This window comes from Macrosteles quadrilineatus, unplaced genomic scaffold (genome assembly GCF_028750875.1).
Source record: "Macrosteles quadrilineatus isolate MER2022 unplaced genomic scaffold, UCM_ALF_1.0 Scaffold_5__1_contigs__length_97177068, whole genome shotgun sequence".
NCBI classification, from domain to species: Eukaryota; Metazoa; Arthropoda; class Insecta; order Hemiptera; family Cicadellidae; genus Macrosteles; species Macrosteles quadrilineatus.
Window position 1 is genome coordinate 52,530,343 of NW_026542598.1, and position 72,089 is coordinate 52,602,431.

Below are 72,089 nucleotides of genomic sequence, written 5' to 3' on the forward strand. Positions count from 1 at the left end.
ATTTAATACCCTACCTATTATTGATAAGAAGTTTTGTAGCCTAATCAATGGCTGGTATAGGTGCATGGTGCATAAATCCCTAAAAGGCCAAATAATGTAAAACAAATTAAATTATTGTAATAAGTATATCAAATCAAACTCAAAATCAAATTTTCTCTCCATCAATATTTCAACAGCTATACAAATATAACAATTTTATCGAGTTTTCTGTTATAATGTTTGTAACTTCATTATTTTTCAGCTTAATATACACACTTTTTCATTATATACACAGCTTACACTTTTTACCGTCATTGACTGGACTACAGAGAAAAGTGGCTTTTTGACTACCTAGGGAATACTATAACTTCATGGTATAACCATAGATGAAGTAATATAAATATATGGTGTTTATTAGCGAATTTCCCTATAGGGAAGTAGCTATTACCGTAGGTGGCACGGTAAGACCTAGACCCGGGACCGATTTACTTTTTCATTTTGATGTCCCCAGAGGCCAAAAACACTATTCGTTCAAATTTTTATATATGTACATACATATATATATGTATATATATATATAGACTTATATATATATATATATACGTCCGTGAACGCGATAACTTGAGTAATTTTTGTCCGATTTTGATGAAATTTGGTTTAAAGGTGTAAAGCGGGATAAACTTGAATGAGTTCGCGAACCAGCACGATCGGATCATGGGAACGGGGCTTTATGGGGGGTTTTATGGGGTAAAAATTGGTTTTTCTCACTTTTGAAACCCCTCAAAACACAAAATTTCCCGATTTCTCTTTAGACCTTTTTAAAGAGCTTAAAAAAACAAATAATTTAGTATGTAAAAGTATTTTTGTTTGATTATTAGTAACGGAGAAAATAAAAAAAATTGTAAATTTAAAATTCCCATGTTAATCTTATGGAGAATATTGTCAAATGTTGTAGTTTGCTTGTTTATGGATATATTTTGATCAAACTTGGCAAATTTATTTATTTTGTACTAAGCTATCAATATTTTACTCAAAAACACACTTTATTAGTTTCCTTGTAGCAGCAAACCTAGGTACTCGTTAAACCTAATGTTATTAAAATATATTTAACTGAAAATCAATTCAGACAAATGGAAATTCGCTTGGTCGGCAGGTTTGCTGCGGCGGGGGTATTTATTCTATGGTATAACGTTGTGTCAATAATCTCCTACAGCCTACAGAAGTTCTCTGTTTATTATGGTAATTGGCAGAGGCTGTTCGCACATGGCACCATATTACGTTATTAATTCTACTAATTTTTAACTGTTTAGGAACAGGTTGCACATAAAGAAAACCTAGTTTAGGAACTGTAGTACCTCATTAGCCGAAATGGATGGAATAAACTTCACGTTTTCTACCCACAGCTTAAATAGGCTACTGATTATGAAATGAGACTGTTCATAACGTCATATTGATGATCCGTACCGTAGATCCATGACGTTATACTTAACTATAAAATTATGAAAAAGTATAAAATTAATTTTATAATTATAAAGTTAAACTGTCATAACCTAACGAAACTAACCAGACTTGATGTTAATGAAAAATTCGAATGAAGGTTAATCGAAAAAATGTTCATAAAATAACAAATAACGAGCTGTTGGCCCGTCCTACGTACGGGAATTGAGTAGTCAACTAAACTGAAGCCTAAATATTTCCATTTCTAATCCAATGAAAGTTTAAGCTGTTAAACATCTATAATATTAAAACGAAACAGGGTTATTTTTATTTCACGATTCTGAATCAACCACTTTACGGATTTTCATGATTTTTGTGTTGAAAGAAAGATATTTTTGAGAACTAGGGAATGTCGAAGCCATAATTTTAGTTTAGGGTTTCAGTTTTTAAAAAGTTAAGTTTCAATTTTTAAAAAGTCTAGCAGCCGACGCTAGCAATTTAAAGTATTTTCAATGCTGGTTTAACTAACAGCTGGTTTATAACTGTCATTGAAATGTTTATGTTACGAGTTGTTTGTTTACAAAAATATTTTTCGTTGGTGTTTGCCTACATACTATTTCACTTTAAAATGTAGGTAGTTTTCCCCTACCGTGAAGGATCTGCGTTATCAGGAAATGTGTTACTTTGAACTAAACATCTCAAACGCTTGCGTTTAATCAAGTTTCGTCGTAAATGCTTACTTACTTGAAATACTTGAAATACTTGAGGTCTTCATCCTTGACCGACAATGTCGGATAGATTGCGTCAACTCATATGAGTTTGTCAATGAAAGCATATATTTACACTATTTACAATATATACATTATTTACATTTTACTGTGGCATGGCGGATATATTTTAGCTAGGATCTAAAGAGTGGTTCCTCAACGAGTTCTCCCAGCGAATACAGTGGCCTATCCACTAGGGCTCCATGAACCTTTTTAAATTTCGGCAGTTCCAATTTACGCACTCGAACTGGCAGAGTATTGAAAACCTTTATTGCAGAGCGGGGATAACTTTTTAGAGTGCGACTCAAGCGACAGCGTGGCATATCCAGGTCTTGTGCTCTTCTTGTGTTGTAGCTGTGCTGATATTCCCTTTTAGAATATTCTCCTTCACGTTCTTTAAGGAGGATAAGTATGTCATAAATGTATTGACTGTAGATGGTAAGTATCTGCTTATCTTTGAAAATAGGCCGGCAATGCTCAGTGTATTCCGAGGATGTTATAATTCTGAGTGCCTTTTTTTGGAGCAGCAGTACACCATGGGCTGCAGGAGCGTGTCCCCACAATACCAGTCCATACATTATATGGCTGTGGAAGAGGGAATGATACACAGTCTTTAAGTAATGCTGCGTTATGATTGACCTAAGTTTCCTAAATAGGTACAAGACTCTGGAGAGCTTAACGCAGACTTTTTCAATATGGTAACTCCAGCTGCACTTAGAGTCAATCCAAAAACCAAGTAGCTTCACAGGTTCATCTTGATCTTCCTCCTCTCTAGTTTTGAGAGTGCATATCAGCGATTGCGTCTTGTCCTCATTTATCTTCAGTTTGTTAGAGATAAACCATTCCTTGGCTCGCGTCAGCAGTTGTTCGGACTCCGCTTTGAGTTCTGGCAGATCTCGGCCTCGAGAGAACAAGGTGGTATCATCTGCAAACAGCAGTGTGTGGCCGTTTAGCGACAAGTCATTGATCATGACTGTGAACAGTAATGGGCCAAGGACCGATCCCTGCGGCACTTCGTGCAGCAGTACACCAACTCTAGAGGAGGCCCCACTCAGTGATACAATCTGTTTCCGGTCTTCAAGGTAGCCCGCCAGTGTTTTAAGTACCATCCCACTGAGTCCATACTTGCTTAGTTTAACCACTAGAATGTCATGCGAGACCACATCAAATGCCTTGCTGAGGTCACATAAGTCGAGTTGGACGGACTCACTGTTTTCGAACGCATCAGTTATTATCTCAGCAAGGTTTAAAAGGGCTGTGGTAGTTGATCTCCCGCTTCTAAAACCATGCTGGGCATTGTTAAGCAGGTCGTGGGTTTCGAGCCACTCGACAAGCTGTTTCTTCATTATGGTCTCAAATACTTTAGAGAAAATCGGTAACATGGAGATAGGTCGGAAATTCGCCAAGATTTTTGGGTCCCCCTTCTTATAAATAGGTATGGTCCTAGCAGTTTTAAGGCTATCAGGAAATATAACCCTTTGAGAGGCAGGCATTCACTAACTTGGTGAGAGGTACCACAATGGTGTCAATCACTGCCTTTAATACCGAGCTAGACATCCCATGAATATCCTGGCTTTTTGAGTCTTTAAATCTTTTAACTATGTTTATAACTTCAGCAGGACTCACTTCTCTCCATTTTGCAAATTTGCGAGCTGGCGAACGGTCTATCATAGCCTCTGTAGGGTAAGTCGGCAAGACAGGTAAATCGGCAATTACACTCTCTGCCACTTGTTCAAAATAGTCGTTCAGTTCATCAGGTGTTGCCTGTATCTTAGGCCCTGGGCTTGGCTTACGGTGTTCATTTACTATTTCCCAGGCTGCTTTGCACGTGTTATGGGACTTTCTGATTTGTTCAACATTACTCAGTGTTCAATATTAACAATTTAAATTATTTTGCTAATAAAACTCATGTTCTTTTCATTTCATTTATTTTGAAACCAATAAACCAGCTGACCAAATTATTATTACATTAGACTGAATCATTGTTCCATTGCATACTAAATATTCATTCAGCTTAAAATATTATACTATAACAAAACTATTTAACATTTCTCCGGGCCACAACATTTTAAACATTAAGTTTTACATATTTGTTGGTAGGTCTTCTGAAAATTCCTTTATTTAGTTCAGACGTCGACAATCTTGACTTTGCCACTTTTGCCAGGATAGGTAGCTTCTTTAACCTTTTGACAACATGCCTCTTGAATCTGTGTTCCTCGTCTCCTTGAGTATAGACAGTTGCTTCTGAACTTGGTGAAGGTCACTAGTCTTGAAATCGTACTTTCCATCCGGCTGATCAAAGAACTGTCTGTCCGTCTCAATCCATTTGTAAGCTTTCAAGAAGTCATTCAGCGTATTCTTAGCACTGCCAGAGTCTGACTTCAGTTTAGTGATCTTGTGCTGCAACTCTATCATTTTCCGCAGCATCTCACTTTCCTTCTCTAATGCTGCTTTGTCTTTCTGTGTTACTGTATTTTCATTGTTCACTTTTGACAAAATATTTTTCTGATCAATTACTTCCTTATGGAGCGTCTTAACATCTGTATGAGCTTGATTTGCTTGCCCGGTTTGTTCTTCAAGCTCTTTATTATTCAGTTGTTCATTGGTAGCCACACATTTTTCGATTTCTTGCTGTTCGTTTTCAATGCTCTTTACCAATTCTTCAATTTCTGACCTTGACGTTACAAACTCCTGCTCTTTTTCCTTCCACTTATTTCTGCTTTCCTCTGCCTTTTTCTGTAATAGTTTATTTTCTTGTTCTGCAGATTTTAATTCTTTTTCTCTAGGTTTTTTTACATCTTTTACTTTAGCTTCCAGCTGCTTAACCTTTTTTGAAAACTTCTTTTCTTTTTTCTTGCACTCACTGACTCTCATGAACAATTGTATCCTAGTCTTCGCCATTTCTACGTCTGCTTGTCTGATCTCTAGCCTTTGGTTCAGGGAGTAGTGCTTGTCAGCGTCCTTATGAATTGTCCAGATCTTCTGGTCGATGTTTGCATATTCTGTCTCAAGCTGGGACGAAGCCTTCTGACTCTCTGTGAACTCTAAAATTTTCATAAACACTGTTCCTCCTCTTTTAGGTGCATCTTCAGATAACATTCCGCCAGGTTCATCGAGGTTTCTGTCCAAAGTGATACATTTCTCCCTGCTACAGTTGTGGTATGTAATCTTGGTGGCAGTAGACATCTGGTCACACTCAGACACTTGACCAAAGATCCACTTTATCACTGGCTGACTTAACGCAGTACAGCACTTGCCTGTACCAACCAGGCTCTGAGCTGTATCGTAATCCTCCCTTAGACTATTCTCCAGTATCTTCTCAGAATTGGTTTGATGGACATAAATTGAATAAGATGATGAGCAGACAGCTCCGAAATTCAATAATGCCATGCACCACTCTTCTACTCTTCCACTTTCTTCTCCCCGCCACAGAAATCTTAAAGCATCTTGATCTTCTGGAATAATCTTTATTCTCAAAAACATCTCTTCAATATCTGCTGCGTATGCGATTTCATGTTTTCTGAACTGGAACAGAATACTTATCAGGCTATTGAATAAATTTGGTCCAGGTAGTAGACAACTGTTCAGGCTCTTTCCATGTGATTTTGACGCAGCATCAAACACAAAACGGAACTTGTCTGGTTTTCTGGGATTGTAGACAGGAAAGTGAGGAAGGTACCAGGTTTTCTCACTTTTGTTCTTCACCTCATCCAAATTTAACTTTTTTGCATATCCCTTTTCAGCATAACTTGCTATTTTCTGATGATATTGTTGACATAGTTTTGGGTCCTCTTTCATTTTATTTTCAACGTAGTTAAATCTCTTCAATGCAACGGAACGACTTTCTGGTAACCATGGTTTGTCTTCTTTCCATAACAAACCAGTTTGCCAACAACCATCTTCTGTTTGTGAACAGGTATTTTCCAATATTTTTTCTGCTCTAACCTCTTCATCACTTTTATTGGATTCCTTAATCGGGCAGTCGATAAAATCCCTCTCAAAACTTTCTTTAACTAGTGAGTTAAGCTCCAACATATCTGAATTTGTTTCATGTTTAAACATAACAAAGTCGTTGTCTATATGAGTTTGATAGTTTACATTTCCAGTAGGACCATTTATTGTCCAACCTAGTTTCGACTTCAAAGCAATCGGTGCGTTTGTAGGTCCAATGATTACTTTCAGAGGCACTGTCAAATGTACATGTTCATGTCCAATCAGTAGTCGTGGACGACCACGCTGAAACACTTCTTCAGGGATTTCCTGTAAATAAGACCATTTATTTTTCATTTTTTCTGAATTCATAGACTGTATTGGTAACTGCAAGGCTGTCAAAGTCTTCACGTTGTTTAGAGTCAAGTGTTCGCCTGTATCTCCTATAACTGTCAGTGTTACAGTCTGAGATTCTTTTTCTGTATAAACAGATCCATCTGTCCAGGAGAAAGATACAGGTTTAGTAGGTCCATCAATTTCGAGTTCTTCAACCAATCCCTTTTCGATGACAGAAATAGTTGAACCGTCATCAATTAAAGCAAATGTTTCAATTTGCTTGCCATTTTTTCCTACCAATGTTACTGAGAGAACCCTCAACAACACTCTTGCAACAGGTTCTTCTTGAAACCCCATATGTTCACTGTGAATTTCCAATTTAGGTGTCTTTTTATTAGCACCTTCTTCTTTTGAGGTCACGTGTAACAGTTTATTATGGAAATAGGTGCAGCCATTAACTCCACAAGCAAGTTTGTTACGACAAGTCATCGCTCGGTGTTTAGTCTTCAAGCAATTGAAACACAGACTGTTACTCTTGACTGTCTCCCATCTTTTATTTACATCGTACTTTAGGAATAGCTTGCATTCTGTCAATGTATGGTCTTGTTTTTTACAGCAAACACATATACGTTTTTTAAACTTCTTGTCACCTTCATGTTGTACTAATACAAAGTTCTTGGAGTTTGATTCATTTCTTGATGACATGTTTTTAAAGTTTCCACTAGTAGATGTACTGGGAGTACATATAATTGCTGCATCCGCCACAGAAGAGAGCCACGTCGAAAAGCTGTCGAGGCCAATTGGTTGTTTCAATTGAGACTGTGGTGAAGTGACAAACATTCCCCAGTTGAGCTTCATGTTGGTGGACAGTTTTTCTGTGAGCTCTTCCATAAGTTGTGGGTTAAACAAGTAGTGGTCCTGCTTCAAGGATTTTACCGTAACTACTAAGTTCCTTACCATGTCACTAAAGGCAACCAAAGTGTCAGGCTTGTAGTCCTTAGTTGGTGGTCGACCTTTCACGCTTGCTATGAGATTTTTAATAATTATATCAGGTCTTCCGAAACGCCGTTCCAACAAATTAACAATTTCTGGTACGTTCTCAGGATATATCAACAGTGCTGATATCATTTCTTTAGCTTTTCCAGAAATACACTTCTGAAGTCTTTGAAGATTCTCCAAATCAGTGTAGTCATTAATTTCAGTAGATCGCCTGTATTCAGCTATCCAAGCGGGCCATTGGTCTAGATCTCCGCTGAAATTAGGTAGAGCTGACAATATTCTCGCCGGCATCTTCTCTCTAAATATCATTTTATCAGATTGACAATCTTGAGGGAAACACAAAACATCTCGAGGAATTCTCCTTCCTTCGCTGAAAGCTACAGTCCTTGCTTCTCGAGGATTTTCACAGTTTTCTTCTCGAGGCTGGAAACTAGACTATGTACTTCGTGATGCGGCAAGGATACCTCCTGCTGTACACTCTTCATAATATTTACTGGAACATTAGTACAAGGCTTCAAAACGTTATTTTTATTAATGTCTTCAGCTTGATCCTTTGTCTGCATCCACTTTTCAACAGCTTCCTTTGTGGGCAACGGTCGTGGAAGAGAAGAAATTGAAGTCCTAGATGATCTGCTACTGACTCTTGACGATTCCCTGCTAAGCGATGACAGTCTGTCTTCAAGTAGCTTCTTCTTCATTTCTATTTCCTTCCGCTTGGCTTCTTCCTCCACTCGGGCAAGTCTTTCATCAGCTGCTGCTATTTTTACTGCTGCCTCTGCCTCTGCTTCAGCTGCTGCTATTTTTACTGCTGCCTCTGCCTCTGCTTTCTCCGCCGCCGCCTTTGCTTTAGCACATGATACAACAAAGGGACGTTTCGCTTCTTCCTGTATCTTAATCAATTCGTCCATAACCTCTAAAACACTTTCATTCCTACTCCTACTTGAGCTAGTTTTATGAGATCTTACCGACAAAGGAATATGCTTATCACTTACTGCCTCATTATTTTTACCATCAAAATCCTGAGATTTTATAGCAGACTTCTTGACTTTGGACCTTGTAAATGCTCCAGTAGTCGACATTTAGTTGATTCGCAAAAGTTTCGGCACCAATGTTCAATATTAACAATTTAAATTATTTTGCTAATAAAACTCATGTTCTTTTCATTTCATTTATTTTGAAACCAATAAACCAGCTGACCAAATTATTATTAAATTAGACTGAATCATTGTTCCATTGCATACTAAATATTCATTCAGCTTAAAATATTATACTATAACAAAACTATTTAACACTCAGTTTTTGGCAATGCAATCTGTGTAAGTATTTAGTTTATGCATTGCAAATTTTAACTCATTTGGGAAATATTTTCCAGCAGTTTATCGCTTAATTGTTTAAGATATAAGTGGTTTACTTGTTGGTACTTCTTTTTCTGTACCTATGTTTGAATGTGAGTATGTCGGCATACTAAAATTTTGGTTAGTAATGAAAGCGACAATCGGTGTAGTAGGTCTCTATTATATAAAACTGTCAAATAAACTGCAGGGTGCAGCAGAAACCAAAGTCGACTCATACCATACCAACTATCCCCGTAGTGCTGATGATTCAGAAACTTGGGCACTGACCAAAGAACCGAAAAACCTTAATGCTGGGTTAGATAATAAAGTGCAGAGAAAATATACAGACCAGTTCAAGATAACGGGCCCGGAGGTCGAAATAAAAAAGAACAGAGAGCTAACACCCAAATATAGGGATGCTTTCAGGTAAAGCTTGGATGGACAGGCTGTGCATAAACTTAAAAAGTATATTCCAAGGAGTACCACACGATAGACGGGAAATATCAGAGAGTTTGGTTGGTTTGGTTAGGTTAAATTAAACTGTCATAACCTAACCAAACCAACCAAACTCTTGCTGATAATTAAAAAATCTAATGAAGGTTTATTAATCGAAAAATAGTTCTGTTCTGTTCATAAAATACAATTATAAATGCCTCAAATTGTAACAAAAGATGTAATCGCACTCTAATCTAAATCTTAGACAAAAAGTTATAATGCCTCTGGTAGGATTCGGTCACAGATAATATAACCCCTACTATATAGTAGGGGTTTATTATCTGTGATTCGGTCCTGCTAACTTATCTTCAGTTCAACAGTCCGGTACGCTATCCATTAAACCACCGAGGCCGTTAGCTTATCACTGTATCGTTGCGGTAATGGTGTTCCTGTTCGAGAGCCAATAGAATTATTGTGGAAAAGAAAAAAAGTAACTGTTCCCTTTTCATTATTTTGTAATAGTGGAACTGCAACGGGAACGGGTTGTGACGTTATTTTGACGTGCGAATAGTCACTTCGTTCCAGGTTCCAGGCTTCAAAGTTCAGTCTTTCAGTGTTCAGTGTTCAGTCTCAGTCAGTCCTCAGTCCACTAGTCCAGTCCGTCTTAAAAATTAACCAAGTCAAAGTGTCAAATTGAAATTAATACTGTCGTGCTAACTGTCACAAGACTTATAAGTCTGTCATCTCACATCTGTCAGGTTAAAAATATAAATCTTAGGCTAGGCCAGTGAGTGTTGCATTGGCTATAGGCCTAGAGTTTCAAAAACCACCGAAACTAGAAGCAGTATTACGTCATAAAAAATATATTTGGTTTAGTTAGGTTAGGCTTTCGGATTGTCAAACTGTAACATACCTATCTCAGCACAATGATTGTATTAAATGTGAGTAGCTTAGCTTAAAAATTGCATGGTATGGTATAATATAATAAGCTTAGGGTCGTGTATGTTTGCTTGTTATAAATGAGGCATAGCCTTATTTATCACATTTAATTTTAATTAGGCCTAGATTATGGCCTTAAGCAAAGAATCTATTTAGTCGTCAGAAAAATTTTGCTAAACATATTGGATATACTTAGGCTAACCATTCCTAACCCCGCCACTAACACACACCTAACTTAACCTAAAGCATATAAACAACATTTTACATTTTTTACTAAGGCCAACTCTATTGCTGGTTGCTTTTGTTTAAACCTCTCAATATGCCGATTTCCAACACGCAAATGGGGTATAGTTTCTTAACTGGGTTATGTTAATATCGATTGAAACTATCAAATTGAAAATATTGTTTAACTTAGGCCTAGTAATTGATAATCACAATTATTTAATATGTCTACAACACAATATCGTGTAGTTTTTAAATGTCTACTAAAAGTTTTTCACGCTGAATCCAAAAATGCAATCAGTTTTTGTCGGAGAGAATACTAAGTGGCCGTAAAACGAAGGTTAAAATTACGAATCTAAGGTTCATTGAGCGGTACACTGATGGCGTGATCTGAGGACTGAGTGATGAGGAGAGCAAACAGCTGTTTATACTCGACTTAATGCGGATTGAAATCAATTCGTTTTGAAACCAAATAGGTAATCAGTTCTTAATAGCAATGTCCACACTCATGCGCTTTTGTGTGCGCCAAGCGCATGCCTCTTAACGCATGCCTTGACGCAAGTAACGCATGCGTCAAGGCATGCCCGTATTGAGTCGGAAGGAGCTCCATTTCATAGCGCAAGACGATCCACCAGCCTTGGATTTCTGTGCATTTCAACTTGCAACATTTTTGACTTTTCTGCTTTACATTTTTGCCAAGTCGTCCGTGTTGTGGTAGTTTGGAGCAACATGAATAACCACGAAACATTAGAATTCATAGAAGATTATCGCTCAAATTTATTATTAATTATCGCTTAAATATATTATATAATAATTAAATATATTTATTAAATATATAAATTAAATATGTAAAAAATTAAATATATAATAATCTAAATATATAAAAGGCAAAGCCCTCACTGACTGACTGACTGACTCACTCACTCACTCACTCATCACTAATTCTCCCACTTCCCGTTTACCTAGGAGGCTGAAATTCGGTACCGGTACACCGATTCTTTGGGCATTAGGCTAAATAGAAAAACTAAGTAGTTTTTATTCTGATCGGGCTTTCGGGCTCCGCCCCAGTGGCTCTGGAGTTTCCCATGTTAACCTCATGATTTTTCATACTTAAAAGGAATTTCTTAACAGCTGTTTCATTTAAACAAGTTGGTTCTGTTCTATGATGTTCAATAGCATTAAAGTTAGGTACAAGGATTGCCAACAGGGTGCAGCACTATTATTTTTTTAAATTTATGACTACAGCCAATTTGCAACCAAAAGGTGAGTGAGCGTAGCGAACGAACTTCAACCAGGACGTGATTGAGCCATGCGAACGAGCTCACTTGTGAAGTTAAACGGGGCAAAGCCCGCAGGTACAGCTAGTTAAATATATAATAATTAAATATAGCCTATAATAATTAAATATATAGCCTAGGCTATAATAATTATATATTATATAATTATCGCTTCGATTTTATAGAAGATTAATTATGCCGCACTAATTCCTCCTAGCAGGATAGCGTCGTCTTCATCCATCATCAATCTTGGAAAAGGCATCTAAAAAGTGAGGCATGAGTGTGGACAGCTGAAAGGCATGCCTCCAAGCGCATGCAATAACGCATGCATTGATGCATGTTGAATTGAAAGTTGAAAGGCACATTGAAATTGAAAGCCCATGAGTGTGGACATAGCTATTTAGGCATGTGATGTGAGGTTGGGTTTTATGCGTATTTGTGACTGTATTAAGTGTTTTGAAGTAAGGTTAGATTAGGAAGGTAAAGGTTAGGTTATAATGAACCGATTCATTAATTTATGCAACTTCCAGACTGTTTTTGCACAATTAAATACCTAGTGGGTGAAACATAATGAAATATCAATACGGTATCAAAAATGCGTAAGCAGGTTGCTTTTTTATTTGAAAACGTGCAATTCTACGTAAACATGCAATTTAAATATATTAATCATAAAAAAAATCAGGAGACTTCCACATATTATTCCGCGCTAAACATATTCTAAACGCCAATAGGCCTATTTACGTGATTTATTTACCACACATACTTTTATTCGATCTCAGTGTAATGGGCAAAATAGTTATGATGAAAGTTGACATTTTGTCTCTTAATTACCCCAACCTACCCTACAGTATGTAATTATATTTTTAAGAAGTTAAATACTAGTAACTAACATTTCTAGAGAGCATAAAACTCCCTCAACAATTAATCAAAACTTAATCATCAGTTTCAGTTTCAAACTACACGCAACTTGAGCAACTGTATTTTAATGAAGTAGCCTAGGATTGCTGTAACACAAATATTTAAAAGTATTTTAAAGTATCTATCCCCCTCATCACTCCTCGTATAGTTACACCACTATAAATCACTCTTAAATTAATGCTGCACTCGTACTGTGAATGCTTTATGTACAAAAAACTTAATTTTTTATCCATTGCCTACTCTGTTTATGTATCAGTACAATGTTCCTAAGATGTTACATGTTACAATGTACAATGTTACTAAGATAATACAATGTACAATGTTACTAAGATAATACAATGTACAATGTTACTAAGATAATACAATGTACAATGTTACTATGATTCCATATCGTTCCCTCGGTAAATTAGGCTCGGTTTCCTCAGCTGTCTCAAGGTTCTAAATAAGAATTCTTCATTCATAACTTATAACTTCTTGAACGCTTGATATATCAGCCAATCTACTTCACTTAACTTAATTTTGTGTTGTTGTTTGACAGCCAAGATCTGAGTCCAAAATGACCAAGTTGACAGGACAGTTTCGCAGCACTCAGTGGGATCCGATGTTGATTATCGCTCAGATCATAGCACTTCAGAGTGTCTACTATGTTGCTCTTGGACTATGGTTGGCTGCGGTCAATTTGCTAGTTGGCACTTCAAGATCGCTCGATCACATATTCCGCTATCAAGTAAGTATTACATTTTAGGTTACTCAATATATCAATGTACATTACTGTTTCAAAATAGGTAGGCCTACTTCTAAAGAGTAATAAGGATTGATGACAGTATTATTTAACTAATAGATTTATTTAACGTTATTAAAGATGGTCTATTGACCGTGATTGAATTAATTTGACTTTTTTTATGTTTTGTGGTTCATATAAAATGTGGTGGTCTCAGATAATTTAGGCGTAACATTAGGCTACATATAAGTTAAGCCACCATCATAACTTTTATGGGTGACTGAAACTTTGTCAATGACCTATATAGCCTAGTCATATGTTGATACGCCAAAACCTTGTAACCAATGCCTTCTACACATTTTGATCCAAAACTAGAGGTTTGTGTGATAACAGACATATAGCAGAAAGATCACAGGTAGTCTGCCTACGAAAATATTTGTCAGCACCACCAAAGATAAATGTGTTGCTTAAGGACTTATTGACATTAACCCAAAGATCATAGTTCCCATTTTGTCTAACATTATTTTACCTAAACCTTATTGTACCTTATTTTATACCTAATATCTGTTCGGTGTAGACTTTGCAAAAAATTGGAAAATTGCAGCTTCAAAAGATGATAATGTCAGATGATGTCATGGAATGGTCTAGTAACACATTGATCTGCACATAACGGCCTGATATGACCTAAATAATAATGAGGATGTAAAAGTTTATTTTGAAACTAGCAGAGTACCCGTCCTTCGTACGGGGTTGGCATATAAGTATCAAATGCTTATAGCAGTTATGAGTGAGGACATGGTTTAAGAAATTTCGGTTCTTTTTGAAGTTCGTTCGCTACGCTCACTCACCTTTAGGTTGGAGCTCGTTCGCTGCGCTCACTTTCCTTCAGGTTAGCTCGTTCGCTACGCTCACTTGCCTTCAGGTTAGCTCGTTCGCTACGCTCACTCGCCTCCAGGTTGAAGTTCGTTCGCTACGCTCACTCACCTTTTGCTGTTGTCACAAATGTAAAAGAAATAATAGTGCTAGTGCTGAACCCTGTTGGTAATCCTTGTAACTTTTAATGCTATTGAACATCATAGAACAGAACCAACTTGTTTAATTGAAACAGCTGTTAAGATTCATTAATTCCATTTCTCATAAGGTTAACATGGGAAACTCCAGAGCCACTGGGGCGGAGCCCCGAAGGATTTTTTGGGATAAAAATATGCCTATATGTTAATCGGGAATGTGAGCTATCATCATGCCAAATTTCAGCCCGATCCGACCAGTAGTTTTTGAGATTAGCTCATACAAACACACACACAGACACCACCTCTTCTTTATAATAGTATAGATGTCTTTTTCAGGAAATTCATGTTCGAGATGTACCGGGAAAGCTAATAATCGCTTCTTTTGTCCTCAACTCTTTAACTGGGTAAGTTTAGATTTAAATTATTATATTAAAATTGACCAAACCCAAAACAATCAGATTTAAGAAAAATAAAAACATTCTTCTGAATATAAATATTTTTAAAACCAAGATTTTAAGCTATTATTCACATTCAAAAACTCTGCAAAAAGTGGCTTTGGAAGGAAGATGTTTGCAATTTCGCTGGAACAGCAGAATATGTTTTTGTTTTTACCCTGACCTCTGGACATGTTCACGATCTCGACCTAGAAGACGTTCATCTGTTCTTGACTTTGTTGTGACTTAAAAATATCTTTACGATTTTGTCCTGATTTCCTGATTCATCAACGTTTTCAACGTTTGATTTCCTGTAAAGGCCTTTTAGTTTCACATACCGTACATCAAGTATTTTGGTCTAACCGCTCGTAAATTACTAGGGGTCCTCAGGTCTCCGATATTTTTTGGATCGGGCTGGGTCAACAGTTGACCTGAGGGATCGGTTCGGGGCCTAATTCAAGTTGGGTTGAACTGAGTCAAGCTTTTATTTTCGCTATGCATATTCGCCATGCCTGTGAAGATGCGCATTTGAAAAAAGACGATTTTGTCATGTTTGTGTGTGATATTCTCGGTTTCGCCGTGATCATGAAGATGATAATATCGCAGTAACCCCAGGAGATGTTCACAAGTCTGCTGTAACCATGGAAGACGTTCTTGATGTTACTGTGACTGCGGAAGGCGTTCACAATTTTGTCAAGACCGTAGAAGGAGTTCTAGATTTTGTTGTCACTGAGAGAAATGTCTGCAATATGGGAGAGATTATGTACAATATTATGTATAAACCGTTAGTAGTACTATGATTAATATTTAAAAATCAATATATTACCAAGCAAACAAAGTTTTTCAACCACATTTTTGGCCAGAGACCTCCAACACGTCCCAATCTGGAGTAAAAAAGTCAGATAAAAAAATATATCAAGTATATGTTGTATATGTTTAGAGCCTGTGGTCTGTGGTGCCTAGTGCAGAGGACTAAGCAGTGTCTAGACTTTTCATGTACTGCTCATCTTATACACCTGGTGATCTGTTGGACGTACAATGGACACTTTCCCTCGTCCATCAGTTGGTGGTTGCTGCACATCGCGTGTCTTGCCATCATGTGTATCTGCGGAGAGTTCCTCTGTATGCGAACAGAGCTCAAGGCCATTCCGCTCAACATGGGGCCCAAGGCAGACTTATAACATTTGTAAGTCTTGGCAGTGGGTTTGAAATACCAGTGTAGGTTGTTGAGGTTTGAAGATAGAGTCAACTCGCATGTGTAAATGAGAGCTAAAGTGAACGGTTTACGGAGTCCACGTAAATCAAGATCTAATTCACTATGGTTCTTAGACAAGTGGTATGTAATGATACAGCTGGCTCTTATTTTATCCTAGATTGTAAAAATTTAACCAAATTGTACTTGTAAGCCTACAGCTAGTTATTTTTAAAATTCAAAATACCAAATCTCTTAGTTTCTACCATTTTACATTAATAATTTAGACATACTTTTCTCATGTAAATGTTTACTTCAGTTTTACCATTACAGTTTTAAGTAGGTATACAAATAATAAGTCTGAAATCAAAATTTGGAGTTGAAAGTAAACAAATGGTTTAGGTAACATCTTGTTTGATCTTGAAATAATTAAATACTTTGCTAAAAACTAGGTTGTGTTTTTAGTTTATTTGTCTAATACTGTACTGAAACGTTACATGTTACTCACAACTAAATATCTTTAATTCCAATTCAGAAATCTTTTACTGTAGCTAAGTGTCAATCTCAGTCTGAAATTGAAACAACAATTACTCTAAACCAACCAATAAGTAAAAAATCATCTATCCAAGCTTAATGAACACAATGAAGAAAAAATCTTGATGTCCAGACATTATGAGTAAATTCTTTGTACAGTAGACTCCCGATCATCCTTGATAATGAGTGGCTGAGTGATCAATGGATAATCTAAATCGTGGATAATGCAAACCCAACCTGAACTAGTTGGGAAATAACTTTGAATGTATAGTTAAGCTTTAATGCAGGTTTAGATAATATAACGTTTAAGTGAATTATAAATAGCTTTTTAAAATTTGTTTCACACACTTATATTTTTAAAACAAACAATATTGAAGAGTATATTATTCATAGGCCTAGTAATAAAAAAATTAAAACACATACAAAATGTAACTTACCATCTCGTTAGGTGTAATCAATGGTTCATAGTGGACGGTGAAGTAAATAAAGATAACTCTATAGTCTGACCGTGAGTGTCTCACTACGCCAAACGTTTTGTTCATCACTTAATAACGTCCATATATGTTTTAACTCAAATTTCTCTTACGATCGTGGTTATTCCACAGTGTGATTAATCCACTTGTGGGTAGTCGGTAGTCTACTGTATCAATAATAGCTTCAGTCAGTTTTGAAACTGTTAAATATACATTTTAACAGGGAGGACCAAAATATTCACTGTAAATAGAAGCACCTTTAGTTAGTTATAATTAGTGTACTTTAACCCAGTTAATAATTTAATATTATTTATTTGTTATATTGTATTGTAATTTATTTTTTATTAAAAAACAGTCAACAACTTGGTAGTTTCATTTTCCTCTTGCGATTGAAAAGAGAAAAAATGGTTGAGATAGTGAAACAAAGCTCTTATTTTGACCAATATAATTTTATTTCTTTCAACACATTATTATCAGTCAAATACCAAACAAACAGTATTGACTTAACAGTATTGAAGCTCGTAAAAATTATAATTAATCATAACTACAGCTTAAGTAATAATGTACAAATCGTTAATTCAGATATACTGCTAAATCAGGCTTAGAACGGGATTAAAATGGTATTTTGTTAACTCTCTAACTTGGCACCTTAAAACTTGTAAGAGCAGATTCAATATAATATTACGACTCTACACCACTTTCAACTATAGTTAAAATGAGCTTAGCAACTAACTTACAGTACAGAAATTGATGAAATACTTAAATTTCACAGTCTTTACAGTAAGATAAAAAATACTGTTAATGTCCATTGACCAGGTATGTTTACTAAGTATTTTGTATTCAATTTAAAATTATTTTCCTCTCAACGAAGTTTAAGGTAGTAAATTTCAGTTCTTTTAAATAAGTTTTTATTGGTTTTAAACTACAAGTTTACTTATTTTTACACATATAAAGCTCATATATTAGTTCTTAATTTTAAAATGGTTTTAAAAGTAAAGGCTTACTCTACAGAAAAGAATAACTATAGCAGCGAGATTTATGCTTTAAAAATTAAACAGATCGAAGTCTTTATATTAGGCCTAAGTGAAGAATACAGCCCTCAAATGGTCCTACTCATAGCTAAAAATATTGTACTATGTAAATTAGAGACAGAAGAAAATTATAATCTAGTCTAAACATATACAATTGGTCCTTAACATTCTTACGTTTCATAGTAGAAAGGGTATTAGCTCATCAGAGAAACCAATAGGCTAAGAAATCCAAAGTGAACAGTTGAAGAATTAATTTAAATACAGCAAAGTAAAGTTTATCTTAATTTCCTCTTAATTGCCAGAGTTTCTTAATTTCAGTTTTGCTTATTCAGTAAAATAAAAACTGAAATATCATAGTATTTACCATCTCAGTTTTGATCTTTGGAGATATTTAAAAAGTTTAGGTTATACTGTAAAAATACCCCCGCCGCAGCAAACCTGCCGACTAAGCGAATTTCCATTTGTCTGAATTGATTTTCAGTTAAATATATTTTAATAACATTAGGTTTAACGAGTACCTAGGTTTGCTGCTACAAGGAAACTAATAAAGTGTGTTTTTGAGTAAAATATTGATAGCTTAGTACAAAATAAATAAATTTGCCAAGTTTGATCAAAATATATCCATAAACAAGCAAACTACAACATTTGACAATATTCTCCATAAGAATAACACGGGAATTTTAAATTTACAATTTTTTTAATTTTCTCCGTTACTAATAATCAAACAAAAATACTTTTATATACTAAATTATTTGTTTTTTTAAGCTCTTTAAAAGGGTCTAAAGAGAAATCGGGAAATTTTGTGTTTTGAGGGTCAAAAGTGAGAAAAACCAATTTTTACCCCATAAAACCCCCCGTAAAGCCCCGTTCCCATGGTCCGATCGTGCTGGTTCGCGAACTCATGCAAGTTTATCCCGCTTTACACCTTTAAACCAAATTTCATCAAAATCGGACAAAAATTACTCAAGTTATCGCGTTCACGGACGTATATATATATATATATACATATATAAAAATTTGAACGAATGGTATTTTTGGCCTCTGGGGACATCAAAGTGAAAAAGTAAATCGGTCCCGGGTCTAGGTCTTACCGTGCCACCTACGGTAATAGCTACTTCCCTATAAGGAAATTCGCTAAAAAACAAAAAAAAAAACAACCAAATGAAATATGCTAGTAAAACATATTACTACAAAAGTTTAAGCTAGAGTGCGACAGAAAAAGTTAAAAATTTCAGACACTGGTGTAGCAAAAAAGATTTTAATGTCCTTTAACAGACTTAAAAGATTTTAAAGATTCCTGAATGGCAGTACATGTAGAATGAGGCGTGGTTTGGTTATGTTCCTCTTGATAGTCGATTAGGGGTCTCAGTCCCAGGCTCCTGGCTGGTTTTTGAAACCTTTAAATCCTGGATCTCTTGATCCTGTGATCAACAGGATTAAAAAACCAAAACCCATATTTTATATCAATCTTTTGTTGAGTTTTACTTGACATGAAACATGAGTGAGAACGTAATTGATATGGCAAACATTACATGTGTAATTCATAATTTCAAGAATTACTGATCAGAATGTAAATGCTGTAAATAAGAAATACGGGTGTCAAAGGTTATGAGTGGTACTGTTTTAAATATCAAAAGACGGCAAAAGTGTGCAGTATACAATTTTTACAAGTCAAGCTTAAAACAATAGAGAGCTCAACCAATGGAATCCACTGCCATTTAAAACTTAAGTAAAAAAACCATAAAATAATAGAATCCTAGGATCAATACCGTTATCGGCTTGGACAAATCCCAAAATACCAGGATTGCATTAAAGCTTTGGGATTGAGACCCCCATAGCCACTACATATGCCTTTTGTGCTCAATTAATTTCCTCAAGCAAATGAATGCCAAGTAATAACCTCCTAATTCAAACCTTAACCCTCAGAGTTTAAGTATAATCTAGTTCATAAACAATTCAAACAAAACAGGATTTCTGCTGTTCTTTTAAGTTTTGAAACATTAATCTTTTGTGCACTTCAGCTATAAAATACACCTGGTTCAGGTGCTTCAAAGCCTTCAATGCCATCAAATCCAGGTAAAACACTAAAATGACTCATAGCACTAAAAAAATATTGGTTTCTCCCAATCCTACAACTATAGACAGTCCTAAGGTAGTATTATCACACGGGGTCAATACAGCCAGTCAAAATGAAGGGTAACTCAAACCATTACACACTATTTGTTTTAACTTTGGGACAGTTTACTAAACTGTCTCTCTCAGAATCAGAGAGAGAAATTAAGCAAAGAATGAAGTTTGATGCTCAAACAATATTCAAATCAACCAGCAATCAAAAGCTAAACAGTTTCAAATATGCAGTAGTAATAATAAAATTTACTTTTAAGAAAAATATTATAGTGCCAAAATATTTTTTTTTGTTCTCAGTGTAGACAAAAGATTTCTGAATAATGTTTCTGAAAATTTAAATATTTGCTGTCTACTCAGATTTTTATCGCCAACTTGACTTCTGAGAAAGGATCAAATTCTGTAAACTGTTAAGTGTATACAGTCAGTCTTATATACAAACACAAAACATAGTCTTATTCAAATGGAATTCAATCTTTCAATGTACCTGGTTATTTTGCTTAGCTACAAAATGATTTCACAGAAACCATCTTAAAACAATCCAAATTGTAAAATTAAAAAAAACCCAAATGTTTTACAGTTTTAGGATGAATTTCTATCTTTTTTTGTCAACAGAACTTTTCTTTTTAGAGAAAACAAACAATATTTTATTCATGAAAAACTTTTTGTGAATTATAAAATAAGCTCCATTTAATAACTAACTGCTAAAAGCATAACTGCATAAGCTAACTGCTTTAAGTCATTAAAGCAAAGTTTAAAGGAAAAAATGTTATTGTATGAATATAAATTTAAATTAAGCAGATTTTACATAAAAATAAGTACATACTAAAACCTGACAATAAAAAGCATTTAATCCAGTCTTAAAATGGTAACGTAGTTTGGTAGTTCTATTACATTTTGGCACAAACTACCTGAATAGTACAAATTACAATGTTCTACTTACAGAATTTTATATTAAAACTTAATTTGGAGTTTTACAGTTAAAACTGAAGTTAAAGTATTGATTACAATGATTGATTGAACTTTACAATATACTATCAATGACTAGATTTAGAAAAGCATTGTAGGTATATTCAGATCACAAACTGGTAATTGTTATTAGTTATTCAAAGATAACTTAGCCAACTTAGAAATGTATTCTTGAGTTAGCGTTTTAAAATATTAATTGTTAAATTCATTGCTTAATGAAAAAAATAAATTCATTGTGATAGAAAAAAATACAAAATAAAATATGGTTCTTGCTGTGCATTTCTTAATTACTTAACTAGTGCAAATTTACTTAGTTTATTTTTACTTTTAAATGCATATTTAATTTGTTTTTTTTTTTGCCACACACAACCGTTAAGAAATGTTAAAGTGTAGATCGGTATTTATTTATTCTCTATAAAAGATAAACATTAAAACAATGTTATTACCAGTATTTTTAACATTTTACATGCATGCAATTTATACTAAAGAAGAATATATAGGCTATGTCCATCATAAGAAATTGTAGAAATATTTATACATCTTTGGTATACAAATAACTATTAGATAATTTAAATCAGTTTATTCATCCATTTAGTTGATTTAAAGAGTAAATTGGTAAAAACTTTAAAATATTTTTAACTTTAGGAATTATTACTCAGACATATTAATTAAGCGTAATCTATTTACGATGTTTTCAGAACATTGATTCAATAAAAACCTATCTAATGAAAGACTTAGCACGATATTTACATCACTTGCATTGGGGTTATGGACATAGCCTATAAGATTGGACCTTAAGCTATTTGTTGTCGGCATTCGGCTATTGTAAACTCTATTATGTAAGAAGAAAAAACTTTACAAAGGTAATCCAGGAAAATTATCTAGAATTTTAATATTTACTGTTTAAAAAATTGTTTGGCTCGTCATTAAAAAATGCATCAACACAGTGTCCGAAATTTAATGTGGGAAAAATTTGTCATGAGCGATCAGCAGCGAACTAAATATTTTATAAGTGTTTGGACTAGTAATATTGATTGGAATTATCAAATTAGAACATTTTAAAGGTTACAGAAACCGACCTTTGGTTTTTGTCTGACAAATTAAACATATGGCCGTTTATAAGATGAAACAGCCAACATAGCTGAAGGTCCACATATCAGACGCACACACTTTTACTCACTCACACACACATCGTTGGCAGTTGTCACACTAACCTAGAATGTGATTGTGCGCAGACACACGTAGTGGTCGGTGCGCGACTAGCAGATGTAACAATCACTGCCAGACATCTTGTGCCAGCAATTTAGTTAATTTTACAACAGTCTTGTAATGATGAACAATTTCCTTACAAAAAAATACTGACATTTTAAAGTGTTATTGTAATGATATATTTGGTCAGTACACTTACTTTTGTAGTATGAACTTTAAATGAGTAGGATTTGTTATAAGTTTAAATCAGTACACATATTTACAATTAGGTGAGATTCGTGATGGGTTCAATACAGGTTAGGAATGGAGATGAAATCTTGAGATGGAATTAAAGAGTAAACCACCTTGAGGCTCTCTTTAAATTTAGGACACTATAAGAAATTAAATGGCAGGTCCCACGAAACAAAAATGGTGTTTAGGCACAGATTTAAAAGCAGTGACCCTACATTTAATTGTGTAATAATTGATGCAACCTGTATTGAACATCCAAACAAACATAGATTGGGAGTTGCATTGACACAAAGTAAATTGTGTTGCGTGTGCGTTAGAGAGCCTTATGTCCTATATAGAACACAATTTTGACAGTTTAAAGTCCGATAGGAAAGTCATCAAGCCTCAAAGAGCCGAGCTTGCTTCGGGAACAACTATATTTGCTGAGGATGCGTTCTCCTTATCCTTCTGGCGTTCTTTTTTGCTCCGTTTCCTTTTTTTGGAACCTTGGTTGCTCTTAGGCGATCTCTCTAACAAGAAAAGAGCCTCATGAAAGTCGTCCGAACTCAAATTGCTCTCTTGTACGTGTAATACTGAACTCAGAGCCCCATCTGTCGAAGACTTGGGAAACCGAAACATTTCCCGTTCCCTCTCTGGCTCACTCGCTGACTTAGATTTAGGATTTTCCTTTTGTTTATGAGGAGAACCACCCATGGAGTTGAATTCAGCTTTTGTATTGGAAGTTGTCTCTTGAGATTTTCTTCTTAAAAATGAAAACCCCAAAGTGTTTAAAGAGTTTAAAGAACCCTTAAGATGTGCTACAGACGATGATAAAGGTGACAGCATGAGAGGGGATAGAGGTGGAGGGGGAAGGGATGCAGTCAGACTAGAAGATCGTGACTGACGGCCTGCTAACGCAGGAGATTTTGGTTCTGGGGTTCGACTGATGGACACTCCGGAAATAAATAATGTAGGTGACTTGGGTAGACCTGTTTCTGACTCATAGTCATTGGAACTATCCGTTTCCAAAGACCTTTTCTCTTTCTCACATTCTTTTGGTGGAGACTTATTACATATCCTAATCCTCAGGTTGGACAAAGGTGTTTTCCCACCCGAGCGAAGTGTTTTACGATGCACATCCATCGTTGGATTCATATTCCTGGGCTGTAGTGTTTTCTCTTCCTTCTTTTCATCACTCATTTTCATGGTGACCAAATCTTTTGTTTCCCCGTTGATGTTTACAACAGGTACATTTTGGAAGATGGGTGGGGGAGATGTAGTTGTAGGAAATTCTTCTGCGAGCTTGTCTAGACATTCCTGCACCTCAGAGTCGCACAGTTGCTCCGATGCCTCCGAGGGAGGGTCGGGAATGGCCATGGAGTCGCCGAGGTCCAAGGCACATTTCTTGCCAATGGTGGCAAGGTTACGAGGCAGTGTGGAGCGACTGGTGTCCTCAGTCGACCCTAGGATGCCGCACACCTCCAGGTCAGCGTTCAAGGAATCAGAGGTGTCTTCCAGTGAGCTCTGACAGTAGGCGGTGCTGCCTCCACTGGTCTGCACTAGCAGCGAGTGTCGGTTACCTGAGGTCGACGCTGGCAGCGCTAGAATCCTACGTGCTAACTCTTCTGGCCGCTCCTCATGTTGGCTCGAGTGGTCCGAGTCTAGATGATACCTGTGTGAAAAAAAACAGCTATTTTGTTTGAAGCTCAATCTTATGTTTGTACGTTTATACTGCAAGAACAATATTGTTTTTGCTCACTAGGTTTCTATAAGAGATGGAAATTTATTGCATGTCTAAAACAATCCCCATAAATGTCTACAACACTAAAACAGTTAATCAGTAATTCTCTTAAAGACTACTGATTTTAAATTTGTTCAGCTCTTACCAAATGAGCAAAACTACAAAACAGACCACTCTGGTAAGCTTTCAGCTGTTCATTTACCTTGGTTCCTCAGTCCTGGTAGACAATCGCCCTCGTCTCATCACCAAGTCGCCTGTTGAGTGCGAGCGCTTGAGTAGTCGAGCATCCATCTCACTATTGAACTCGTCAGGGTCGTTGTACAGTCCCTTCTCATGAATGTCTCCAATCTCAAAATGTCCATCTTCTGCCACGTATGGAGGCTTCCATCTGTTTAAAGATGATTAATTTTTACAGGTATGTTACATTATTTTTAATCAAAATATTAATTTAGTGAGTTTGGCTTGGAGGGTAACTGGAAGACACATCCAAAGCATAAATGGATGGGATGTTATGGTTGGGCATAACCAGCCATTATGTAAGCCTAATACATCTGATCTTGAAATTTCCTTAAAAAATTATTTATCCTTTTTTAGCAGAGAGTCCATGAAAAATTGTAGCTAAGTTTTAGAATAAGGAGTATACTGCTGTAAATTAAGGCTGTCTTTTACGCCGATTTAAACTAACAACATACGTTAACCCTAAGCTGGAGCGTGCGCAGGGGTCTTGTGAACACCCAAATAAAAATGGGTATATAAAAAAGTTTTTGATATTTAGCTCTTTCCAGACAGTACAGGATGTTTTAAAAATATTTTTTTTTCATTACACTGTCTCAAAATCAGCTGTCTTACAGATCGTTTTGAGTCCCTAAAGATAGCTTTTTGCGGACTAGTCTGTAAAATTTTACGGACTCGAATGATATGGTTGTGTTAAAGCTTATCTCAAAATCAAATCAGCTTTTCTGATCCTTTCTATAATTTATGTACTCGTTCGATTTGTTTGGCATTAGGAATTTTCACTTGTTCCAATAAAAATAGAACCAATAATAATTGTAGTAGTTGTAATTGTTTGTTGGCTGATTGATGTGAAGGGGCGGATGATGATTTGATTGTCCAGGGATGTCAATCATAGCTTACTGTACAGCAATTGTTGAAAAAGCTGAATCAAAATTACCCAGAGAGTATTTCCTTATCCGATGTTTTTGAAGCCCAGATAGTATCTTGAGGTGGTGATATCACTTCACATCCTTCAGTCTCGTCCAGGTTTTGTACATCAATATCCCGCCCTGAAACATCAGTATATTTTTAACTGTTGAATATCAATGAAGATAACAGCTGTATATGTTTATAGGAATTCATATTTTTACAAGATGAAGGGAGAACATGAAAATTGACATTACTAAATCCAGGCACACTTACCAGCCAGACTTTTAAGGAAGTAGTCCACAGTGAGGTCAGCATTGGTCTTCTGGTATTCCACCGATGATTGTTCGCTACCTTGTTGTAGTGATAGCTGAATAGCAAGGTTCAATTGCTCATCTCCTCCTCCTCTACTTCCCTCTAAAAATAGGTTTGTAAGTGTCACAATGATTGAGGATAAACCTTATGTTTGTTAAGTAAGATAAAGATAAGTAAGATAAGATAAACTCGCCTAACAAAAAAACATCCCCGGTTCGATACTAAGAAAATTCAGTAGCTTTTTAATGGTTCTAAACTGGACCCAGCTGTTCTTGATCATTGTGCTTTAAATAAATGATCCTTACTGATGAAACAGTTGATTTTAGTCAGTAACAAAGCTGATCATTTTACACTCATCCTTAACTCATATTTGGGTTAAAATACACACCTAGGTGGCGTCCCCATCTCATCTAATTGAAAATTGATAAAACTACCCTTAGCAGATACCCTTGAGATTGAAACTGAGACTCTTGGAAACGACAAGTCAGTTCTATTGAACGGCTATGAGACCTACGGCTAAGTACGCTGGAGAGGCCTGGTTGCTGCCCTATGTTCCTTGGAGGAATAACAGGAAATGAGTGAAGTAGTAAGTATAAACTTATTTATTTGTTTTTAAAGAACTCACCTGTACTCTCAGTACTCGGTCCTGGTGGGGAAGTTTCAGTTTCCCTGAAAAGAAAAAAAACATTTTCAAAACTCTGAATTCATAGTAAGAATATTTTTTGTAGATTTAAAAACAGACAAGAAAATTAAGTGTCGTCTTAGCAGTTGAGATAGTCACAAAAAATACCATTAATTTATTTATTAATATCTACTCGAGTAAGGAATCCAAATTCTTACCCAGAGACTTGTATGGACTTACTTAATTTTTAATTTTGATTAAATGTAGTATCTCTTGACCAAGTATGACCTTGTTCAAATCGGTTCGGTTTGCTTACGGCCACCATGATTTACACACTCCAACCCTCCACTTTCTTACCCTTGTAAGAAAAAAAATCACAATCTGTTTGTCTAAAGCTGTTAAGTATGAACAATTATCGTGGCATTTCATTTTTGATTTTACTGTAATTTGGAAAGGTATCAAATTAATTAACTTCAGATGGTTCTGACTTTTACATTCGGATAAGGATGTGGTGGCAAGTTGTTAGAACCAGAGAGTTTACTGTATTTCAAAATCATTGCAGATTGACAAGTCATCGACAAAACATATCTAAAGTAATGTTAAATATTTCACTCACTTATGCTCTTGATTCTGTTGCCTTTGCTTCATTTCATCTTCGATCATTTGTAATCGAGACATCTCCAGAGCTATGACCAAGTCCATGTTATAGTCTGCTGTCACGTTTACTTGGTAAGCTGAAAAAAAATTACTGCATTAACTGTAAATTGAGTAAAACAACAGTAACACATCTAATGCAACAAACAAAGTTGTTTCTTCAGGAATTTGGGAGAAAAATTATTGTAATAGAGCAACTCATATCTCATATTATTTTAACTTTTACAGTCGTTACCCAAAAGCATTGGTCCACCAAAATAAAAATCCAAATCACAACCGTGAAAAGAAAATGTTTGGAACACTTTCCCAAAAAGTGTTTGAATAACACTCTCTGCTCTTTGTTTCATCTTCTCTGAAAAATAGACAAGTACAAAAAAAATAAGACTTCTAGTTGTGGTGATAACAAAAGAATATGATTTTGGTCTATGGAGTTAAACATGATAAGGCAGGGAAACTTTTAATTTTAATCTTTTTACATGCACTGGTGTAGTCTTATGTTGCTTTCTTACTGATTTGTTTCTTTAGCCAATGCCCTTTCTTATTACTAAAATAATGAAGAATAGCTGGGTCTGGTTTAGAACCGCCAAAAAGAGACTGCATTTTCCAGAATCAAACTGTCACATTCTGATAACTACTACAATGTACTCACAGTCAGGGTGAAGGCCCAGTTTGTCTATCTGGCTGCAGTGTAGACTGCAGTAGTTATGCAGTACACATGTCCTAGGGTTCCGCACTCTTGGTTTGGTACAATCTAGACGCACACACTGACCCAGCAGACTCACAGCCAGAGCATGGTTCATCTCCTACAAACATCATCTTAATTACTCATATTGAAATAAAATATTTGATGAATTGATTGCATTTTTGTTAATAAATATTAGATTAACCATCAAGAGAGTGATCAGTTGACATATTACTTTCTCTGTAGAAAGTTGATTTAAGAAACTTTGTTTAAAATCTGGTTTATTTTGCTATTTACTCATTGAGTTTAGCACTTTTAAAATATCTCAGTAACAATGGACATTTGATATAAAAGCAGCATGAAAATTGTTGCACACCTTTTTTAACTAAACAAAATTGGTCCATAAATTCAAAAATTGAAGGGGTGGAGAAGCTCTTAACTTAACCATTGTCAAATCGGGCTGTTTAACCATTTCATAAATGGGTTCACAACATAGTTCCATAGTTTTAAACAATTGGATATTTTTATGGGAATTACAGCATTGAGTGCTTTCGGCATATTACATCTATTTTGTGGTACCGGTTACCTACTTTGTATGGTTGCAATTTTAATGAAAAATATTAAAGTAAAAATACAGGATTTTAGATGCTGTTTGCCATGAGAAAACACCCCAATTGTAACTTCTCTGGATATTTCCACAATTTAGTACATAGAAGATAGAAAAGTTTATTTCTGGCTTAGAGACATCTTGCATAATGTACCATACTAGCTAGCACCACGATTATAATTTGAATGAGTTCTCATTTGTTGAAAGTGTTTGTGCTGCAAGAAAATGGAGAAATTGTTGTATTAAATGTTTATCATTATTAATATTGTTAAGTCTCTTTGATTAATTTTCAGGTTCAAAATAATTTAAGTAAAATCCTTAAAATTATTTTGCAATTTAATTGACAATCTCTTATCCCTGTTTATAACTACAAAACATCAAGATTTATTTGTCATAGATTTATAGTCACACTACTGGAACGAGTTGACTTTAAAGGGTGAGATCTAGAAGGCAGTCCCACCTCATCATCAGAGTCAAAGTCTGGCCAATCGTAGATGGCGCTGAGGTTGTTGTGGCGACCTCTAGCATCTTTCACCCACGGATTGTTGGAGTCCAGGTCCTTCAGGGACTCAGCGATGGCCTGTACTTGCTCCTGACAAAACAGTTATAAAAATATTTTATCTGACGCCATTGTAAATGTTATTAGTCCTGTAATCAACAACCTAGGCTATATGTTAAGCATGTTTGCTTTCTTTTGTGGCTGGAACCCAATAAAAATATGTTATAACCTATTAGTTCCATCCAGTGAACTTTTCTGTTGGTAACGGGATATTTTCTTTGGTGAAAAACTTTACACCAAATGTATTTTTTCGATCAAGTTCAAAATATTTGTCAACAGATGGATCAAACTTTTAACCAAACCTACCATTGTTTTTGAGCTAATTGCTGTCAAGTTGCACAAATCCTTTCAGTCTTTTTGTACCACAGTTTGACTGATCAGAAGCTGAATAAGATAAATATCACCACATTAATACGTATGTATAAAGTGTTGATAAAGTATTTGAAATCTTTGAACCGAGGTCTAAGAAACATTTCGACCTCTCATAACTCAACTGTTTATAATAACACAGTTAAAAACCTCCGTTTAAAACTTACCGCATCATTGTTAGTGTCTATGGCAACAACCCGATAGTTTCGCCTGCGTAGTTTGCGCAGCGTAGGAGGTGTTTCAGGAGGTACAAGGCCTTTAGACACAGCTCGTGCAAACTCATGTCTCTTCCTGCGTGCAAGAGCTGTTGTCTGCACGATTACCGAGCGTGGAGTGCGAAGATAAGGTCTTGCTACCATCTCACTCAGCCGCTCGGTAACCTCTTCTAACTCATTCTGTAAAATTTCCAAATGAACAGTGTTTATTGTTGTTTATCGTAACTGAAGTGAATGTCATTTGATTTTTCAGCAATCTTTGTAATGTAGGTGGTATAATCGTTAACTGTTCAACTTGGTGCTGGTTATTTTGCTTTATCGGCCATCACATAACTAAGTTATGTTAAAATAATCAGTGATACTGAATGTTTTTGTAGCACAATTACAATATTGTTCCTGTAATTGTGATTCCTTTACATATTCTTTAAGTTATACAGCCAAACACACTGATTTTTTCATACCATACCTAGCAAGAGAATTTATTTGCCTGCCCTTATGCTAGAAAAACACTTTACATTTCTTGTACATTTCAAAATAACATAGTATTTGTAGGCTGGGGAGGACAAGGTATAAGAAAAGCCTCATTGGATTCAACACTCATTGGAAAGTCATGATCATATCAAATTAGTATTTACCTGCATAAATTCGAAAATAGTTCTGCTATAACCGTTGTCTTCCAGATAATATCCGTAGACATAAGAGCCGCATAAAATTCTGCGAGCTTTGAGCAACTCTCTCACTCCCTCCTCTACAAATTTCACCTCAGCAGGCACTGAAATTAATAAATAGTTGAAATAGCTCAATATCATTAAGTTCAAAAAGTCACTTAACCAAAAAAAAATCACTCATGATCCATAACTCCCATACCATTCGCTTGGTGTAATTAGTTATGAACATATCCATTCAAAATTCACTTTGTTTTTAGCTGTAGTCTAATAAAGATATTTTGTATGAGTATTCGCTTTGCTTACCTTCTCCTTTTTTCAAAGACGATGCTAAATTCTCCATTTTCTTCCTCACTCCTGTTAGTAGACCCTCCTCAAGTTTTCTACTATTTTCATGATTTCTAAATCTGGTATAATAATGAAGGAACCTATTTAATTGTGTTGTCTGTTGATTTCTTAATAAGGCCTGAAACAAATTAAATAACTGGTCAGTTTCAAATTTGAAAACGATTTTATTATGAATGTGAATGTGTTACATATGCGTGTCTCATTTGCTTCAATTTATGCTTTAAAAGTAACTACAATCTTAAAAAAAATACCTGAGTGTAGAATTTTACCGATGATATTTAGTTGCAACATAACCCTCTATCAGGAAAGAGATGTGAGAAAATCTTAAAAGAGATGGGAGTAGTTCTTTTTTTATAGAGGGCCAGGCTTCAAGTAACCATGGGATTGCAGCGCAGCTAGAACAGCTTATTGTGCACCCTCATTTACAGGTCCTCATTCTTTGTCAAATCCCAGGTCCTTTGTGAACCATAAGATCCTTTTGACTATGGTGACTCGTTCTTCCCTTTGATCTCCAGTCAAGAGGCCAAAGGGATCTCATGCGCAGACCTTGTAGGGCTGGGCACATAAATATCACGTGGAATGCTGTCTCCTCCTCCTCTCCACATTTCCAACATAAGAGGCTTTCAACTTGAATTCCCATCTTGTGTAAATGTCCATGGAATACCCAATGGCCGCTAATAAAGCCAACCACCTTCCGCAGGGTCTTCCTACTCAGCCCAAGGGCATCTGCTGCTATCGCACCTGTAGGTGCCTGCAGCATTCTCTTTGACTGTACATTTTCTTCTGTTCTTTCCCAGTTCCTTCGATGTTCTATGCCCATCCACTGGCGAACAGCTCTCCGTGCTGTGCTGTAAGCAGTGCCACACGTCGGCTCTGGACCCATGAGCGGGCTTTCAGCTCCTTTGTTTGCCCACTTGTCAGCTCCCTCATTACCAGCAATATCTTTGTGCCCTGGAACCCAACTAAGGATGACCCTGTTGTTCTTTCCCAGGGCTTTCATGGCCTGATGACAGTCCCATACAGCCTTGGAGGTAAAGTCAAAACTGTCAAGTGCCATTAGTGCTGCTTTGCTGTCCGAGTCCATGTATACAGTGTGGCCTAAAAGACCGCGCTTCAAACACACTCTTGCACACTCGGACAGGGCAACAACTTATGCCTGGAATACAGTGGCCATTTTCCCCAGGCTTACGCAGAACTGCGCCTTGGGTCTGACTCCATATATTCCAGCCCGTTGGCTTTTTCGAGCCATCCGTATACCAAGTGATCCCCCTTTTCATGTATTCAGGTTCACCCTTGTCCCAGGCATCCCTGTCAACAATGTTGACATTGTATGGTTTTTCTAGATTTGTGATCTTCACCATCCTGCCTGGCCCCAAGTCCTAGTCAATTATTTTCTCAACATAAATTAATGATATAGTGGTTTAAATTACCTTGTTACTGTCAAAACGATCCTTTGTAGTTAGTAAGACTACAGCTGTTACATGCTTCGAATGGAGCACATCATCAGGTCAGAAGAATGTCAAGTAGTCTTCATATTCCTCGCAGTGGAGTTCGTCAAAAGTTTAATAATAAATAGAGAACAAAACACATAACACAAGGAAACACGAAACATTTAATATTGGTCGACCAGACGACGGTAACAACACACGTGATACGGCGCCGGTTGAGGGTGAGTCGCGACTGTGCAGCTAGAACGGTGTAATTCAGACGATCCAGAGGCCATTTCACCATGATACATTAATGTTCTCAACAAATATCAAGGAACATCACAACACTATATCCAGCACCACTGTCATAGCTAAATCCAATTATTTCAAACCCCTCAATCTTTCAGATTGGCACGATCATATAAAACTTGTCATGAAATTAATTTATTTCAAATCATTATCTCTAAACTATAATACTGATATTTTTAATTTTCTCACCTCACTAATAAGAATTCCTTGTTTTTCATCTGCCTTGTGAACCGCTTCAAATCGGTTGCATCTAAAGTATCCACCGGTTGCTGAACTGTGTCTCTTCCAACTCTCCAGACAAACCCAGCAGAAGTCAAACTTGCACTGAACATAAAATAACCCTAAGGTAATGAACTTCTTTTATTGATATTGGAAACAGGGGTTATTTTAAGATATTTTGAAAGTCTATAAGAGACAACAAACAGAATAAGACAATATCAAATACACTGCCTAAAAATGCTACTTTTAACAAAACAGATTCAAATTAGTAAATATTTGCATTACTAACAACATATTTTGTCCATTCTTGCAAAACAAACACCGACCTTAGAGCATTTCATGTGGTTGCAGCCCTCGTTCTTCTGTATGGGACTCTTGCAGTTGGGGCAAGGTTTGCAGTTGGTGACGAGCCAGAGACAGTTGGCAGCGTCCTCAGTCTCTGTACATGTCGTCTGCAACTGCTCGGGCTTGACTTGTGTGATCTTGCTCTGCCATTGGCGCCACTGTTGACAGCCACTTGGTGCATGCGCTTCTCCCAGACACTCCCTTAACAGAAATTGTGAGGTTAGGAAGTCACAGGGGATGGTCACTGGTCAGCCTGGATGGATTCATGAGCTTAGGAAGGGACTTTAGTATCTCAGGGTAAGCAAGCTGCTCTGTCACACTCGTATTAAGTAGTTACCTCAAAAATTTTGAAAATAGACAGAAGACAGTTTAAAAGACCACATATATTAGAGAGGTCATTGTTATTGAGGAATAACCTACATTGCTTGAGGATTAATAGTTCTGGAACTGAGGGCACTAGAGATATAATGTTTGACTGCTCAGAGATGACTGGAACGAAAGTCCGCTTGGAACCATGTTAAGGAGTGGACAGCTGTCTCAGGCAGAGATCATAGGCAGGATGCTGGGTTTTCATCAAGTACATGAAGATTTAGAGCTCTGAAGTACACGATAGGCACAACAAACGACAATGATGCTCAAAATGATACTAACCAGCAGAAGAAGTGTCCATTGCCGCAGTCGACCGCATGTGAAGTGTTAACTTGAGGTTGGTTCCTCATCTGCTCTATCTCAGGTAGTCGAACCGCTCGGCCACAGCCAGCCATCGGACACCACTTGATACTGCGGTTGGTCTCTACAAAGGCCTGTACACAAATAATGGAGAATAATAATTGAATAACATATAGCCTATACAAGGGAAGTATTACAACTGACTGAAAAAATCAATAAAGTTTTTCACTGTCAAAATTTAAAGGCTACCTATTAGTTGTTTTGATGCTTTAGAAATACACCAAACTTTTTGTCATCTTCCCAAAACACAACAACAAATATTTGGCAAAGAAATATACTACTTCTGTAACTGTCAAATATATGTATATAAGTGACAGGCCTTCCATTGTACCGCGACAAAGACATGACTTAGCAGGGAGGTATGAGTTGGCAAACTGAATGGCATGTTGTGTGCTAAGAATTAGAAAGTACAGTCAAGTGCCAGTGCCTAAAAAGCCTGGCACATCTTTCCATTAAAGGTAGCCTACTACCATTGACTATTGGATCTACTACATAAGATTTTGGTGCTACGGTGTCTAGTCATGAGGGAATAGCATGCAATTTCATAGTACTAAATTGGCCACAAGGAGGGTCGGATAAAAATAAAGATTGGATGATTGATAAATGTGCCAAATAAAGAAATAAAACAAAACAAAGGTTGCAATGGGTTAAACACAAAAAAGTTCACAAGGTAGTAGACAGAACCACATTTTGGGGGCGGGGATTAATATTAGAACAAGCCAAACCTGTATCTATTTTCTTAACTGATTTACTTCTACCAATCTAACCTTGATGTCAAACTGCAGGTATCGTCGAGCCACCTCCGGACTGACCAGTTTCTCTATGAGTTCCGGTGGAACCAGTATGTGGCACATGGTCGCAGGACAAAGGATGTGGTGAGCATCGCCTTCCTGGATACGAACTGTGAGGTAACGCTCCCAGCAGGCGGAGCAAAACCGGTGGAGGCACGACAGCGCGGCGGGGACATCCCATGCAGACACCGCCATCAGGCATATATCACACTACAACGTTAGCGCTTAAGATCAGCTGGTTCTATAGTCAGGATTATTTATCTTTTAAAAGACCAATGATCAAGGAAATCTAGAAATCTAAACTAAATCCAGTTTAGTAATATCAAAAAGCTTCTGAGTTTTCTCGGGGTCGAATTGGTGACCTTTGCTGTATAATAATTTGTCTCAGAAAATTGATTACGATAATATGGATTGAATTTATAGCCTTATACTTATCTAATATTTCAAACTTACGAAAATATCCTCTGGTTGATCACTTTTGTTTTTATCTTCTACAGAGTCTTGTTGCATCTCCGTGAGTGGCACTCGTGTGTTTTCACCTCCGCACTGTTGCCAAGCCGACGTTGGTGGCTGTACTCCGGCGAGTTGGCAACATTGCACTGGGTCCTTCATCCACTTTTCCAACAGTGACTCTCGCGACCATTCTGTAATAATGTTATCTAAGTTTATTTATGTTATTATATTTACAGAGAGTTTTTTTCTATGAGAGTCAGAAACTGGAGATAATACTAAAGTAGAATGTTTAAATGTGTCATGTCATCTATCCCAATTTTAGGGCAGTTGAAAATACCACTGATTGACCAGGAGATAAAACAGGATTCATGATACCTCACAGTAACTTTTAGGTTTATTATACTTTTTAAAGAAAACATATACGCTTTTCTAAAGATAGTACATTGTCTCATGATGTTTTATATTTGGTAACTCATTTGGTCTTGGAACACTTTACCTACATATCCAAGCTCAAACAACCAGAGTTTAGGCTCAAACACCAAGAACTTAGGCTTCACTCAGAGATCTCCCTGTTTATTTCACCCTACGTTTAATAGGGCCACCAAATGGCGGGGGGCGCAGTGCCAAGCGAACGAGTTTGGCTTTCTAATATTTTAGTCTGACGAATAGCAAATTACGTGCGTTGATGTGCTGCGTTATGACGAGGGTCGACGTAGTTTCCTAAAACACTCACGGATAGCAGCACTATCTGGAACTAGCCGGCCCCATTGTATTGCCAATTGGAGGGAGAAAGACGGGACAACAAGTTGATTTCTAAGCATGCCAGATGGGAATTTTGAGGGGAAATTTACTACCAACCTACGCCACAATAAAACACCCATTCCTAGCTAAACGCAGGCATAAAAATATCTGTTCTTCCCTGTGTGCTGCTGCGCAGAAATTGAATAGGCGATGCTGGTTGCCGACACTCATAGTGAACGTTCAGAGTGGCATAAAGGAACTAGAGTACTCACCGCGGTGAGTGGCTCACAGCGAACGTGTTAATCATCAGGTTTATAGGTTATGGTCTCATCATACACCCACTCACCATAAAAAGTAAAAAGTAAAAACGTAAAAAATTTCATATTTTCACTATAAGGCTAAATTAGACTTTTGTAAACTGATAATACCATTGTCCCTGAGTAGAGCTTCAGCAGTGAAGAGGGGAATGTTGAGCATGTCTGAAGTCTCTACCAACAGCTGATCCTTGGCCTCTTGTAGGTCCTGCGTCCTTAGTCCGCTGTAAACTTCCTCCCCAGGTCCGTAGAGTTGTGCCTCGTTGATGGTGTCGTTGCTGTCCGCCTGCCAACACGAAAAACAATACCCTTAGAGTAGTCAAGATGAGTTTTTTGTTTCAGATACTCAACTAAATTTTGATTAGCAGATGATTTTTAACACTGCTAATATGTGGTAAAATTCTCTTGAGGTTGGATTAGTTTTTAGACTTTTTATCATAAAACAATTATAGTAATTGATTTATTTGTTGACCAATGTTCGTGGATTTATTTTTGCCAATCTCTGTGTATTTATTTTTCTGTTACACTACTTTATAAAAAAACTGAGGTAAATGAACAAGAAGTTACACCTTTTGAGGTATGAAGAAACTGATCAAACTCTATCTTTGGATACTTTTTGGCGTTGGAACATAACAAACAACTGAAAATCAACTAGAAAACAACTGGAAAATATACTGTTGGTTAGTAAACAAACTCCACAAAAAGAGACTCACAAAGACCATCCTGGATTCAAGAAGCCTTGCGATGTTGTGATGGTCTTCTCTCATCGCAAGGTCGCAAGGAGTCAACTTGTCATTGTTTTCGGCAAACAACGGAGCACCGTGAGCCAACAACAGTTCTACACAACGCTGCAGGCCAGCCACCGCCGCGTGGTGAAGAGCAGTGTTGCCATTCTGTTAGGAGGAAAATTTAAACTGGGGCTGTTATAACCTTGTGTTGATAAAACTTAAGGTAAACTAGCAGCCTGCGTCACTTCGTAACTTCAAAATATGTGATATGTTATATATATAGTTGATAACTTATTCTAACCAGGCTGTAGTTAAATGTTTAACATCGGAGGATAAAAATGTAAAGCTAAATATAGGATGATAATTTGTAAAAACGTACCCCTACCACAGCAAATCTTCAGACTAAGTGAATTTCCATTTCGTCTGGTTGTATTTTAAATCAAATATTGCTTTAAACATGTCATTTTTATTCCCTATTTAAATGACATTAGTTTTAAGGAGTGTTTCAATAGTAAAATTTTAACAAACAATTTTTTTTTATTTTCTGAACCTTATTTTAGCCCCTCATTTAAGTGGAAGGGAATGTTTTAGCAACATATCTATATTTTTACATTTTGCATGTTTTTCAACTGTTACACAAAATCATACTTACATTATCTTGAGCAGTCAAATCCACCTTCTCTCTCTCGTCTCCCGAGTTTAGTTCAGCACCACGCCACTGCAATAGTAGAGTTACACAGGCTGCACGCCTCTCTTGTGCCGAGAACGTCTTGTGCACACCAAGGGTGCACGCGGCGTGCAGCACCGTCTCATTACTTCCGTTCTTCTTGTTCGGATTGCCTCCCAGGTCATTCAAAAAAGTTCTGAAGCAAAAAATTGTTTTTAAAGACATGGATAAAATACTGTTGCATCAACCGTTTGTTAGGAATACAGTTAAGTTACAATATAGTTTTAGTTGATAAAATTAAGCTGTTCCATGGGTAAAATTTGCTTAGAAGTTATACTGTGTCATGATCTAAGAGACTAATTGAAGCCACAAAACCTATGGTTTTTGTACAAAACTATGAAAATCTCATTCACTGTTGGACATATCCAAAAAATTTTACTAATTTCAATCAGTACATATAAACACATTTCATAATGGTTTCAGCAAGATTTGATTTTCAATCAAAACTTGAGGCTACATCCAATAAAGGAAGCTTTACTATATTAAGCAAAATTTAAAACAGAAGCCCAAAAGAAGTTGACACCCTTTTCACTGGCTAGTATTATTATTTTTTTAAATGCTAATGTTTATCTTCACCTGAGCAAATGCTTCATGCCGTGCTTGGCTGCGTAATGCAGCGCAGTGTTGTGATTGTGACTCTCTCCGTAGCTCAAATTTGGATCTAAGTTTTTTCTGAGCTCAGGAGAACTTTGAAAAACCTGCAAGTAAAGATTAAAAACTCAAATGAAACAAATTACCGTACCATAGGTGACTGGTTAACTGGTTTATGTTAGCACATATTTGATCAATAATATGTTTTAAACCGACCAATATTCAAAGTTTATAGTCTAATAAGAGTAAACAATTCCATTTAAACATCAAATGATAATTTAAAGTACTAGTACTATATGCAAAAGTAATGTTTACTATCTTTTTTGGATTTTGCCGATGTAAACAAACAAAGATTTTTTATTGTTTTGTCAACCTTTTTAATTTTCAACAACCAAAACTATACCTACAACCAAAGGAAATATTAACTGTTTTTAATATTGATGCTATAACCTGAAAAATGCTATGAGTTTTGTAATATTCAAGAAAAAAATTTCTTTGTAGTGTAGCAAAACGTAAAAACCTTCAAAACACGAGTGCAAGTGGGTTTGTACATATTCTCAACCATTTAAAGTGCTCGATAAATCTTGCACTTCAAACATGGTCTCAATCTGAAATATGTAATGATTCACTTTCTACTCATGCTATGAAATATACTATTTCAAAATAGAAGATCAAAATAAAGAATATAGGCAAACCTGCATAGCAGCAAACTCATCGCCATTGTGGAGGTACTTTTTGAACTTGGAGGAGGCACTGCCCATAGTACCAGCTTACCAAGTCCGGCTCACGTTGTCTGGGCTAACATTCAGTTACTGGCCTACAGTCATCATCTCTTCATTACCGGTATAGGTACCTAAATCAATAGTGGATTATTTGTTATATTGATTAAATGTTATAATTGTTTCAACTATATTTTTCTACTGTTAGTTGATAAAGAAGACATGAATAGGCACATTTAGTCTTTTTCACCAATTATTCTCAGAAACAACTGATAATTTATAAAAACAAATTTAGTCCATGACATTATATCTTCACTATTGCACTGACATCAAATCATAATTTTACATTATAAGGGAAAATATAGATTGAGTGTATAGATAAACATATTAACTAGTATAAATATTACTGTTAAACTTTGGTGGAAATGACCATCTTTTACTGTGCAAAAATGTTTATAACTGTGAAGAATTGTTTGGTTCTAACGCCTCCTCACCACCACTGCCAATTCATGGTTCTACCCCTTCCCAAATAATATGTATAAGTAAGAAAGTTTGGATTGTGGTACACAATGAGAACTTTACTTTTTTCTATTGTTTATTGGTGCGGCAGTGGTAGAACATAATGGCTCTCATGATAGATGTGCTATACTAAAGCATACATATAAATTAAAAGAACCAAATTTTCTTAAACTGTGTTCTCTCTCATAACTGCAAAAAGCATTTTATACTTATGCCAACCCCGTACGAAGGACGTGTCCTCTGCTAGTAATTTGTTAAGTTAGAATACATCATCTTTATGTATTTATTATAAACTCTCATGGGCTCATGAGCGTTGGAATTAAGGTAAAATAAATATCTATAGGTAACCTAATTAGTTTTTGGAAATGTGTGTATATTGTCTCACATTTAAATGGGTTTATTGATAGTTCATTAGTAAATTCCAGAACTTAAATGTGGTCCTGTACCTATAACAGCAAACATTTATGTTTATACAATTAAAATATTCTAAAACATTCAACAATTTAAAAAATAAACCCCATAATCTACAAATTAATAAAATACAAATGGCCATTTGAAAAAAAACTGTAAGCAAAAATTATAAAAACCGGTTCTCACAATTAACATTGCATGCAATAATTAATTATACAGGGTGATTACAAATGAGATAGAATTTTTGTATTTAATAAAATACAGTTCGTCTATTTCATTTGTAATCACCCTGGTAGATGTAACCAAATTGTGATTGGATATTCCAATACTCATCGTAAGAGATGAGACCTTAACAGAATGATGTTCAACGTTCTAACGTTCAAGAGGGTCTGATTGTCTGATGATGATTGTTGGATGATCTGATCATCTAATCACAATATTGATCGACTTTTTACCATATATATACTATATTAAAATCTACTATATTTTTAAATATAATTTTCATTTGTAGGAGTATGCAATAATGAATATTCCTATGTAAAAATGTTAATGTAAATCTAAAGATGTAGCTATAATTTTTATACACCTTATTCTTTAACTGATTAGAAGATTTAAAAAAAAAATAAAAAACTGATTAATTTTTTAGTTAATTAATTTTAAGTACTGTAAAAGATTGTATGCATTTGTTTATTTATATCAACGCATATACACTTTTTTTACAAACATTACATGAGTAATGTTGTGTTGTAAACAGCACAAGAGTACAGTGCAATAGTAATGTCCATTGCACATAATAATTAACTGCAGTAAATACACATTAATATAGATGAAAAACAGCATTTCAACAAAAAAATAACACAGCAAAACATTAACGTAATAACAAATACAGATAATAACAACAACAAAGTATTGAATTCCTAACAACAAAATATTTAATGTAAATTTGGAGTTCAGAAGAAGTTAAGAATTAAGAATTAGAAAGCTACAACAAAATAAACTATTTGGACAAAATGTAACTAATAAACTATGTGAGAACAATAAGTTCACTACATAAGACAAACATCAATGAAACAATAACAAGACTTTAAATAAGATTAGGAGTAACACAACCAAACAAACTACATAAATAAGCTACGAAACAGACATAACAAGGACAAGGTCACAGGTTTTCCTTCTGAAAGATGAAAACTGTTCCTTTAATATGATATATGTATATCGTTGATATGCAAGAATAACTAAATTGGTTTTGACCATCAAAATCTGGCTCAACGCATTAATCATGAAAAAAATGTCAAGTTTTCTTTTCCCAAAGAATTCTTAATATTTATAGCTTGATACTTTATTACTCCTCGAGACAATTAATTGGTATAGGCCTACTCCATCTTAGAAGGTTACTGAAACAGTAAATAACTGTGTTTGGAACCAACTTTACCTTAGGCCTGTTAAATTAAAGTACAATAATTTTTTCATTACTCTACACACAAAAGTACACTTTCTAAACGTAAAATGAGCTAAGAAAATAGATTATTCCCGCTACTGCACGGAAAATTACCGTCATTAACTTTCTGTGCATTTGTGGTCTACGGAAAGTAACCATTATGGGATTAGCCTACGGTGCAGACCGATCAGCTGCATTGTTTTGTACCTCGACATAAGCACGGAAACTCAGCGTTATGAGTTCGGTTTTTCTCGATAATAAGTTGAATAAACAAAAATATTCATGTTGTTTACATGTTTCTTGATATTGTAATGGAAATAGTTATTTGTGCAACTAGTGAGAAAAGTGAGCAATTGACTCACTCGAGAGAAATCCTTACTCACGAGCCGTAGGCGAGTGAGGAATGGTTTCTCGAGTGAGGCAATTGTACTTTGAACTCGAGTTGCACATTATACTTTTCCTACAGTTACCATAAAACAAATAAATTGGTGAAGAAACATAACCTATTTTTACACAGAAGTGAACTTTTAATATAACATTTAATGTGAAGTGACAAATACAACAGTACAACAGCTGACCAGCTGATTTACAGCCAGTGCTGCCAACGTATTTCGTGCGCATACGACGTTGCCTGCATGTTTCGCGCTCACTATTTCGTGCCTTCTCGTTGCAAATCTGGAGTGAGACAAAGTAATTAGAGTGAGACAATGTTAACATTGTCTCACTGATGAGCGAATTGGCCACTTTGCTTTCTCAAATCAGTGAGAGAACATGTACATTGTTAGGTAACTGTAGGAAAATTATGTTTAACACTCGTCTCAAAAGTGCCATTGCGGGACTCGAAAGCTTTTTCCACAAATACAATCTCTCCCCGCTATACAGTTTTAAGTCACCTTCGAGACTATATAGTACGGTAATGAAAACTACTATTATTTAAAAGCAAAACAATATCCACCAAATATTTCACCCCACTCTGTAAATAAAACATGTGATTGGAATTTCTTCCATTTGTTTTGATTTCCTGTTTATATTCTGTTGTTATTTCATCACCCCATAAGGCCCATATGTAATTTTTTTATTCATTTTTTGTGTTTTTAAGCCCATTTTAATTTATAAAGGGATTCCTACCCCATTCCTATAGTATAAAACAAAACCTTACTAACTATGTGGACAACACAGTTTTGTACATACAGTTTTGACGAAAATGGTGTACATTTTTTTCTCTCGTTACAACACGACGACAGGAAATGGTGGCTAAGAAAATTATTTTTCCTACAGTTACCTAACAATGTACATGTTCTCTCACTGACTTGAGAAAGCAAAGTGGCCAATTCACTCATCAGTGAGACAATGTTAACTCTAATTACTTTGTCTCACTTCAGATTTGCAACGTGAAGGCACGAAATAGTGAGCGCGTAACATGCAGGCAACGTCGTATGCGCGCGAAATACGTTGGCAGCTCTGGCTGTAAATCAGCTGGTCAGCTGTTGTACTGTTGTATTTGTCACTTCACATTAAATGTTATATTAAAAGTTCACTTCTGTGTAAAAATAGGTTATGTTTCTTCACCAATTTATTTGTTTTATGGTAACTGCATGTAGGAAAGGTATAATTTGAATCTCGAGTTCAAAGTATAATTGCCTCACTCGAGAAACCATTCCTCACTCGCCTACGGCTCGTGAGTAAGGATTTCTCTCGAGTGAGTCAATTGCTCACTTTTCTCACTAGTTGCACAAATAACTATTTCTGCGTATAGTGGTATAGTGTACCATAGAAGCAGATTGTTTCGGCAATAGGTAGAGCCATCAGCCGATTGAGATCAGACGAGATAACAACCTGATGGAGTCGGAAAAGAAAAAAACTTAATTTTCCCTTCAGTCACCTGTTAAAGTGGCCTTCTTTGCACTGATTATAGCACAGAAAGTTGCTAATTGCTGTATCTACTTACTTTTGCCGCACACCAGTACTCCACCAAACAATGCAAGCAGCGTGCTTTTTTGGCACGTAATACATAATACGGTTGAAAATAAGTTGGCCCCCCATGCCCCCAACAATCACCAACACTCTGAATAATAACTCTTTTTTATCGTACTTAAACTGTTTAGACGTACAGAGAGCAAACATTCTAATTGAAAATGGGGGTTAGGAGTTACAATATTTTGCTTACCGTACCTATCGTTATCGTTGAAAAATATTATGATTTCTGTTGTGTCTATTTTTTCCTATTACGAGACAAGTGTTTTATACGACGCAGTAAACAAATGATGACTGTTAGATAATCGCATCTAATTAGGATGTAGTTTTCATATTTCGTTGTAAACCTTATTTTACAGGTTCTGGGTGCAAAAAATTGAACATTCTTACCGCGAATGATACACACCTCGGCCACTTTGTTCGATAGTCTGCAGTATACAGGCTCATCAAACAAAGGAATACCAAGCCTTCATCATACTTCATAGAATAACTTTGAAGTAAAACGTCCAAAGTACTTAATTTTGAAAGTATGCACAATATATATTCTCCAATATATTGTCCTAGCAAATGAGGACGACAAACTTAAAGAATCCCTATTAGATAAGATATAACTCTCGCATTAAATTAGGCGTTTATTATTAAAGCTCTTTATCTGGCTGGATATAAAATGAAAAAAAATATATATATAAACTATTTCACGGGAAATGAAAAATATAATAATCAATTTAAGTCTGTTAGATATGTTGTAATCAATGAATTTATTAGTTCCTGAGATATACGTAAATATTGTAAAACATAAAATTGTAAAACAATACAAGCTGGTGTATCAAATTTGTTGATTTATTTTATGTGTTTACTTTGGTGTATTTTTAAACAATAATGTATGGCCAAATATCAATTGTAGTTATATTCAGACAACAAAGAATATTTTTATTGAACAAAAACGTCTTATTTGGATTAACTTACTGTTTTCATAGCGTTAAATTTGGCTTGTTCAGAGATCTTAAATTATTATTCACACACATACATTTATCATGAATTGATTTTATATTACGATTATGAAAGGCATTTAGAAAAAAAATATTAAACGGACGATCTGGCAATGCTAAATAAAATAGGAGTGTTACAGAATAAGGAGTCATAAATTGTTATTAAAAACGGAGTTTTGTGCTTTACTTACAAGTGGTGCTCCTTTACGAATTTAAAAAGCGAATACTCGGCGATGGATCCCGGTACCTCCTGACCTAAATATGCACATTTTATACTATTATTATTTGAATGTAGACACTATCAGTAGCAAAACGCGAACTCAATCGATTTTCCGAACTGACAGGCGCGCAAGCCCGTGCTGGGCAGACGTCAGTTCATATGAGACAGGCGCTGCGCAACTCAGGATAGAACATATGGCTTTCTTCGCTAATAAAAAAAACTATGCTCATCAGTGCGTGTCAAAAATACAGCCTAATACATTACAAACAAAGTAAAAACAAGTTGATTTAATTTAGATACAAGTGCATGTTAAATCATAAAGTAAAATGCAATCGGTTACTGCGTTATCAGATCATCACGGACAAGTTGCCGTTTTAAAGAAAGGAGGGGAGCTTGACAGAGGTTCTAGATACATTATCAAAAGGTCCTTTTGTAGCAATAATGTGGAAGTCTTTTAATATCTTTTGCAACTGGTCCAAAAAACTAGTCCAACGTGAAACAAAGTGACATGTTAATTTTGTCATAGATAAAACATACATGTTTTATCTATGATTAAACTATAAGTAGAGGCCTAGAATTCTTGCACGGCCGCCTTTGACTCCAGGCCGTGGCTTTCGGAGTTGCATCGTCGCAAGTAGGGTTTTAACTTTTAACAGCTCTTTTGTTTGGAAGCAGCTAATGGCATTTGAGTATTTACGAAAGCTTGGTTACTGGGCTATAAAAATATTGACTCCGCTTTAAATGTACAGATATAGATTTTCAATTCAAATTGTTTTGGTTTTCAATTCTGTACCTATGTTTCATTTTCATTATTTTAATGAATGTATGTTCATAAGTTTAAATTTAAATCAATGAAGTGCGAATTAATGAGCTGATGTCAGCTGTCTTTCATGTTATCTTATGGGACGTCTGACACCAAACAACCCTAAATGCGACGTTGCCAATTCTACCAGGCCGTGGCCTGGAGTTAAAGGTGGCCGTGATTCTTGAAAATGTAATTTCTGTATTATATCATAGATTAATAACCATTGGATAGGTAGAATAATAACTAATCTATGCCTATAATTATAATACAATAAAATATGTCGTTAAAATGACTATAGTTTTTTAATTAAATTGCATTAACGAACTGCATTATTTATTTTTAGTATCAGAATTATTTCCCAAAGTGTACAAAGTCATTACAAAACATCTGTGAATAGTTTCATCATTTTTTAAAGATTATATCCGTATGCTGCAGTAGCTGCCTTAGGAGTAAAACTAAAACCACCTAAACTGGTGGGGTTAATTTATAGCACATCACGATCACACAGTCACAAAATTTACATTTACAGTAAAAGAAGGAAGACTCATAGGAGGCTAGTATGTTTAATCTACGGCAAAATAATATCTCAGTTTAATGAACTAAATAAGATGGTGTAGCTGCATGGTTACAAAATCAAGCCTTCAATCTAGTAGAAAGATGAGAAAGGAGGAATGCAAAAGAAAGAAACCACGAAAACGAAACTAAACGAAACGAAAACATAACAAACAGACGAAATGGCTATTTGTGTTGCAGTTATTGGAAAAGAAGTAAGTAAGAATTAATTTTAAAAAGTTGAGTATATCAGCCTTCCGCATTTTAGTGTTAATTTACATCTAAATTGTATAAGTTTATATCTTTTTCACAATCATATATTTTACTAATTATTTTTTTAGGTTATGTTATGTTGAACTAGGCATAGAAACGCCATGAAGTTGTTTAACAATCCAATAATATTCGACATAACTTAACACTTATACCGAAACCCCGGTCTGACAAGCCCACGGGAATTTTCACAAACGCATTAACTTATGGCAACACTGTTTACTTGGGAGATTCCATTTCCCCAATACCTCCCCCCCTTTTCCTCCCCTACCTATTGATATACTGTTTGTTCATTTCGCATGGGTGCCGTTACCTTGACAGGATGTCTGTTTATAACATGCCCGTCCCGTCTCAGACGCGGGGTCTCACAGGCCGAGGGTTTCGGTTTGTGTGTGTCTAAGCGGGGTCCATTATTTTTCAAATGGGGTCTTACAGACCGGGGGTTTCGGTTAACGTCAGCCTAGGTAGGGTTTCGGTATTAGTGTTAAACAAATGTAAGTGCTCAAACCATGTAGAGTCAGGACTTACAGCTTATTTGAAAAGATCTTTATTTTTTACGGACTTGTACAATCTTTCTGGGTAAGTTAACTTACAGTTTCTTAACGGGGCTACGCTAATATTGATTAACTTAACACTATCAATTTGATTAGTAGTTCTTAATTAGATTTTTTCATTATTAACAAGTTTGGTTAGGTTATGACAGTTTCAATTTATAATTGATATAGGCCTACCGTAGTTAAAAGTATTGATTAGCCCATAAATAATATTTTTAATAGATAATTTAAATCGATAGTAGCGTAGCCCAGTTAAGAAACAACCCTAAATCGCCCCAATCGCTCCAAAAAAAAACCCCAAAAAGAAAGTGTAAAAAGCAAACATAAACTTGTGTTTTAGAGAGTCATCCACCGGTTAGGCTATGTTAACTACTTAGCCTAATAATAAAATTACGTTTGTCACACTGTTTAGGTATGATTTTAAACCAATAACAAAACAAGTAGAGCCTATGCTATTTTTTCAGAATTCACCCAAGTTTATAGCTTGTTTGAGGGAGGAGCAAGAGTTGCAGTTTCATTACAAGGTCCACACATCTCTAGACATTGTAGAGGAGAAGCTATCGTCACCAGGTAAAGTGAGCGGAGATTTGCGGGAACTCTACCTCGGACTTCTCTACTCCACTGAAGAACAGAAAATGTATCCTTTGTAAACCGAACCAATGCATTTTGTGTTTTTGTATACAATATAATAGCAATAAGATCTTATCTTCGCAGAGCTGAAGCTAAGATCCATTGCGGCTAAGCTTTAGGAAATTATTTTTATGTTTCTCTCCGTAGAATTACAGGTTAGGAGGAAAAGAAACTTGTATTTTTTGTTATTTTGTTTCATTATCTGATAAATTCAGTTCAACTTTGTAAAATAAGAAGTTCCTAACATTGATGAAGGTGTTTTTATACCTTTTTGTAAATAGTAGCTCTCATTGTTGCTCACTTTAAATACTGTTGGTGCAATAATGTACTTAGCCAATGGTTCATACATAAGTTATTGCAAAATGTTGAAAATGGATTTGGGACAACTCAAAATCAAAGTTTCTCTTGCCCACAGGTACTGTTAACTAACCTTATTAACTTCTGAGCTCATGGAAAATTTCTTAACATATTTTTAGATTTGGTTATGTAACCAACACCAAAATTAAATTCATCATTGTGGTAGATTCAGCCAATTCCATGCTGCGGGATAATGAAATACGAACCGTAAGTAAATTTGGTAATGTAAGGATATTTTTATAACCTTCTTTAAATGACTTATGTGTATTTGATATTTTACTGTTATAGGCCTACTGTTAGGCCTTAATCACAATGGTTGCTCCAAAACGTTTCTAATGTAAAGCTTTTTTCAGATTTAAAAGTGAAATCAAAATATCATTAAAATAACCATGGGAATTTTATATATCGCCAGAAACAAGATTTTTAGCTTAAAACTTAATGGTGCAAACACTTTTCCGCGATTTAGTTTCAAGATATCTAGTATAGTGACGAAAGTTGTTCTGAAAAGCTGTTGTGCCAGAGATAATAAAGACATTCATTTATTTATTTATGCCTTTTTTTGTAATTTAACTCATTAAAAAAATATTAAGACCAAATGGAAAAAATCTCTAAGGTTAACTATTTAACTAATTCATCAATACTGTACCTGAACTGTCTAATATTATATTCTTAGTTTTTTTTTGGCTTAAAGTTTACAAAATTATTAAAAGAAATATGCGTAGGTACTAAGCTGCATAACATCTCTCCAATAAAAACACTAATAAGCTGCTTAACAATCAAATAACTATTCAATATTTTGTCCCACTTATGAATATAAGTTAACTGAAATAAAAACCTGAAGAAGAAGGAAAAGCTTTAGTCTCAGTCGATAGCATAGACATAGAATAGTTACAAAACCCTATTATGAATAGTATCTAGTGATGACGGCACATCGATCACCTGGTGCGTCAAATGACACAACAAACAGAGCTACTCTCAACTGCCGCCGTCGCCGAATGGAATTCCTAGAGTTCTTGCCTACCACGTTGTTCTCAGGTTCAAGACCCAGCACAGACACTAACATTTCATCTCAAATCGGGGATGTGGACGTCTCTCGTAGCCGGGGGGCATGGTCAGTGTCATGGACGCCATCAGGGATGTGGGAAATTCATGACGTCATAAAAAATCTTGTGTGGATCTTTCCTACTAATACTTATTCTACATATAGGCTACCGGACACGGAAAATTTGAAATTGTCTTTTGCTGATCCATAAGATTGATGGAATGTATTAGTGAGTATGTTTTATCCATGGTTTAATGTAGCCTACAACGTTTGTAATGATTATTTTTTCTGCAGATGTTTAGGAAGCTGCATGCAGCATACACAGATGTGGTGTGTAATCCATTCCATGTACCTGGAGATAAGATAGAATCAAAGTAAGTACATTAAAATAAACTGTCAACTTGAACATTCATTAGTTATACTTTACAAATACTCAAGTGTTGGGAAATAGCGCGCTACAAGTAGCGACGCTACGGTAGCGCACTACTTTTTTTGTAGCGTTAGCTGTAGCTACGCTACTTTTAAGATTTTGTGGCTTTAGCTGTAGCTAGCTACATTTTTAAAGTAGTTGTAGCGGAATTTTTCTACTACTTTTCTCGCTACATTATCATTGTTTGAGATAGTGATTTTTATCATAACCTCAACCTTACGAAACAACCTCTTTCAAACTGAGATTTTCAAAAAATTAGGCCTTCTTTCTTGGCTTCATACAGCTGGTTGCAGCCGTTTCATTCCCTATTACAACGTTGTTTGGACATGGAGGCCATTAAATGAGTGTTATCCACATTTTTGGCTCTCATTTCCTTAATTTACTACTCTATGATTACTGTCAGATAAAATAAAATCGCTAGATGCAGACGACATTATTGAAACGTTACTGGTGACAAGAGAAGCTATTGAATGCTTGCAAGTGATTGACAGGGAAATTAGTAATCAATTTAAATTTAGTTTCTTTATTATATCGATAGTGTTTCAACTTGGGTTTTAATGGAAACCAACACTAAACATTAAAATAATGAGAAAGCTGGTCTATCGCCCTTTGCTTCAACTGTTGATTGTGGTTCAACATCACAAGCCCTTCCTTGGTTAGATTATGAAGATTTGTCAAAGGTTTACTAAATTAACAAAGAGGAAATTACCTGATGAGATTTAAGATATGCCTAGACTACATGATAATTGTAACGAAAAAAACTCCATATAACATGAAACTTACATTGAAAAATAGCATAGTTTGCTCCTGCTAACAGCTCTTGCTTGTATAGGACTACTAGCTGTACCCGCGGGCTTTGCCCCGTTTAACTTTATAAGTGAGCTCGTTCGCATGGCTCAATCACGTCTTGGTTGAAGTTCGTTCGCTACGCTCACTCACCTTTTGGTTGCAAATTAGCTGTTGTCATAAATAATAAAAAAAAATAACAGTGCTGCACCCTGTTGGTAAACCTTGTAACTTTAATGCTATTGAACATCATAGAACAGAACCAACTTGTTTAATTGAAACAGCTGTTAAGATTCTTTAATTCCATTTAAATATGAGTACTCATAAGGTTAACATGGGAAACTCCAGAGCCACTGGGGCGGAGCCCGAGAGTCAGATCAGAATAAAAACAACTTAGTTTTCCTATTTAATGCCTAAAGAATCAGTGTACCAAATTTCAGCCTCCTAGGTAAATGGGAAGTAAGAGCATTAGTGATGAGTGAGTGAGTCAGTGAGGGCTTTGCTTTTTATATATATACTTTGTCTTTTATATATATAGATTCCTAGGCTATGCTATGGTTTAAGACGAATACCAAGTTCCAAGTTCAATTATTAGGAATATATCTGTTTAATCCTTGCAAGAACAAGCCTACTATAGCCAACTTGTTACATAGCCAAGTAGGCCTACGTTATTTTTACTTTACAAATTTCAACATGTTTAAATTAAAAGCCGATTTCAGGATAAGTTGCTGAATACTGTTTTCTGTACCAACTAGGTTGAAGCACAATTTGCCCTATGCATAATGACAATAAAGGACGATTTCGGATGAACAAGTGTTATTCATAGAACAAGTAACTTATCACTATGGTTAAAAGTTATAGCAATGTCGTTTTTGTTTTTAACATTAAAAGTTAAGAAAGGCAATAAACTCCAATTTCAGTAGGCTAGGCTCTGTAACACAAAAAAGTATTTTTAAATAATCGTTTTACAGTTTTATTGGTCTTAATTGTTGATATAAGACATCTATAAATGAATCTATATTAAAGAAATAAAATTAGCTTTTAAAATATAGTTTGGTTGTATGTCCTTTGAACTTAATGAAATTTACATATAAGATGCTTAAAAATAATGCAATATTTAAAAATAAGTACTAAATATGATGGGACACCCCACTATTTGGTTCTGTTGTTGTAATGTTAGGTTTATAATGCCAACAAATAAAATACAATCTAGGAATACAGTAGAGTCCCCCAAACTCGGCGTAATGTGCTGTAATGTGGGTGCCGAGTTTGTGAAATGCCGGGTTATTGGGAACTAGGGTTAAAAATAAGAACAATACAATTTTTAAGCTATTTAACCACCTTTTTTTATTAATATTTATATTAAAAGTCAGTATTAAGTCATCAGATATGGTACAACAAATCCTTGGTACGAGTTGTGAATGGTTTGACTTGAGCTGGCTTGAGTCCATGTTTAACTCGGACTAAAAAAATCACTAGTTTTTTGAGCCAGATGATGGGCGAGTTATCCAGACTGCCGGGTTATCGATTGCCGAGTTTGCGGGACTCTACTGTAATTTGTTTTCCAAGTAATGTTAGATACAATACTGACATTTTTTGTTTAAAAGTTTGTTCAATAAAAATGTAGTTGCAATTAATTTTACATTTACCTAATGTGCGTGGAATAAAAAGTAACTTCTTTGGAAAAGTAGCTAAAATTGTAGCTGTAGCTACATTTCATTGTAGCTGTAGTTGTAGCTAGCTACTTTTTCGGAACTGTAGCTGTAGCTGAGCTACTTTTTTGGAAATGTAGCAGTAGTTGTAGCTAGCTACATTTTTAAAGTAGCTTCCCCAACACTGCTAATACTCCCCTAAGTAACACATTTCGGGGGAAGACAGTGGTTTCAGTGCTTAAATAACACCCCTGCAACCCCCGTTTTCATACGAAATATCATAAAACATAAAAAGCATTCCAAGTTGGATTCAAGATTCTAAATTGAAAGAATCAGGTCAAAAATTTTATCTCTTATGATTAAGTCCACTAAATCAATGGACCTTGGCTAAAGATATTTGTTGTCTAGTATGTATTTTTTTTTCAAGATAAATGTTGTTGAAATAATGAGTAAACCTTTTACAAATTCTAAGGCTTTATGTGAGTAAAAACCAACATTACAGAAAACACAAATAAACAAGTTAAATTTGCATAGTAACCTGGACAGCTGATCAAAGTTATAATAAAATAACTAATAACTAATAAGCGTAATATCAAGGATATTAGAAATCATCACATTCTCCCTTGGTTAAAATATTATGCATAATCTTGTAGGTATTTTGGAAGTCTTTTCTACCTGATTGGTCTTTGATAAGTTAATGTTAATGGTAAATTTGGTACACTTTCACTTGTTTCCAAATTATCGGTTGGATTTTCATTTATTTGTACATCATTTTGTGCCTCATCTTGTCCTTCTTGAGAATTTGATGTCTGAGCCATAGCAGTGTCAGTTTCATCTATGAGAAGTCTCACATTCCCTCAAGAAGCCAAATGCTTTAGAGACACGTTCGATTCTTGTCCATTTTGATTTCAAACACGAGCATACTGAGGGTTAGCTTCGATAATCTCTACTTCATCCACTTTCTTGTCGTACTTGCTTTATTGATTATGGCGTTTTAGTAGAGCTGGTCCAGGAAAACTTAGCCATGTGGGCAAAGCAATTCCATTGCTTGATCTCCTAGAGTGCACAAAAAAGCGTTCGTGGGGAGTTGCATTGGTAGCCGTACACAGTAAAGATCTAATAGCATGCAATGCATCATGGAGAACACGCTCCCACTGCCTAATTGGTAAATTCTTTGTCTTCAGTGCAAGGATTATTGTTCTCCAAAGTGTTCCGTTGAAGCGCCTGACTTGTCCGTTTCCTTCTGGATTGTAAGGTGTTGTTTTACTTGTGGCGATACCATGAGAATGTAAAAACGATACTAGTTCTTGAGATAAAAATGAAGATTCTTTGTCGGAGTGGATGTATAACTTGGAATTTCAAACATTGAAAACAGATTACTAAGACAATTAATCACAGTAGATGAACTAGTATTCCTACACGGATATGCAAATGGGAATCTGGAATATTAAAAATAAAGGAAAGAGCTTGTTGATCTGTCATTAGTTTGAAATGATGGCCAGTAAGAAAGTGTTTCCATTTCCGTACAGCTTCTACAATGGTACTTGCTTCCTTTTCAATAGCAGAGTGTCTTCTTTCAGTGTCAGAAAGACTTCTCGAATAGAACGCTGTAGGTCTCCCATTTTGACTTAGAGTTGCAGCAACAGCAAAGTCAGATGCATCAGTCTCTACCATTGAAGTTTATAACACAACTGGAATGCTAGGTACCTGTTCAAGAAAGCGGGCCGTTGAGGCAGCCTTCCCGCACCACCATGTGAGACCCAGCAGATTTTAGCCAATTCATCGAATAGTGCGCGAAGTTGTTAACTCGCTCCTAGCCTTCAATAACAAAGATTAAGTACAATAATGTTTATATATTCAAAATCTGCATTAAATGCAGAATGTAATGGTATAAATCAATTTTACTTTTGATTTGAAATAGAAATTCTATAGTTAAAAAGAGGAGCGTATTAACAACTGCGTGCACGGCTTGAGGAACTGACATATCTGCGTTGGGTCCCACATAGTGGTGGGCAAAGGTTGCTGAAACAACGCGCTTTTTATCCCACGTCTTCTATCTACCCGGTGTTCCAGTTGTGTTATATACTTCGATGGTCTCTACCAATAGTGGACTTTCTGGGTCAATGGTAGTAATAATCGAGCTGGCAATGTCCTTTTTCAGTTCCTCAAAGGCAGATTGAGGCAAAAGAAAAGATTTACAACAGACTAAGTTTTGTATTTTGTCTGAAAGATTACATATCCACTTAGAGTAATGGGCAAACATTCCCACAACACGCTTAAGAGATGTCGCATCTTTGGGAGGAGGCATCTCCAACAACGTTTTTAGTCTGGATCTGGTCTCATGGTCTTATTACATATCAAATAACCTTACAGCTTTATTGAACTATGAGAATACTTGGACTTCTTATCGTTCAAAGTGAAATTATACATTTTAGCTACCTGAAGAAACCTTTGTAAATTCTCGTCATGTTCTGCTTGAGAGCCGCCACAGATGGTCAGCCTATATCATCTAAATAAGCATATACACTCCTTTAAGGTTTCTTTTGAATATTATAGAGTCTATCACTCTTTGAAAACAGGCTACACCGTTGGTGAAACCAAAGGGGATTCTAGTGAACTGGTATGGCTTACCATCAGCTTCAAATGCTGTGTAAGGTCTTTCTTCTGCAGAAATGGGAATTTGATGATATATGCTGATTTCAAGTCAATAGTACTGAATATTGGATAGCTAGCCACTTTACTTACAATGTCGTCAAACGGGGGTAGTGGGTAAGCATCAAGTAAAGTATATTTATTTATCGTTTATGAATAGTTAATAACTAGACGTTTCTTATGGTTTTCATTCAGAGTGATTAGTGGCTGAGCTCGCCAGGGAGAGTTAGTCTCTTCAATAATGCCCTCAGATAGCATGTTTTGTACCTCACAGGTAATGAATTGTTTGTCTTCGTCTGAAAATCTTCGGGTCTTAGTGGCAATGGGTCGTATATTAGGAACTAAATTACTGAACAATTTTGGAGATACATCATCAGCCGATAGTAAGCTACATATGGAAAGTGGTGGTCTAGGTCCTCCAAAAGATATGTCAACATGAGAGTGATACTTCATGAGATCATGGCCGAGTAATACATCTGCACATAACTGCGGCAAAATTGACAACTTAAAACCATTGTACGTATGACCTTGAATATGTAAGTCTACTAATACGTAGCCTAATACTTTTGACGTCAAAGTTGTAATAGCCATAGAAACCTGACCACTTCCAGGGACTACTTTAATTCTGTGTTTTAAACAAAATCATGACTTTAGTAGCTATCAGAACTACCAGTATCAATTAAAGAGTTAGCATGTCTACCATTTACTCTGGCTGAGACAACAGCTTTTGACAAGCAAGCAGGTCCAGCGGCAGTAATATTTATTAGCTGTGATATTTTCAGACAAATCGGAAAAAAGAAGACACTTCTAAAACCTCTGTTGACAGCTTTGGATTTACATACCTTTGAGAAGTGACCTTTTTTACCACAACAATGGCAGGTGACATCTTTTGCTGGACATACGGAACGAGGATGACGCTGATGGTCACAGAAGACGCACCTAGACTATGCAAAAACTCAAATAAGTTGTTAAAATAATGAGTAAACCTCTAAAAATTATAACGCTTTATTTGAGTAAAAACCAACATTACAGAAAAACACAAATAAACAAGTTAAATTTGCATAGTAACCAGGACAGCTGATCAAAGTTGTAATATCAAGGATATTAGAAATCGTTACAAATGTAAGGGGTTTTTATATGATTGTGGTTGGTTTAGAGGAAAGGTTTACAGATTCAAACATAATTCGACATTTTTTGTTCTAGAAAGTTTGATGCAGTTGTGAGAGCCATCCTTCAAGGGAATTGAGTAACAGAGAAGTGCAACATCAACGCCACATTAAAGGTGTTAAATGTGTATAGGAAACATAGTTCTCCTTTTTATACCTTGTAAATTTGTATTTAATCATTCATTGTATAAATATGTCATAAGTTAATGAATTTTAATATTTTTTTCTGGATATTCCATTTATTACCCTTTCCATCTATTTGGCTGATCATCCCGATATAAGGTTGTAGAATCAGTCAAATCTTGAATAATCATCTTGAGGAATCATTTTGTCAGTTTTTGATGTAAAAGATTCATCATCCTGAATTTGTTTTACATACACCAGCAGTTGCTGGGGTAAAAATGTAAACAAAACTACCCTTGTTACTATATTTGATAACGTTGTTGATAACATTTCTTTGTGCACGACTTTAAATGGAAGCCTAAGTTAAATAAATTACTCATACCATACATAGGCATTGGAATAATTGTTTCAAGAAAAGCTTGTCCTAATTTTAATGGAGAAATGAAAACATTGTTGCCTAGAATGGAAAGCGAGCTTCAATGTTGCAATTTGACTAGTGTCTTTACCTTTAGCAATACCTTTAGCTTAGGGACAAATCCTTAGTACTAACAATCACTAGTCATAATTACTTACGACTGCTTTTTAAAGTAGCCGTTTCAGTTCAGTTCTTAGAATTAAAAAGGTTTCTCATAACAGCATTGTTTACTTACATAACAGCATATGTGTTGTTTACTTAACAACACGGGTAACGGACCAATGAGGTTCAAGGATTGAGAGAGAAGTAAAATTGCAATGCTTTGAACTTCAACTAATCAGCTGTTTACCAATTTAATTGTTAACGATTGGTGCAATTAGTGATTGGTACAATGAGTCGTTGCATCACTTGTCAGTGGCAATAAGAGATTATGAACAAAAACATAACCTCTCTTAGAAGTTTTGAGTAGGTAGTGATTATTTTAAGTAATTAAAAACCGGTCTTAGATAAAGTAGTGTACGCAAACTACTATTAACAAATAATTCAGTAAAAACCTATAAAGTTTTGAGTATATTGCTACAGTACATAGTACAGTGCAAGCGTTAAATATTTCTGCAACGCATATATTTACCGCTAAAATACGTTCAAACTTGATTTATTACGTTTCGATCCTTTTCTAGAATGCACAGGTTAATCTACTCGTTATTAGATGAATTAATTTAATGCGTTCAGTAAATAGGTACTAAATAGAAACTAAAAAATGCTATCTAGATTGTTTGACCCAAATAAAAACAATACCCAGAAAATTAAACATCACCTACTTCGGTGTTTTCAAATCCACTGGTGAAGAAACTTTTGAAATTAACTTTGCAACTTTAAACTGGAATTAATTTAGATACTTTCCTTTTGTTGTAACTTTCGACCTTGTCTGTTTAATTGAGTGCTCATTTCGAGAATTATATTTTAAGCCGGTTCACACCTCTAATTATAAAATTGTACAATATATCCTACATTAATTAGCTGTATGTTCTTCACTAAGGTAAATTAACACAACTTAGGAGTTACTGTCGAAAAATAGTTATTGTGTTGTAAAATTAAATATTGATAAAACAATGTAATTTTGATAATTAAACAAAATTACACATAAGACCTTTGTGTACGTTCAGACTAAATTTATATATAATGTAGAATTGAGCGAGGTCGTCTGTGTAGCTGTTAAACTGAGTAAGATCTGAGTTTCGCCAGTCGAATGACTAAACACAGCTGGACCCAGTTTCTAGCCCTAAAAAGCTCATGCCTATTCCCAAAATCACATTGGCTACCTACTGAAGCTTAAACAACACTTTCACAAATCATCATGGTAGCCACAGCTATCACAGAGCCATTGCGTTTGGCGCGATTTTAACCAACACCACCAGGGAAGAAGTTCCGCATTATATACTACAACCAACTACACAAGCCGCCACCCCGCCAAATCATATAAATAACATTAGAAAAATAGTACTCATTATTTATTGGTACAGTATAAACAACTGATTTGTCATAGTGTTCACATTCTAACGAGAATGTTCCGGTTTGAACCCGAGAAAATGTCTATTCAAGTTTCAAAACTGACACAGCTGTCCTTGACCATCGGTTTTTTGCAAATGAAAATTAAATGAAACTCTCTCTATTGTTCTCTTTACAAAATATTACAGAATATTCGCTCTATACTAACTAAATTACATGTTTCAAATTAAATTGTTGATTCTGTTTATAAATAAATAAAAAAAAACACACTTTTGAACAATGAAGTCTGCATCCCGACGTCAAAACCTGTGTGGGATGGCCTGTGTAAACTCATTAATTTGAGAATTCCTCATATGTAATTTCAATTCCACACTGAACTGGGTTTATTGTAGACACAATAACACGAAGTCATGACCCAAGTAACTTTGCTGATGTAACAAAGACATATCACACGCCATAAGGGTAAGTTATGTGTTACCTGCGAGACAAGGTTGTATTGGGCCACAAGCGGCGCCAGACTTATACTGTACCTGGCAACAAGTGTTATCTTTTGGGATTAAAAGAGTTATTTTAAATCAAAATACTGGTAAATTCACAGTTGTTTTTCTCAATATTCATATCCTCTAAACAATATTATTTATTGAAAATAATTTTCCTAACAATATAGTTAACGTTATTTTTAGCGAGTTTCCCATAGGAAAGTAGCTATTACCGTACCGGTAGGTGGCATTTGGCACGGTAAGACCTGGACCCGGGACAAACTTACTTTTTCATTTTGATGTCCCTAAAGGCCAAAAAATATCCGTTCAAATTGTTTTATATTTATATAAATATCTAATTCTACTGTGTATATGTGTGTGTGTTAATGGTGAGGTTGAGGTAGTATTTTAACTACTTTTAACCATTGTGGAAAGTAGCTTTCAATTATAGGCCTACTTTAGGGCTATGCCTCATAGATCTTTAAAGAATTTTTTTACTTGAAACTGTCAGATACTTTATTTGTTTATATACACCGTGTCCCAAAATGAATGGATCAAATCCACAGCTTAATATACGTGTTATTGAGGGTCGTAGGAAAGTCAAGTATGGCTTATTTTAAAGCTGGTATCTTTAAGTTTTTTTTAGTATGATTCAACAAAAATCAGCTGTTCATTGTTGTGAGCACGTCTGAATTTTCAAAACATAAACAAACTTCACAGTTGCATTATGAATGTGCAGTTAACAGCACAGTGCCTCGAGTGGTTCATTGAGACTAAATCAGTGGTTAAAGTACAAAGAAGATTTCGGACTGTATACAATGTAAATCCACCATCCAGAAACAGTATCCAGCGATGGTACAGACAGTTTAAGGATTCTGGAAACATCGGCCATGAAAAAGGTTAGGTACCGGTACGGTAGGCCATTTTTTCTTTCATGAGCAAAAAGTTACTGGAAACGTTTACCTCGACATGTTGGAGAACTATGAATATTCTCAATTAGAGGCTTTCCAACCAAACGTGATATTCCAGCAAGATGTTGCTCCTCCGCATTGGACATTATTATTTTTTTGTGAGGGAGTCACTGGATGAAACCTTCCCAGACAGTTGGATTGGTCGCGGCGGTCCCATACGGTGGCCTCCTAGATCTCCAGACATCACTCCTTGTGATTTTTTTGTATGAGGATTTGTGAAAGATCAAGTGTATAACTTGCCGATCTCAATCTTAGATGAACTTAAAGCAACGATAAGGGAAGCCTTTGGAAAAATATCCAATGAAATGCGACACAATGTGTGGTCTGAGCTTAAACACCGCCTTGACTTTCTCCGAGCGAACAACGGAGAACATGTAGAGGTTAGGCGGTGAAATCATGTTAGGAGAAACTTATAATGTTAAGAAATAAAATGTATGTAAAGTTAACTTTTTATCTTTAAGAATAAAGTGTTCATGTCAGTTTACTTTTGATCCATTCTTTTTGGGACACCCGGTATAATAGTTTGGCCAGTATATCTGAAAATATGCTAACCAACTGCTGTTCTTTATACAAGAAAGTTTTAACTGACTACTATAAGATACCTCTGTGCGTAGAACGGGCACACAGCTAGTCCGACCAACTAAATGCGTATATCCAAGTCCCGAGGTTATTGATCTCTCATGGTTTTGGATTTTCTCACAAGTTACCGAAAATCAATGTTATTTCCCATCAATTGCATTATTTGTAAACAACTTTTAATGTTAACACATCGGTGACAGTTTGAAAAAAACAACCTTATCCCAACAACTTTTTGTTATTTAATTGAAGACGTATTCTATAAACCATGTTTGGTATATCTAGTAAACACTAGAAGGAAATGTGAAAAAATCACACAATGTTAGGTTTTTGAACGTTTTAAATTTATTTCCTAAGTAGGTAGGCAATGTCCGGAATGTAAATCATCCTTTGATAACTTTATAGGAATACTTTCCAATCAAAAGTTTAACAAAACAACGTCAAGCTTGAATAATGGAATTCCTTTTCCTCTTTTGATAGTGTAAATTTAAAAAGTATCCCAATGTTACGTTTTACTTTTGACACACGTATTACGGTTAATCATTAGTAATCATCATTAGTAATTTAATCTGTCCAGATTTATACCAAACTGCATTAGATAAATACCATACAAACGTCAAAATCCTATCTTGTTATGCCTTTAAATGTTACATTAGGCATGCAATGTCTTTAAGTTTGCCAGAAAAAAAACTTAACAAACATTTTTGCATACTTCTACGCAGACGCAAAAGAAACAATCATCTTCTTTTTGTGTTGTATCTCCAGAGAACGGAAAATGTGATTGTTTTAAGTCATTCATATTACTGCGGTTGCCTTGTTTTTGTCCAGTTCACACATCCATCGAGTGAATGGATTAACTTTCCACTTTTACAACTTTTAATGATTTTCTAATTCAATCAAAAATATTGTTTAGTACTGTTCTAAGTTTTGTAGAATTTCTTATTTGATAAAGGTACTTTATGTCCGAATGGATAATGTAATTTTGTGTCTGAAAAATATTTTCCATTGAAATTCTGATGAGCTGACCTAAAACAGGAATCACTTATCAAAACCTGAATGGTTATGGATAACTGGCTCACATATATGACGTGGGACGATATATCACAAGTATTGTACTTCACGATGATTAATATGTTAGGAAGTCCACCAAAGGTTCAAAACACAATATCGATCCAAGCTCCAACCTTACAGTATTTACCGGTCATGCCTTTAATACTTGCTGGGGGACATTCTGAAACTTTTCGAAAATATTTGAGAAGAAATCGATTATTTACGAACATTTGAAACGGCTGCTTAACTATTGCAGCCATAGTTGTTGTAGGATGTTATGCAGGTCGAATATTCAGGGACGTCATACTAGGCCTAGGATTTCAATGAGCCGTAGAAACGTTAAGTTTTATGTCCATAGTACGATAAAATATTTAAATTAATTGTTTATTCCAGGATCAAGATTATGAATATTTAAGTAATATAGCATTGAAGAAAATAACTTTTTCCTACAGTTACTTAACAATGTACATGTTCTCTCACTGATTTGAGAAAGCAAAGTGGCCAATTCGCTCATCAGTGAGACAATGTTAACATTGTCTCACTCTAATTACTTTGTCTCACTCCAGATTTGCAACGTCAAGAGGCACGAACTAGGAGCGCGTAACATGCAGGCAACGTCGTATGCGCGCGAAATACGTTGGCAGCACTGACTGTAAATCAGCTGGTCAGCTGTTGTACTGTTGTATTTGTCACTTCACATTAAATGTTATATTAATAGTTCACTTCTGTGTAAAAATAGGTTATGTTTCTTCACCAATTTATTTGTTTTATGGTAACTGTAGGAAAAGTATAATGTGCAACTCGAGTTCAAAGTACAATTTATTGCCTCACTCGAGAAACCATTCCTCACTCGCCTACGGCTCGTGAGTAAGGATTTCTCTCGAGTGAGTCAATTGCTCACTTTTCTCACTAGTTGCACAAATAACTATATCATAGTTTTATTTCCGGAAAGTAAATAAAAGAAACATTATCAACACCGTAAATTTAATAACACGTACAATGCTGATCAAGAAGTTATTTAGTTTTATTTCATAACAATTGTAATTGCATTTGTCATAACGATTTGAAAATGATCCTCAGAACAGTATAAGTTAGTTTCTGTACGTTATTAATTCTTTAACAATAATTTATAAATATCAAAGATACATGTTAAAAATCAGTTATTATCATGAAGGTCGCCTACCTTTTTCTAAAACTGCGTACACTTCACTAAAGATAATAGCACGTAAAGAACGGACCAAGCTTGAGATACATCCTTGCCAATATAATTATTAGTGATAGTAAGCAACACGTTAGTGAAGTGGCCTGGCACTTACAATATTAAAAAAGTTTAACTAAGAAACACACTCATTTTCCACACTGTGTTTTTTTATAATTCGTTATGTTAAGCTTAACAGGAATGATTAAATGTTTTATAACAACACAACATGACAAATGAAATAATTAGTTTGTAATCAAGAAGTTAAACACAAACATAGCTTACTGACACCGGAAGCCTGTAATATAATTTAAAAGAGACATTTTTGGTGTGGTACTGCTGCAACACAAAAGAAACAAACTCTTCTAATTAAGTTACTCTGTGTTAATTCATTTTTCTCACAACCACCTTTTTTTATTATATTTACTTTGCAATTAACATTTAACAAGCTCTAATTTTGAATTAAATAAACACTGCTATCCCGTTTGTGTGTTAAAACGCTGAATGTATTATTCTAAGGAGTTTGCTCTTGAGCTAGGCTCGTAGGCTATTTTGTGATATTTTAATACCAGAGTATTTACGATTTGATCGAACAATCTTAAACAAACTCTTTGAGTATACACAAACAATGCAATAATGACTACTTTCTACAGCATCGTGGTAAGTTATAGAGGTTTTTGTACAAAGCTCTCATTTTTTATTAAATAAAATTAACCCTGGTGTGCCTTTCACGAATTAAAGCACTGAATGCACTGAATGATTTTTAGAATTTTATTTTGCCAGACTCTAACGAATTTCGCAATATTTTTTAAATACATGTATTATAATTTGGGTGAACGGGTTTAAATTAAATCTATATCACTATACACGATTTATGCAACAATACCCTCTTACAGCACTGCAATACATTACATAAGAGGAGGTCCTATTGTTACAGCTAAGTAACATTACTTACTTGTGTCACCAAAAGACAAACCATTACATATCTTATTTCCGATTGCCTGGCTAACTTTGATCCTTCATGTTAGAATTTGTATGAAAAATGTATATCTCAACTACTAATATTCCGATATTGATCTATATTAACAGTATAAACAGACATAATAGTGTTTTGTTTTCTTTAACACTTGATGCTTTGTATTAAGACTAAGTTGAGAGCTGGTGAACTACACAATGTTTTTAAATACATGGATGACTTTACCGCACACTGAGACTTTGTTTACATCCCAAGAAATGTTGGATTGCTTTCTTATAGAAAGAACAGAAAAAGAAAGAAACTTATTGGTTTTTTCATGTACTCGTATAGAGATAAAAGGATTTGAAACAATAAGGTTGATCCAACTGACCCTACATTCTCTTTGTGTAGTCTAGTTCTGCTATTTCAATGCAATATACAATCGAGTTTCCAGTTAAAAACGTGACCGGAGACCCGATAGAGACGAGTATTGAATTTGTGTATTGGCCTTCGAAAGAATACATCTTGAAGATTTTACAGTCATTGATAACACTTTAAAGAAATGCACGCCTTGATTAATCCATACACATTAATTGTAAATATTTTTAAATATATCCTTATACTACAGTATAGGCAGGAATTGAAAAAAAAAACATTCCCATCGAAGGAGAAACTCAAATTATTCATGAATAAGAACTAGAATCTTACATTATCCGTAAAATAAGATAACCTCAATTTTGGGCATCTAGTAATAAATGTAATATTTTTTTGGAAACTATTCAAGTTTTCATCTTTTATTTCAATTACACATTGAACTGGGTTTATTGTAGACACAAGAACACAAAGTCATGACCCAAATAACTTTGCTGATGTAAGGGACGTAACAAAGACATATCACACGCCATAAGGGTAAGTTATGTGTTACCTGCGAGACAAGGTTGTATATTGAGCCACATACGGTGCCAGACTTGTACCGTACCTGGCAACAAGTGTTATCATTTGGGATTCAAAGAGTTATTTTAAACAAAAAACTGGTAAATTTGTACTTACATTCGAAATTTGTCTAATAATGTTACTAGACAAAAAGTATCACTTCTTTAAAACAATCGTGCTGCAATAGTATATTTTATAACAAAAGTAGAAAGTGGGACATTATATTCGAGACCTATGTTTGAAAACGAGATTTATCCATCGATGTGTAATACAAGGTAATACTCTACTGGAAAGCGCGCTGTGTGGTGGAAAAACGGTCCGTGCCCACCATTTCAAATGGCGGGATACTGAGGCAGACCGTATGAACCTCTGACTTTTAACATACATTCACTCAACCTGCCCTGCTTCACTTATTTGTCAACGTAAATATTTCAAATTTATAATTTTATTTTCTGGAAAAGGCAGTGCTTCTTACTGTATAGTTTGTTTTAACCTAAACATATTATTTTTTATAATTTATTTAGGCAAATTAAAACTGATATTTATGATAGGAAAGATGTAGTAAGCGAGGAACTTTTTTAATCTTTGATCAGGAAAAAACCCCTGCGGCAAAGTTTAAATGTTTATACGTTTTTAATTTTTAGCGAATTTCCCTATAGGGAAGTAGCTATTACCGTAGGTCTCATGGTAAGACTTAGGCCCGGGACCGATTTACTTTTTCATTTTGATGTCCCCAGAGGCCAAAAACACCACTCGTTCAAATTTTTATATATGTGTATATATATATATATATGTGTCCGTGAACACGATAACTTGAGTAATTTTTATCCGATTTTGATGAAATTTGGTTTGAAGGTGTAAGGCGGGATAAACTTGAATGAGTTCGCGATCCAGCATGATCGGACCATGGGAACAGGGTTTTATGGGGTAAAAATTGGTTTTTCTCAATTTTGACCCTCAAAACACAAAATTTCCCAATTTTTCTCTAAACCTTCTTAACGAGCTTAAAAAAACAAACAATTCAGTATATCAAAGTGTTTTTGTACGGTTATTGGTTACGGAGAAAACTAAAAAAATGGTAAATTTAAAATTCCCATGTTATTCTTATGGAGAATATTGTAAAATGTTGTAGTTTGCTTGTTTATGGATATCTTTTGATCAAACTTGGCAAATATATTCATTTTATACTAAGCAATAATTATTTTACTTAAAACACACACTTTATTAGTTTCCTTGTAGCAGCAAACCTAGGTACTCGTTAAACCTAATGTTATTTAAATAGATCAATTGAAAATCAATTCAGCCAAATGGAAATTCGCTTAGGCGTCAGGTTTGCTGCGGCGGGGGTATTTATATTTTTATACAGGGAGTTATTATAAATCAATGGATTCATCGAGCGCTTTAAATATAATCGAGAATATGTAAACACCCACTTCCACTCGTGTTTTGAACGTTACTTTTCGCGACGGAGTCAAACTGTATCAAAATGAAAAGTTGGACAGATTCTAAACGATTTAAAACCAGCTCATCCAAATCGTTGTCAGATAAATGCTGCTTCAGGATTGGGGACTTTTCAATTAGTCATTAGTAATTCAAATCCATAGTATTTATATTGTAATGGTTGTACCCGTAAGTAGTTGTAAGGGAGAAAGTTGTATACATATAGATTATAGCTCTTTTAATTAGTGCTGTATATATGCCAAATGTATAATTATGTTTAATTATTGATTTGACTCAATTCATGTATTGAAATGTACTGTTTGAATAAAGGATATTTTATTTGATTTGATATAGACTAATTATTTTTTAATTAAAACAGACATTGAAATATTTCTTTATTGCAGTTAGAGCCATTTAAAAACTAATAACAGTTTTACGTTAGGCCCTATATTTTAAGTTTAAATTTACATTGATTGTACAGTTTTGTTTGTTGCAAATTGAAGCAGTTGATGAAACAGTAACTATAATGTTTGTTTGTTTACTTTGGAAAAAGCAGAAAAAGATAGTAAGCATTACTAGTGAATTGTTGACACACTTTTTGCGTGACATTTTTGCAGGAGATAAACATATTTAACGAAAACATGTGCTTTTACAGTAGTGTATCAAACATGTTTTCCGACAGTCACCTGGCAAAGTGGGCTTCCTTGCACTGATACACAAAGTTACAGAAAGTGCACTGATGCACTGGTACAGAAAGTTGCTAGTTGCTGCATTTACCTACTTTTGCCGCACTGCAGTATTCCAACCGTGCTTTTATTAGCCACGTAATACCGTACGTGTACGATTGAAAATAAGTTGACAACAAACCACAGCAAAGTGGTAAGGTGCTGCACTCAAGAAACTAGAACAAGAAACTAATATTTTCCTCGTGTGCATCAAAGTGCCACTTCGCACACTAGTTACATAAATAACAATTTCCGTAATTTTTTCAACATTTAAAAACATTGCTTTAAAATTAAAACCAAGAACCAACCTTGGTACAATCCTTTTATCGTACCAAGGGCACTAAGGACACCTTCAGATGTATCATCGAAAATGATATATCAGTCGATGAATGAATCAGTATTACTGTGACAATAAAGTGCAAATAAAACATCTTGTGTAATCGAAGCTAACACGAGCATCAAATTGGATATAGAACCCTGGCAGGACCGTAAGTTCTTAATTTATAGTCATAAAAGCACGAGGGATGAAAAGTAATTGAATTCTTGGACGATGTTCACATACCAACGATATATCACAAGTATTATGCTCACGATGATTAATATGTTACGAAGTTGACCAAAGGCTCAAAGCACAATATTGATCCAAGTTCCAACCTTACAATATTTACCGGTCATGCCTTTGATACTTGCTGGGGAACATTCTGTGCCACTGTAGGACTAGGCTAATAATACACAAACCTTTAACGACAAACATTATTTTAAATCGGTTATTAAAACAATTTAAGCTTGACGAAACAAATATTTTGATATATTAAAAGTGTTTAGAGTACCTATTGCGTCAATTGAACCTGTTGGTTGATTAATTGATGCAACGGGTATTATTGCTATATCTTGATCCAGAGGCTAACCCATAAGCCTTGTTAAGCCTTGCTATGTCGATGTGAATATTTTGGACGTGTTGTAGTTGAAATATTCGTGGATATAATTCTAGAAGAAAAGGGACACTTGGAAACTAATGATGTAGTACTTGCAACATCCAAAAAATAATACATCTCATAATTAATTCCTCTACAAAGATTTAAAAAATCCAAAATATTATAAACACTGGCGGAGATGTATTTTAATGTGTTTATTACTTACTTAATAGATATCTATTTGGAAATCATTTTCAAAATGGTAAGAATTAATTGCCGTATTTATATTTATACTCTTACTAAGTCAATTCCGGCTCTTAGCGTATACAACTCTGTGATGTGATTAATTAATCGGATTCTAAGTTAAATTATTTTGAGTGTTGAATTGAAAACCACATGCAATGCAGATATTTAAGGAAAGGGAATTTTGACGTATTTATCAACATTTGTAGTACATATAGGATGACTTGTTTAGCCTGCCGCTAGAAGAAAGTTTAATAGTTTCAATAAACCTTCCACACAACGCATTTGTGTTAATTTCTTTTCAAACCAAGCCAAATAAACATTACACCTGACCATCTCAAATGTATTATGTATATAACAAACTGAATCCTCATCCTTTTAAGCCAACAGAAATAGAAACTACGTTTTAAACGAAACAACACCACAAATGAAATATTTAAATTGTAATTAAGATGTTAAATATAAACCCAGAGCTTACTGACACCGGAAGCCTGTAATTCATTTTACAGGAGACATTTTTGGTGTGCTACTGCTGCGAGACAAAAGAAACCAACTCTTCTAATTACGTTACTGTGACTGAGTTAACTCACTTTTCTCAAAACCACCTATTTTGTTGTTGCATTTACTTTGCAGTTATATTTCACCAAGCTCTCATTTTCAATTAAATAACAACTGTTGTTCCCTTTGTGTGTTAAAACCTGAATGAACTCTTCCAAGCCCTTTTGTTGCAACGTTTAGGCTATATTGTAATGGTTTAAAAATGAATATGTAATAGTTGGTTGATAAATTTTTAAATAAATATCCTTTAATCTACACAAACAATGCAAAACCAGAGACGCTCTTTACAACATCGGAATAGCTTATAGAAGAGGCCCTATTGTTACAAAACCCATTACATTACTTACCTGTCACCAGAAGACAAAGCCATTTGTTGGTTCTTAGAGTATAAAGCAATGAGTGTGATGAAAACCTAGCCAATGTAATATTCTAAACTGAAAATTACTTGATCTTATACTTGCCAGGTTGATTACTGCCAAAAACGAAATCGAAAATGATAATAGGCCTAGAGTTTGTATAACAACATTGTTTATAAATGCTATCTTGAGCTGATCTGTTAAATACATAAATTTATTATTACACAAATATAATTTTGATTCTGTTTCATGCGCAAGCACAGTGCGACTAGGTTAGCTTATAAATATGTATAATCCCTAACCCTGAGGTAAAGCCGGTAAATATAAACTGGTGTCAAACTTGGAATATCATATGATAAATGCCACAAGAGAGCAACCTCCGCTTGACAAGCTTTGCATATGCATGAAATTCCCACAGAGATCCCTATCTTTACATTAGCTCAAATTTAACGTGGAAAAGTAAAAAGAATTGTTTTTCAACAACCTACGCATGATTAAATAGTTATTTTCCTACAGTGACCTGACTATGTTGGCTTCCTTGCACTGATTATAGTACAGAAAGTTGCTAATTGCTGCATTTACTTACTTTGTCGCACCGTTTATACTTTGTCGCACGGTTTATACTTTGGAGCACACCAGTGTTCCAACCAAATAACACAAAACAGCGTGGTTTTATTATGCACGTAATCCGTGTACGTTTGGAAATGGGTTGGCAACACTTAACTTACTACTATGATCAGCTGATTGACTATTGAAAACTACGATTTAACCTGCCATTTCGTGTTTATATTCCATTTTCGTTCAACGCTTGGTTTGAACATAACCTAAAGTGTAATACCTTGAAACAATAATAATTATAAGTGGGCCTAACATGTTTGAAAATAATGATCTCAGTGATTGTGAATATATGTGTACACCAGAAGAAATAGCCTATGTAGCATAAACTGCAAAACATGTTTCATTAAACCTGTTTCCTGAAGAATCAAGAAAGAACTATTTTCCTCTTGGTGCGTAGGTAAGAAAGTTACAAAATTACTTGTTTATTCTGTTTATACTGATTATTAGTGTTTATACGTACTCTTAAAAAAAGTAACACTTAAAGATACTACTACTACAATCAGCTGGTGCAGTGTTTCCCAATCCGTTCAACGTTTGGGTTTAACCTAACCTGAATACGTATTGTTTAGTGTTTGAAATTATTTATATGCTTTATAGTGACTGTAGGAAAAATATAATGTGTAACACGAGCGCAAATGGCCTTTGCTGCACTCGAGAAGCTCTCATGTTCAGTCGAGTTAACACTTATCTCGTGTGCTGCAAAAAGTCACTTTGCTCACTAGTTACTCAAATAACTATTGTGTAACCAAAGGGTGAAGTGGCACTTTTCTGGACATGAGAGCTTCTCGGGTGCGGCAAAGGCAGTTTGCACTCGCGTTACACATTATATTTTCCCTAAAGTTACTATAAATCATATTAATAATTAGTCTTTCAAACACTGTACACCACGTTTTTAGGCTAAAAACGTGTTGTACAGTGTTTGGAAGACTAATTATTAATATGACTTATAGGTTAGGTAAAATCCAAACATTGAACGAAATGGGAAACGCTGTACCAGCTGATCGTAGTCGTAATATCTTTAAGTTTTGCCAACCTATTTCCAAGCGTACCCGGATTACGTGCATAATAAAAGCACGCTATTTTGTGCTGTTTAGTTGGAATACTGGTGTGCGACAAAGTAAAAAGTGTGCGGCAAAGTAACTAAATGCAGCAATAGTCTTTCTGTACTATAATCAGTGCAATGAAGCCCACTTTGTCGTGTGACTGTAGGAAAATTTTATTTGATGGCTTTAAAAGAACAATATTCATAAACATCAGTAAAGCTTGATTTATTGCGCCTTTTATCACCAACCGACCAAACGTTCAAATATTTATTTGTTTATCAACTGAATATTTACCCTCCGCAGTGTTATTATTAGCGAAAGCAAATTTTGACATGTTACAATTGGTAAACTCTTAGTCGTGTACTTTTGTAAAATACTTGTAGAACAGTTCTTGTCACAGTGGGATGGTTCAAGGATTTTCTTATATTAATATTATACCAGTTTATAAGTCCTCTATTCTTTAAAATTCTTACAAATTCGTTAAAAACCAGTCATATTTTAATAATATGTTTTTTCCTTTTAAAACGAGATATCTGCAGGAAAGCCAAGATACAAGGGGTGTTCACTAAAGACTGACAGTAGCGTACTTGTAAACAAACTAAGTACAATAATTAGATTTTTTCAAGTTGGTATAAAACATTGAAGAATTAGCAACAACCAAATCAGCTGTTAACATTATAGCATACTTATTGTGGTTATGGCAACCGATTAATAAACAGTTGCAAAATTTTGCCTCTAAAGTTTACTATGGCTGATTTCCGTGAGCAAAGATATGCAATAAATCACGGATGCCTTTTATTGGTTAATGGTACAAGATTAAATGTTACAAAGAACCAACGATAACTGTAAACGTCAGAACGGATAGTTGTCAATGTAGCTGTATTTTAATAAATATGGTTTTCAATTATGTGATACCTAATTAACAAGGACAGTGATAATGTCATTAGGTCAATTTAATATGCAAAATAAGTGTCCATTGACTCCTGTTCCCCAGGACTAGGTTTTGATGTAGCCTACGCATCAAAATATGCTTAAGTTTAAGATTTTCTTCTGACTTGTAACGGGCCGTCCCTCTGAGGAGGTAGCGTATCACTGAATTATGTGTTAAAATGATCGCACAGTAATTTTGTACCATGATTTATAGCTCTAGTTTGATTATTTTATGACATATTTAACTGTCCAATCTGTGTGTTTATTGTGTTTATTCCAATCTGTATATTACCATACAGTTTCAATTTTATTTTAGAAAGAATTTTCAACACTACTAACTAATGTCTAACGAGAAAACACCATAAAAGTGTGCTAAGCAATAAGATCCAGACTACAAGTAACGTGTACGTATGGATAATAACAGTTCGAGAAGGACGTGTTTGAGTTGTGATTAGAGGATGGAGTTTATCACTCTGTGATTAGTGACTGTGGGGATGATTACCCCTTCACGACACGTGATAGATGTGTTGTACTTTGGCGTTAGCTTTGGTCAAACAACCGAGCTAGGTGTAAGATGCAATTATTGATTATAGACCTGGATGCTAGATTGTTACAATTATGGATAGAACATTGACGTGACTTGATACTTTGCTACCAACTTATTCTTCGGCTATAGATTATGATCCCAACGTTTTTGTTTTTCTCTGATATTTTGAATAACGATGTTCTCTTATTCGTTTGGCTTTGAGTAAATTTCGGTTAATAGAATGTGCTAAGTTTAAAAATTGATTAAACATGTTTTTAATCACTTCACATATTCACCTATTCGTTTATTTCTAATTCAAATCTTTAACGAAATCTTTATAAATCAAATCAAATCAAACCTTTCTCTGCCTAACGTTGTATGACTACTGTAGAAAAGAATAAAAATTACTATTAATGCTTCTATGAGTGTTGTGTTGAATTGTTACCTAAACACAACTTACAACTATTTCCACGACTATATCCTCAGAATGGCATTAATTACACCAGGTACACAATTATATACTACAGTATATTGTCATTCCCAGAGGGAGGTAATACAGGGTGGTTGGTAGTGTGGTAGAGGGGGGTTTATTACAACTCCCTTTCTCATTTTCAGCAACAATATCTCCCACTTTATCCACATAATCGTGTTACATTTGGTATACAATTACAGACTACAGTATATTGTCTGTCCCAAAGGGAGGTAACAAAGCGTTGTTGGTAGTGAGATAGAAGGTGGCTTATTACAACTCCCTATCTCATATACAGCAGCAATATCCACCACTATATCCACATAATCGTGTTACACTTGGTATAGCCTACAATAATTACAGACTAAAGTATATTGTCTGTCCCAGAGGGAGGTAACAAAGCGTTGTTGGTAGTGTGGTAGAGGGGGGTTTATTACAACTCCCTTTCTCATATACAGCAGCAATATCCACCACTATATCCACATAATCGTGTTACACTTGGTATAGCCTACAATAATTACAGACTAAAGTATATTGTCTGTCCCAGAGGGAGGTAACAAAGCGTTGTTGGTAGTGAGATAGGGAGTGGCTTATTACAACTCCCTTTCTCATCTACAGCAGCAATATCCATAACTATATCCACATAATCGTGTTACATTTGGTATACAATTACATACTGCAGTATATTGTCTGTCCCAGAGGGAGGTAACACAGGGTGGTTGGTAGTGTGGTAGAGGGGGGTTTATTACAACTCCCTTTCTCATCTTCAGCAGCAATATCCACCACTATATCTCCATAATCGTGTTACACTTGGTATACAATTACAGACTACAGTATATTGTCTGTCCCAGAGGGAGGTAACACAGGGTGGTTGGTAGTGTGGTAGAGGGGGGTTTATTACAACTCCCTTTCTCATCTTCAGCAGCAATATCCACCACTATATCTCCATAATCGTGTTACACTTGGTATACAATTACAGACTACAGTATATTGTCTGTCCCAGAGGGAGGTAACACAGGGTGGTTGGTAGTGTGGTAGAGGGGGGTTTATTACAACTCCCTTTCTCATCTACAGCAGCAATATCCACCACTATATCTCCATAATCGTGTTACACTTGGTAT

General features: G+C 35.3%; 3 protein-coding genes across 3 annotated transcripts; 2 read left to right on the plus strand and 1 right to left on the minus strand.

The window, feature by feature from the left end:
• Positions 1 to 9,940: 9,940 nt before the first annotated feature.
• On the plus strand, positions 9,941 to 17,288 carry LOC128994596 (protein SYS1 homolog). The gene is made up of 4 exons (XM_054419257.1): positions 9,941 to 10,158; positions 13,112 to 13,300; positions 14,641 to 14,708; positions 15,679 to 17,288. The coding sequence occupies exons 1-4, from the start codon at positions 10,144 to 10,146 to the stop codon at positions 15,917 to 15,919; spliced, it is 513 nt and encodes a 170-aa protein (XP_054275232.1). The 5' UTR covers positions 9,941 to 10,143; the 3' UTR covers positions 15,920 to 17,288.
• A 4,223-nt stretch (positions 17,289 to 21,511) lies between these two features.
• Positions 21,512 to 44,082, minus strand: LOC128995606 (uncharacterized). The gene is made up of 22 exons (XM_054420623.1): positions 44,013 to 44,082; positions 38,467 to 38,624; positions 37,757 to 37,878; positions 37,106 to 37,316; positions 36,439 to 36,618; positions 35,840 to 36,011; positions 34,671 to 34,861; positions 34,194 to 34,427; positions 33,349 to 33,500; positions 32,679 to 32,898; positions 32,323 to 32,457; positions 30,356 to 30,515; positions 30,020 to 30,156; positions 29,337 to 29,564; positions 28,702 to 28,833; positions 27,602 to 27,755; positions 26,915 to 27,032; positions 26,302 to 26,345; positions 25,638 to 25,778; positions 25,393 to 25,504; positions 24,424 to 24,609; positions 21,512 to 24,152 (listed from the first exon to the last, which is right to left on the minus strand). Exons 2-22 carry the CDS (start codon positions 38,530 to 38,532, stop codon positions 22,886 to 22,888), a joined length of 4,362 nt encoding a protein of 1,453 aa, XP_054276598.1. The 5' UTR covers positions 38,533 to 38,624; positions 44,013 to 44,082; the 3' UTR covers positions 21,512 to 22,885.
• Positions 44,083 to 45,536: 1,454 nt separating this feature from the next.
• Positions 45,537 to 55,160, plus strand: LOC128995018 (trafficking protein particle complex subunit 2-like protein). The gene is made up of 5 exons (XM_054419884.1): positions 45,537 to 45,613; positions 46,687 to 46,859; positions 47,329 to 47,416; positions 48,546 to 48,625; positions 54,975 to 55,160. Exons 1-5 carry the CDS (start codon positions 45,581 to 45,583, stop codon positions 55,015 to 55,017), a joined length of 417 nt encoding a protein of 138 aa, XP_054275859.1. The 5' UTR covers positions 45,537 to 45,580; the 3' UTR covers positions 55,018 to 55,160.
• The last annotated feature ends 16,929 nt before the right edge of the window (positions 55,161 to 72,089 follow it).

Excerpts from the sequence above, each read along its gene's own strand:
- LOC128994596 (XM_054419257.1), top strand. Across the intron at positions 13,301-14,640 it reads ATCACATATTCCGCTATCAA|GAAATTCATGTTCGAGATGT; the intron begins GTAAGTATTACA and ends TGTCTTTTTCAG. Across the intron at positions 14,709-15,678 it reads GTCCTCAACTCTTTAACTGG|AGCCTGTGGTCTGTGGTGCC; the intron begins GTAAGTTTAGAT and ends GTATATGTTTAG.
- LOC128995018 (XM_054419884.1), top strand. The coding sequence starts at position 45,581 with ATGGCTATTTGTGTTGCAGTTATTGGAAAAGAA. Across the intron at positions 46,860-47,328 it reads TCCACTGAAGAACAGAAAAT|ATTTGGTTATGTAACCAACA; the intron begins GTATCCTTTGTA and ends ACATATTTTTAG. Across the intron at positions 47,417-48,545 it reads GGGATAATGAAATACGAACC|ATGTTTAGGAAGCTGCATGC; the intron begins GTAAGTAAATTT and ends TTTTTTCTGCAG.
- LOC128995606 (XM_054420623.1), bottom strand. The coding sequence starts at position 38,532 with ATGGGCAGTGCCTCCTCCAAGTTCAAAAAGTACCTCCACAATGGCGAT. Across the intron at positions 36,619-37,105 it reads ATTTGACTGCTCAAGATAAT|AATGGCAACACTGCTCTTCA; the intron begins GTAAGTATGATT and ends TCCTCCTAACAG. Across the intron at positions 30,157-30,355 it reads GTCTTTGAAAAAAGGAGAAG|TGCCTGCTGAGGTGAAATTT; the intron begins GTAAGCAAAGCG and ends TATTAATTTCAG.